The sequence below is a fragment of the Triticum urartu genome, chromosome 3A (genome assembly GCF_056163025.1).
Source record: "Triticum urartu cultivar PI428250 chromosome 3A, HENAU_Tu73, whole genome shotgun sequence".
Taxonomy (NCBI): domain Eukaryota; kingdom Viridiplantae; phylum Streptophyta; class Magnoliopsida; order Poales; family Poaceae; genus Triticum; species Triticum urartu.
Genome location: NC_141875.1, coordinates 625,290,746 through 625,361,763, shown reverse-complemented (window position 1 = coordinate 625,361,763; position 71,018 = coordinate 625,290,746). Strand labels below are relative to the sequence as shown.

Genomic DNA, 71,018 nt, shown 5'->3' with positions numbered 1-71,018 from the left:
GACCTAAGGTTTATCAATCAGTGGGAGGCGTAGGATGAAGATGGTCTCTCTCAAACAACCCTGCAACCAAATAACAAAGAGTCTCTTGTGTCCCCAACATACCCAATACAATGGTAAATTGTATAGGTGCAGTAGTTCGGCGAAGAGATGGTGATACAAGTGCAATATGGATAGTAGATAATGGTTTTTGTAATCTAAAAATATAAAAACAGCAAGGTAACTAATGATAAAAGTGAGCACAAACGGTATTGCAATGCTATGAAACAAGGCCTAGAGTTCATACTTTCACTAGTGCAAGTCCTCTCAACAATAATAACATAATTGGATCATATAACTATCCCTCAACATGCAACAAAGAGTCACTCCAAAGTCACTAATAGCGGAGAACAAACAAAGAGATTATGGTAGGGTACGGAAGCACCTCAAAGTTATCCTTTCTGATCGATCTATTAAAGAGTCCGTAGTAAAATAACACGAAGCTATTCTTTCCGTTCAATCTATCATAGAGTTCGTACTAGAATAACACCTTAAGACACAAATCAACCAAAACCCTAATGTCACCTAGGTACTCCAATATCACCTCAAGTATCCGTGGGTATGACTATACGATATGCATCACACAATCTCAGATTCATCTATTCAACCAACACAAAGAACTTCAAATAGTGCCCCAAAGTTTCTACCGGAGAGTCAAGACGAAAACGTGTGCCAACCCCTATGCATAAGTTCACGAGGTCACGGAACTCGCAAGTTGATCACCAAAACATACATCAAGTGGATCATGTGATATCCCATTGTCACCATAGATAAGCACATGCAAGACATACATCAAGTGTTCTCAAACCCTTAAAGACTCAATCCGATAAGACAACTTCAAAGGGAAAACTCAATCCATTACAAGAGAGAAGAGGGGGAGAAACATCATAAGATCCAACTATAATAGCAAAGCTCGCGATACATCAAGATCGTACCACCTCAAGAACACGGGAGAGAGAGAGAGATCAAACACATAGCTACTTGTACATACCCTCAGCCCCGAGGGTGAACTACTCCCTCCTCGTCATGGAGAGCACTGGGATGATGAAGATGGCCACTGGAGAGGGATTCCCCCTCCGGCAGGGTGCTGGAACAGGTCTAGATTGGTTTTCGGTGGCTACGGAGGCTTCTGGCGGCGTAACTCCTGATCTATTCTGCTCCCTGATGTTTTTAGGGTATATGGACATATATAGGCGAAAGAAGTCGGTCAAGGGAGCCACGAGGGGCCCATGGGGGTGGGGGCGCGCCCAGGGGGTAGGGCGCGCCTCCCTGCCTCGCGCCTCCCTCGAAGCTTCCCTGACGTCTACTCCAAGTCTCCTGGATTGCTTCCGTTCCAAAAATAAGTTCCGTGAAGTTTCAGGTCAATTGGACTCTGTTTGATTTTCCTTTTCTGTGATACTCTAAAACAAGGAAAAGACAGAAACTGGCACTAGGCTCTAGGTTAATAGGTTAGTCCCAAAAATCATATAAAATAGCATATAAATGCATATAAAACATCCAAGGTTGATAATATAATAGCATGGAACAATCAAAAATTATAGATACGTTGGAGACGTACCAAGCATCCCCAAGCTTAATTCCTGCTCGTCCTCGAGTAGGTAAATGATAAAAACAGAATTTTTGATGTGGAATGCTACCTAACATATTTATCCATGTAGTTCTCTTTATTGTGGCAAGAATATTCAGATCCATAAGATTCAAGACAAAAGTGTAATATTGACATAAAAACAATAATACTTCAAGCATACTAACAAAGCAATCACGTCTTCTCAAAATAACATGGCCAAAGAAAGCTATCCCTACAAAATCATATAGTCTGGCTATGCTCTATCTTCACCACACAAAATATTAAAATCATGCACAACCCCGATGACAAGCCAAGCAATTGTTTCATACTTTTGATGTTATCAAACTTTTTCAATCTTCACGCAATATATGAACGTGAGCCATGGATATAGCACTATATGTGGAATAGAAGGGTGGTTGTGGAGAAGACAAAAAAGGAGAAGATAGTCTCACATCAACTAGGCGTATCAACGGGCTATGGAGATGCCCATCAATAGATATCAATGTGAGTGAGTAGGGATTGCCATGCAACGGATTCACTAGAGCTATAAGTGTATGAAAGCTCAACAAAAGAACTAAGTGGGTGTGCACCCAACTTGCTTGCTCATGAAGACCTAGGGCAATTTTGAGGAAGCCCATCATTGGAATATACAAGCCAAGTTCTATAATGTAAAATTCCCACTAGTGTATGAAAGTGATAACATAGGAGACTCTCTATCATGGAGATCACGGTGCTACTTTGAAGCACAAGTGTGGAGAAAGGATAGTAACATTGTCCCTTCTCTCTTTTTCTCTCATTTTTTTTGGGCCTTCTTTCTTCTTTTTCTTTTTTTGGCCTCTTTTCTTTTCTTTTTTTTCGTCCGGAGTCTCATCCCGACTTGTGGGGAAATCATAGTCTCCATCATCCTTTCCTCACTGGGACAATGCTCTAATAATGATGATCATCACACTTTAATTTACTTACAACTCAAGAATTAAAACTCAATACTTAGAACAAATATGACTCTATATGAATGCCTCCGGCGGTGTACCGGGATGTGCAATGACTCATGAGTGACATGTATGAAAGAATTATGAACGGTGGATTTGCCACAAATACGATGTCAACTACATGATCATGCATAGCAATATGAAAATTATGAAGCGTGTCATAATAACGGAACGGTGGAAAGTTGCATGGCAATATATCTCAGAATGGCTATGGAAATGCCATAATAGGTAGGTATGGTGGCTGTTTTGAGGAAGGTATATGGTGAGTTTATGGTACCGGCGAAAGTTGTGCGGTACTAGAGAGGCTAGCAATGGTGGAAGGGTGAGAGTGCGTATAATCCATGGACTCAACATTAGTCATAAAGAACTCACATACTTATTGCAAAAATCTATTAGTTATCGAAACAAAGTACTACCCGCATGCTCCTAGGGGGATAGATTGGTAGGAAAAGACCGTCGCTCGTCTCCGACCGCCACTCATAAGGAAGACAAACAAATAGATTATGGTAGGGTACAAAACCACCTCAAAGTTATCCTTTCTGATCGATCTATTAAAGAGTCCGTAGTAAAATAACACGAAGCTATTCTTTCCGTTCAATCTATCATAGAGTTCGTACTAGAATAACACCTTAAGACACAAATCAACCAAAACCCTAATGTCACCTAGATACTCCAATGTCACCTCAAGTATCCGTGGGTATGATTATACGATATGCATCACACAATCTCAGATTCATCTATTCAACCAACACAAAGAACTTCAAAGAGTGCCCCAAAGTTTCTACCGGGGAGTCAAGACGAAAACATGTGCCAACCCCTATGCATAAGTTCACGAGGTCACGGAACTCGCAAGTTGATCACCAAAACATACATCAAGTGGATCACGTGATATCCCATTGTCACCACAGATAAGCACATGCAAGACATACATCAAGTGTTCTCAAACCCTTAAAGACTCAATCCGATAAGATAACTTTAAAGGGAAAACTCAATCCATTACAAGAGAGAAGAGGGGAGAGAAACACAATAAGATCCAACTATAATAGCAAAGCTCGCGATACATCAAGATCGTACCACCTCAAGAACACGAGAGAGAGAGAGAGATCAAACACATAGTTATTGGTACATACCCTCAGCCCCGAGGGTGAACTACTCCATCCTTGTCATGGAGAGCACCAAGATGATGAAGATGTCCACCGGAGAGGGATTCCCCCTCTGGCAGGGTGCCGGAACAGGTCTAGATTGGTTTTCGATGGCCACGGAGGATTCTGGCGGTGGAACTCCCGATCTATTCTGCTCCCTAATGTTTTTAGGGTATATGGACATATATAGGCGAAAGAAGTCGGTCAGGGGAGCCACGAGGGGCCCATGAGGGTGGGGGCACACCCAGGGGGTACGACGCGCCTCCCTGCCTCGTGCCTCCCTCGAAGGCTTCCCTGACGTCTACTCCAAGTCTCCTGGATTGCTTCCGTTCCAAAAATAAGTTCCGTGAAGTTTCAGGTCAATTGGACTCCGTTTGATTTTCCTTTTCTGCGATGCTCTAAAACAAGGAAAAAACAGAAACTGGCACTAGGCTCTAGGTTAATAGGTTAGTCCCAAAAATAATATAAAATAGCATATAAAACATCCAACGTTGATAATATAATAGCATGGAACAATCAAAAATTATAGATACGTTGGAGACATATCAATATTCGGTTTGTACCTACTGGAGATCAACTTGCTGATGGCTTCACAAAACCTCTCTGTAAGGGCATATTTTTCCCTTAGTTGTTTTGGTGATTGATGACAATGCTTTTGCGTACTAATCGTGTGCATTGACTATTTCACACACTTTATCACTAGGCACAAGACAATTTGGTGCCCCTCGAAGACTATTGAAGATGGTGTTTCTCTACGTTTCTTTTTGATGGATTTGAGTCGTGGGAAAGCCATACTATTAAGTGGGGGTCCGCTTTGGAAAGGTTTGGGTGGAATCATCACGTACACGTCTTCTCCTTTGCACCGCCTTTCCTTTGGCCCTTTTGGAGCATCCTCCGTCTTTTCTTGTCTATGCAAAAATGTCGTGTTTGCTGATCTGGGGCATGCGGTAGTACGGCTCCTAGGAGCGGTAGTACCGCAGGCCCTTGCGGTAGTACCGGCCTCTCGCGCGGTAGTATCGCGAGTGCCCACGGTAGCACCGCTTCCTTGGAGCGGTAGTACTATGCCCTCAGGTCAGGCGTTTCTGCTTTTGCGGTAGTAGGGACGGATGTAATTTTTTACATCCGCGCCCTACGCGGTAGTACCGCACCAGGTGTGCGGTAGTACCGTGCGCTTTGGCCAAGCTCAGCAGCTGCCGCGGCAGTAGGAGCAGATGTAATTTTTTACATCCGCACCCCGCGCGGTAGTACCGTTCCTGGCTTACGGTACTGTCGTGTCGGATTTTTGCATAGATCCCATCTCAATGGAAGTTGCCACGGATGTTTTTTATATGTCCGTGCCTTCCCAAAATCTGGATCATCCCTACCTTGCGCTAGTACCGCAAGGGGGAGCGGTAGTACCGTGCCAGCGGTTCTACCGCCCTCTGCCTCACAGCTTCAGGGTTGTTCTAAATTCTGCCACTCGGGCAGTAGTACCGCGGGGCACTGCGGTAGTACCATGTGCCCTTGCGGTAGTACCACGTCCCCGGCGCGGTAGTACCATGCCACGCAGGCTGAGTTGGTGGATAATGGTTGGATTTGTTCTTCCACTATATAAGGGGTGTCTTCTTCTCCGAGTTGACTATCTCTTCTATCCCCAAGATCCATTATTGCTCCAAGCTCCATTTTCGCCCGATCTCTCTCCCTAGCCAATCAAACTTGTTGATTCTCTAGGGATTGGTTGAGAAGGCCTAGATCTACACTTCCACCAAGAGAAATTTGATTCCACCACTCATCCCTTGTGGATCTTGTTACTCTTGGGTGTTTGAGCACCCTAGACGGTTGAGGTCACCGTGGAGCCGTATTCCATTGTGGTGAAGCTTTTGTGGTATCGTTGGGAGCCTCCAATTAAGTTGTGGAGATAGCCCCAACCTTGTTTGTAAAGGTCCGGTCACCGCCTCCAAGGGCACCAATAGTGGAATCACGGCATCTCGGGGAGCATTGTGCCTCCACACAGCTCCAACGGAGACGTACTTCCCCTCAAAAGGAAGGAACTTCGGTAACACATCCTCGTCTTCACCGACTCCACTCTTGGTTATCTCGTGCCTTTACTTGTGCAAGCTTATTTGTGTTATATCCCTTGCTTGCTTGTGTACTTGTTCTTGTTGCATCATATAGGTTGCTCACCTAGTTGCATATCTAGACAACCTACTTTGATGCAAAGTTTAAATTGGTAAACAAAAGCAAAAATTGTTAGTTGCCTATTCACCCCTGCCCCCACTAGTCAACTATATCGATCCTTTCAATTGGTATCAGAGCCTCATCTCTTTATTAAGGACTTTACCGTCCGAAGAGTATGGTTGACACCGTAGACGGTGTGGAGGAGCACTCTGGTGTGAATCCGGTCTCGTCTACGTCCGATGGGGGAACCGCGGTCTCTCGTGAGGAATTCAATGTGGCTTTGGACACATTGAAAACCTCCATGACGACCGAGGTTGAAAGCATGTTTAATAAATTCTTAGAAGGGCTTAAACTATCTACTGCACCGTTGAAAGTGGGTGATCCCACTAACAAGGTGAAGGATGCTAACTCCGACAAGGGGGAAAGCTACTAGTGAAAAGGCTCCTTCTTCTAGTGGTAGAATTGGCAATGACATCTTTGCCCATGTGGAACCTCCACTTACTTATGGTGGACCAATTCCTTCCACTCATTTGAATCATGTCGGTCCTCCCCCTAAGATTGTGAAAAATGAGGACTTTGATTATTGGGTTTATCGCTTTAAGCGTCATTTGAAACATGTTAATATTAACCTTTGGAGAATCATTGAAGAAGGTTTTTATCCGCATGACCGAAGCAACTTCACCCCTAGAGAAGCCGCGGATAATCAATTCAATGAGAATGCTCTCTTCATCATCCAAGATGCAATTCCACCCGAAGATCTTGCTCATCTCCGAGCCTTCACCGTGGCCAGGGATGCATGGCGCCATGTTGTGTCTCTCTATCGGGGAAGCGCAAGCATTCAACGCTCCAACTATGAAGTGGTGCAAGATGAAGCCGATGAGTTTGCAATGAAAGAAGATGAAGAACCTCGTGTGCTTTATCGGAGATTAACTACTCTCGCGGTCTCACTCCGAGTCATGGGAGCAAGGATACAGATGACAATTGGATCAAGCGCAAGTTCCTCAAGGCCATGATGCCTTACCACAAGGCCATGTCCTCTGTCAATCGTCCAAGGCCAGACTTCCACACCTTGTCCTCAAGTGAAGTGTTGGATGAGTTTGTGGCTATGAGCATCTTGGACAAGACCGCCGACAATGCGGTGTTATGCTCTCAAAGAGCAAAGAAGCCCAACCTTGCCTTGAAGGCCAAGGTTAGTGTGGAAGAAGAGGAAGAAGAGGAGAGCAATCCCGAAGATACAAAGTATGCTTGTCATGAACACATGGCTCTTCCTTCAAGGCAATTTTGGAGCAAGAAGAACACAAGGCCCAACTTCAACAAGAACAACTCAAGTGGGGCAAAGGTCAAGCAACGAGTGAGGACTTGCTATAATTGTGGGAATGTGAGCCACTTTGTTGCGGAATGTCCGTATGAGAAAAGGGAAGACAATGGTGGTAAGCTCATCCGAAATGACAAGGCCAAGTCTTTCCCCAACAAGAGCAACTTCACCAAGAAGACTCCTCCCAAGGGGTTGGTGGCACAATAAGAGTACAATGAGGATGATGATGATGATGATGATGATGGTGAGTCAGTTTCCGTGGCCTCCATTGCCATTGAGACAACTCCACGGGTGTCTCTCTTCGACTCACCCAATGAGAACTTCACCGCCAAGTGCCTCATGGCTAAAGCCACCAACAAGGTAACCCCCAACATCAAAACTACCATCATTAATAATCCTTCTTAGCTGGATTGCATTGATGAACATGAGGGGTCCAATTTGGAGGACAATGAATTTGAGTCTTTTATGAGTAAGCTCAAGGGTAAATCCAAGAAGCACTTCGTTGCTCTCTTGGAACAACTTGGTGAAGCCAATGACATGATCGAGGCTCATGAAGATACCATCTCTAAGATGGAGGGACATAGTCGTGACTATGCCGACGAGATTTCGGATCTTTCCAATGCTCTTAATGAAGAGCGAGGTCTTCATTTGGCTCTTGAGGAGTCATACAACGATGACCACGCCAAATTAAAGAAAGATCTTGATCATGCTCTTGTTGTATCTCGTGTGCTAAACTCCGAGAAGGCCAAGCTTGGGGTTGATCTTGCTAGACTCAAAGAGGAGTTTGATTTACTTGAAAAGGCTCACAAGGTCTTGAAGGGTGCTCATGCTAGCCTCAAACAGTCTCATGATCAACTCCAAGTAAAGCTAACCAAGGAGAAAGCCACCTTTCCTCATATGGTCTTAATTGATAATGCAAATGATACTAACCCATGTTGTGAGGATGTGCATCTTGTTTAGGAGAATGCAAAGTTGAGGAAGCAACTTGAGAAAGGCCTTGTATCGTGCATACAAGGTGAGAAGAACCTCAATGACCTTTTGAGCAATCAAAAGGAAGTTGTGGCCAAGGAAGGAATTGGGCTCATACCCAAGTCCAAGAACAAGAAGAAGGATGACAAGGCCAAACGACCTCCCCCTCTCAAGCAAACTTTTGTGAAGGAGGGAGAGGGTGCTTCTAAGAAGAAGATGAAGAACAATGTGAAGGGTGGTGATGCTAAGAAGGGCAATGCTACCCCTCTCAACAAAGTCGGTGACTTTAACGCTTCTTATGTCTTATGCCGTGCTAGTGATGGACATGTTTATGCCAAACTTGTTGGGTCTTCTTATGAGTACATTGAATGGTCTATTTGGGTTCCTAAGACCCTTGTTACTAACATCAAAGGACCCATTACAAAATGGGTACCTAAAACCAAGCATTGATTTCTTGTAGGTGTTTGCTTCCGGTGGGGGATCATGGTTGCTCAATAGTGGAGCCACTAATCATATGACCGGAAGCAAGGACTTGGTGGTGGACGTTCACAAGATTCCATCTATGCCCACCAATGTCGAGTGGGGTGATGCCTCGTCCTCTAAGGTATTGGGACTTGGCAAGGTTGTCATTTCTCATGATCTCACGATTGAGAAGGCATGCTTGTTGAGTCCCTTGCATACAATTTACTTTTCGTTCGTCAACTTGAACTCATGGGCTTTGCCACTTTCTTTGATGTTGATAATGTGGCCCTCTTGTGGAGCAAGACTCTTAAAGTAGCCTTTGTTGGGCATGTCGAGGATGGTCTCTGTGTGATTAACTTTTCGGAGCAACCCACTAAGACTGCGACATGCCTAATGGCTAAAGTTGACGTGTGATGGCTTTGCCATCGCCGTTTAGCCCATGTCAATATGAGATCTTTGTAAAGTCTTCTCAAGGGGGACCATGTCCGTGGACTAACAAATGTTAGTTTTGCTAAAGATCGTGCTTGCAGTGCTTGCATCGAAGGAAAGCTACATGAAAAGGCTCACCCTCCCACGACTATCATTTACTCGAAGAGGCCTTTGGAGCTCCTTCACATGGATCTCTTTGGGCATCCATCCTTTGATAGTCTTGGGGTAGAAAGTATTGCTTTGTGATTGTGGATGATTATTCAAGATACACTTGGGTATATTTCTTCAGGAGGAAGAGCGAGACCCAACAAATTGTCATTGACTTTGCAAATGAAGCTCAACGTCAACACAATGCAAAGATCTTGACAATAAGAAGTGACAATGGTACCGAGTTCAAGAACTACACCTTGGATGAGTTTCTTAGTGATGAGGGGATCAAGCATCAATATTCCGCACCTTACACCCCTCAACAAAATGGTGTAGCGGAGAGGAAGAACCGGACATTGATGGATGCGACAAGGACCATGATGGCGGAATTCAATTCTCCATACAACTTTTGGGCCGAAGCCATCAACACCGCGTGTCATCCATCCAATTGTCTCTACCTCCGCAAAGGCTTGAACAAGACTCCATATGAGATACTCACCGGTAACAAGCCCAACCACAAGTACTTCCGGGTGTTCGGGTGTAAGTGTTTCATTCTCAAGAAAGGTGTTTGTTTGTCTAAATTTGAGGCTAGAGCTCATGAGGGCATATTTGTTGGTTATGCTACAAACTCCCATGCTTACCGTGTCCTCAATAAGTCCACGGGACTTATTGAGGAGACATGTAACATGGAGTTTGATGAGAATAACGGCTCCCAAGTGGAGTGATACGTCTCCAATGTATCTATAATTTTTGATTGCTCCATGCTATTATATTATCTGTTTTGGATGTTAATGGGCTTTATTTTACACTTTTATATCATTTTTGGGACTAACCTATTAACCGGAGGCCCGGCCCAAATTGCTGTTTTTTTGCCTATTTCAGTGTTTCGCAGAAAAGGAATATCAAACGAAGTCCAAACGGAATGAAACCTTTGGGAACGTGATTTTCTCAACAAACGTGATCCAGGAGACTTGGAGTGGGCGTCAAGAAACAATCGAGGAGGCCACGAGGCAGGGGGCGCGCCTACCCCCTGGGCACACCCTCCACCCTCGTGGGCCCCTCATTGCTCCACTGACCTACTTCTTCCTCTTATATAAGTCCATGTACCCCGCAAACATCTAGGAGCACCATGAAAACCTAATTCCACCGCCGCAACCTTCTGTACCCAAGAGATCCCATCTTGGGGCCTTTTTCGGAGCTCCGCCGGAGGGGGCATTGATCACGGAGGGCCTCTACATCAACTCCATGGACTCTCCGGTGATGTGTGAGTAGTTTACCTCAGACCTTCGGGTCCATAGTTAGTAGCTAGATGGCTTCTTCCCTCTCTTTGGATCTCAATACATAGTTCTCCTCGATTCTCTTAGAGATCTATTCGATGTAATCTCCTTTTGCGGTGTGTTTGTCGAGATCCGATGAATTGTGGGTTTATGATCCAGATTATCTATGAACAATATTTGATTCTTATCTAAATTCTTTTATGTATGATTGGTTTATCTTTGCAAGTCTCTTCAAATTATCAGTTTGGTTTGGCCTACTAGATTGATCTTTCTTGCAATGGGAGAAATGCTTAGCTTTGGGTTCAATCTTACGGTGCTCGATCCCAGTGAAAGTAGGGGAAACGATACATATTGTATTGTTGCCATCGAGGATTAAAAAGATGGGGTTTATATCATATTCCATGAGTTTATCCCTCTACATCATGTCATCTTGCTTAAGGCGTTACTCTATTCTTATGAACTTAATACTCTAGATGCATGCTGGATAGCGGTCGATGTGTGGAGTAATAGTAGTAGATGCAGAATCGTTTCAGTCTACTTGTCGCGGACGTGATGCCTATATACATGATCATCCCTAGATATTATCATAATTATTCATTTTTCTATCAATTGCTCGATAGTAATTTGTTCACCCACCGTAATACTTATGCTATCTTGAGAGAAGCCACTAGTGAAACCTATGGCCCCGGGTCTATTTTCCATCATACAAGTTTCCAATCTATTTTATTTTGCAATTCTTTACTTTCAATCTATATCATAAAAATACCAAATATATTTATCTTATTATTATTATCTCTATCAGATCTCACTCTTGCAAGTGGTCGTGAAGGGATTGACAACCCCTTTATCGCATTGGTTGCGAGGTTCTTATTTGTTTGTGTAGGCACGAGGTGACTCGCGCGTGGTCTCCTACTGGATTGATACCTTGGTTCTCAAAAAATGAGGGAAATACTTACGCTACTTTACTGCATCACCCTTTCCTCTTCAAGGGAAAACCAACGTAGTGCTCAAGAGGTAGCAAGAAGAATTTCTGGCGCCGTTGCTGGGGAGATCTACGCCAAGTCAAGACATACCAAGTACCCATCACAACTCTTATCCTTCGCATTACATTATTTGCCATTTGCCTCTCGTTTTACTCTCCCCCGCTTCACCCTTGCCATTTCATTCGCCCTTTTTTCCTCTCGCCCTCTCTTTCCATTCGCCTCTTTTCCGCTTGCTTCATCATTATGGCTAGTCCTTTATCTACTCCTTTGTCTCCCGAGAATGAAGTTCTTAATTTTAAACAAAGGGAGGGAGAAAATCTAAAAGATGCTTGGTAAAGAATTTGCAATGCGCAAAATAGATCTACTAGGAAGCAATCTACTTCCGTTCTTCTTCACAATTTTTATGTAGGCATCACTCCTTGGAATAGATATGTTCTTGATGCCATTACCGGAGGAAATTTCTTGGGTAGCCATACTTTTGATTCTTATAATGCTATGATAGATTTGTTTGGCCCACCACCTCTTTTGGTTAATGGAACTATTTTAACTTTGGAACACATGATGCAACAGCTTGAAATTATTGAAAATAAAGTTGCCACCGTAGAGTTGATTGAAAATTTGGATAGAAAGATCCATAACCAAATTACCCAATATGGATCTAAGGTAGGAGTGGCTCTTAAATTTTTTAAAGAAAAGGGACCTATGGTTAATGAAAAGATAGATCAAGATTCCACTAGAATTGATAAAATTGAGGATATTATTACCAACCTTGGGTCTGCCTTTTCTTCCATGAAAAACACTCCTTCTAATGATAAGATTGCCAAATTGATGTATGTTCCTAAAAATAAGGGTGAAACTTCTAGTAAGGAAAATGCGGACCTCAAATCCATAAGTGTTCACCCCAACTTTCTCACTATCCTTAAGGAACCTTTTGCTACAAATGATTTTCTTGATTTCGTGCCTAGGAGTTTGATAATTAATAAAAATAAAGAAACTACTAAGGGTTATAGGTGTCTTATTGAAGAATTACCTACCAAAGATGGCAATACCTAGATCTATTCTTGCTTTTATGCCTAGCTAGGGGCGTTAAATGATAGCGCTTGTTGGGAGGCAACCCAATTTTATTTTTATTCCTTGATTTTTGCTCCTGTTTAGTAATAAATAATTTATATAGCCTCTGTTTTGGTTGTGCTTTTTGTGTTTAATTAGTGTTTGTGCCAAGTAGAACCGTTGGGAAGACTTGGGGAAAGTCTTTTTGATCTTGCTGTAAAAACAGAAACTTTAGCGCTCACGAGAATTGCTGCCATTTTTATTTGGAAAGTGTTATTTAGTTAATTCTTTTTGCAGATGATTAATAGATAAATTACTCACGTCCAGAAATTTATTTTATAATTTTTGGGGTTCTAGAAGTTTGCGTTAGCTACAGATTACTACAGACTGTTCTGTTTTTGACAGATTCTGTTTTTCGTGTGTTGTTTGCTTATTTTGATGAATCTATGGCTAGTAAAATAGTTTATGAACATATAGAAGTTGGAATACAGTAGGTTTAACACCAATATAAATCAAGAATGAGTTCATTACAGTACCTTGAAGTGGTGTTTTATTTTCTTTCGCTAACGGAGCTCACGAGATTTTCTATTTTGAGTTTTGTGTTGTGAAGTTTTCAAGTTTTGGGTAAAGATTTGATGGGTTATGGAACAAGGAGTGGCGAGAGCCTAAGCTTGGGGATGCCCATGGAACCCCAAGGTAAAATTCAAGGACACCAAAAAGCCTAAGCTTGGGGATGCCCCGGAAGGCATCCCCTCTTTCGTCTTCGTCTATCGGTAACTTCACTTGGAGCTATATTTTTATTCACCACATGATATGTGTTTTTCTTGGAGCGTCTTGTATGATTTTAGTCTTTGCTTTTTAGTTTACCACAATCACCCTTTATGTACACACCTTTTGAGAGAGACTCACATGATTTGAAATTTATTAGAATACTCTATGTGCTTCACTTATATCTTTTGAGCCATATAGTTTTTGCTCTAGTGCTTCACTTATATCTTTTAGAGCACGGTGGTGGTTTTATTTTATAGAAATAATTGATCTCTCATGCTTCACTTATATTATTTTGAGAGTCCTTTAGAAAAACATGGAAAATTTCTTTTAGGAATAATATAAAAACTTTCATAGAAGTGCATTGAATACTATGAGAAGTTTGATACTTGATAATTGTTTTGAGATATGGAGATGGTGATATTAGAGTCATGCTAGTTGAGTAGTTGTGAATTTGAGAAATACTTGTGTTGAAGTTTGTGATTCCCGTAGCATGCACGTATGGTGAACCATTATGTGATGAAGTCGGAGCATGATTTATTTATTGATTGTCTTCCTTATGAGTGGCGGTCGGGGACGAGCGATGGTCTTTTCCTACCAATCTATCCCCCTAGGAGCATGCGTGTAATACTTTGTTTCGATAACTAATAGATTTTTGCAATAAGTATGTGAATTCTTTATGACTAATGTTGAGTCCATGGATTATACGCACTCTCACCCTTCCACCATTGCTAGCCTCTCTAGTATCGTGCAACTTTTGCCAGTACCATCAACCCACCATATATCTTCCTCAAAACAGCCGCCATACCTACCTATTATGGCATTTCCATAGCCATTCCGAGATATATTGCCATGCAACTTTCCACCGTTCCGTTATTATGACACGCTTCATCATTGTCATATTGCTTGCATGATCATGTAGTTGACATCGTATTTGTACCAAAGCCACTGTTCATAATTCTTCATACATGTCACTCATGCATCATTGCACATCCCGGTACACCGCCGGAGGCATTCACATAGAGTCATATTTTGTTCTAAATATTGAGTTGTAAGTAAATTAAAGTGTGATGATCATCATTATTAGAGCATTGTCCCAGTGAGGAAAGGATGATGGAGACTATGATTTCCCCACAAGTCGGGATGAGACTCCGGACGAAAAAAAAGAGGCCAAAAAGAAGAAAAAAAGAAGGCCCAAATAAAAAATGAGAGAAAAAGAGAGAAGGGACAATGTTACTATCCTTTTTCCATACTTGTGCTTCAAAGTAGCACCATGATCTTCATGATAGAGAGTCTCCTACGTTATCACTTTTATATACTAGTGGGAATTTTACATTATAGAACTTGGCTTGTATATTCCAATGATGGGCTTCCTCAAAATTGCCCTAGGTCTTCATGAGCAAGCAAGTTGGATGCACACCCACTTAGTTCTTTTGTTGAGCTTTCATACACTTATAGCTCTAGTGCATCCGTTGCATGGCAATCCCTACTCATTCACATTGATATCTATTGATGGGCATCTCCATAGCCCATTGATACGCCTAGTTGATGTGAGACTATCTTCTCCCTTTTTGTCTTCTCCACAACCACCATTCTATTCCACCATAGTGCTATATCCATGGCTCACGCTCATATATTGCATGAAGATTGAAAAAGTTTGAGAACATCAAAAGTATGAAACAATTGCTTGGCTTTTCATCGGGGTTGTGCATGATTTAAATATTTTGTGTGGTGAAGATAGAGCATAGCCAGACTATATGATTTTGTAGGGATAACTTTCTTTGGCCATGTTATTTTGAGAAGACATGATTGCTTAGTTAGTATACTTGAAGTATTATTATTTTTATGTCAATATTAAACTTTTATCTTGAATCTTTCGGATCTAAAAAATTCATGCCACAATAAAGAAAAATTACATTGAGAAGTATGTTAGAAAGCATTCCACATCAAAAAATCTTTTTTACCATTTACCTACTCGAGGACGAGCAGGAATTAAGCTTGGGGATGCTTGATACGTCTCCAACGTATCTATAATTTTTGATTGCTCCATGCTATTATAGTATCTAGTTTGGTTGTTAATGGGCTTTATTTTACACTTCTATATCATTTTTGGGACTAACCTATTAACCGGAGGCCCAGCCCAAATTGTTGTTTTTTGCCTATTTCAGTGTTCCGCAGAAAAGGAATATCAAACAAAGTCCAAACGGAATGAAACCTTCGGGAACGTGATTTTATCAACAAACATGATCCAGGAGACTTGGAGTGGGCGTCAAGAAACAATCGAGGAGGCCACGAGGCAGGGGGCGCTCCCTCCACCCTCGTGGGCCCCTCGTTGCTCCACCGACCTACTTCTTCCTCCTATATAAGTCCACGTACCCCGCAAACATCCAGGAGCACCACGAAAACCTAATTCCACCACCGCAACCTTCTGTACCCAAGAGATCCCATCTTGGGGCCTTTTTCGGAGCTCCGCCAGAGGGGGCATTGATCACGGAGGGCCTCTACATCAACTCCATGGCCTCTCCGGTGATGTGTGAGTAGTTTACCTCAGACCTTCGGGTCCATAGTTAGTATCTAGATGGCTTCTTCTCTTTCTTTGGATCTCAATACAAAGTTCTCCTTGATTCTCTTGGAGATCTATTCGATGTAATCTTCTTTTGCGGTGTGTTTGTCGAGATCCGATGAATTGTGGGTTTATAATCCAGATTATCTATGAACAATATTTGATTCTTCACTGAATTCTTTTATGTATGATTGGTTTATCTTTGCAAGTCTCTTCGAATTATTAGTTTGGTTTGGCCTACTAGATTGATCTTTCTTGCAATGGGAGAAGTGCTTAGCTTTGGGTTCAATCTTACGGTGCTCGATCCCAGTGACAATAGGGGAAACGACACGTATTGTATTGTTGCCATCGCGGATAAAAAAGATGGGGTTTATATCATATTGCATGAGTTTATCCCTCTAGATCATGTCATCTTGCTTAAGGCGTTACTCTGTTCTTATGAACTTAATACTCTAGATGCATGCTGGATAGCGGTCGATGTGTGGAGTAATAGTAGTAGATGCAGAATCGTTTCGGTCTACTTGTCACGGACGTGATGCCTATATACATGATCATGCCTAGATATTCTCATAATTATTCGTTTTTCTATCAATTGCTCGACAGTAATTTGTTCACCCACCGTAATACTTATGCTATCTTGAGAGAAGCCACTAGTGAAACCTATGGCCCCCAGGTCTATTTTCCATCATACAAGTTTCCAATCTATTTTATTTTGCAATCTTTACTTTCAATCTATATCATAAAAATACCAAAAATATTTATCTTATTAGTATTATTATCTCTATCAGATCTCACTCTTGCAAGTGGCCGTGAAGGGATTGACAACCCCTTTATTGTGTTGGTTGCGAGGTTCTTATTTGTTTGTGTAAGCACGAGGTGACTCGCGCGTGGTCTCCTACTGGATTGATACCTTGGTTCTCAAAAACTGAGGGAAATATTTACGCTGCTTTACTACATCACCCTTTCCTCTTCAAGGGAAAACCAACGCAGTGCTCAAGAGGTAGCATGGAGCAAAGTGACACTTGTGATGTAGGTGATGAAATTCCTCCCAATCCATAAGAAGAATGGGTGTTGGTTTTATCCTACCCATTGAGGATCCCCTTGTGGCCGAAGGAGAAGGACAATGTTCCACTCACGTGGAGCCATCACCAACCCAGGGCCCACACGCTTCCGAAGAACAAAGTGAAGGCCCTCAACCTCATGAACAAGACCAAGGGCAAGACCAACCTCAAGATGGTGTTGAATCACCAAGTGATGCCCAAGGTCAAGTTCTCTTATCCAAGCAAGTTCAAGATCAAGAGCAAGCTCAAGATCAAGAATGGGCTCAAGACGACGCTCAAGATGATCAAGTAACCGCTCCTCAACTCTCTCCATAGGAGGAATTAGAGCGTCGTACCGCCAAGATCGCATCCAAGCTATCCACCAAATATCATCTCATGGAAAATGCGCTTGGAAGCTTAAGAAAGGGGTAAGCACTCGTAGACAATTAGCAAACTATTGTGAACATCACGCGTTTGTCTCTTGTGTTGAACCCCAAAACGTCTATGAGGCGCTCGAGGATCCGTATTGGCTTAATGCCATGCATGAAGAACTCAACAACTTCGAGCACAACAAGGTGTGGAGATTGGTGCCAAGGCCAACGGGGAACCATAATGTCATTGGAACCAAATGGATATTCAAGAACAAGCAAGATGCTCATGGAATTATCATTCGCAACAAGGCTCGTTTGGTAGCCCAAGGCTACTCCCAAGTCGAGGGTATCGACTACGGTGAAACCTTTGCTCCTGTTGCTCGCCTTGAATCCATTCGCATGTTGATTGCATATGCATCTCATCATAATTTTAAGTTACAACAAATGGATGTGAAGAGTGCTTTTCTTAATGGTCGTATTAATGAGTTGGTATATGTCAAGCAACCCCCCGGGTTCGAGGACCCCTATTTTCCCGATCATGTGTACCAACTCTATGGCCTTAAGCAAGCCCCACGTGCGTGGTATGACCACCTTACTGAGTTGTTGCAAGATCCTGGTTTTGAAATTGGGAAAATCGACCCCACTCTTTTTACTAAGAAGGTCAAAGGGGAGTTGTTTGTGTGCCAACTATATGTTGATGATATTATCTTTGGTTCCCCTAACCAAGCTTTCAATGAGGAATTTGCCGCACTCATGACCTCCAAGTTCAAGATGTCCATGATGGGAGAGTTTAAGTTCTTTCTCGGGTTCGAAGTCAAGCAATGAAGAGAAGGAACCTTCATCAACCAATCCAAATACACTCAAGACATGCTCAAGAGATTCAAGCTAAGTGATGTCAAGCCGGCTTCCACTCCAATGCCCGTCAAATGCCAACTTGACATAGATCCCAATGGTAAAGCGGTGGATCAGAAGGTATATCGCTCCATGATTGGATCCTTGCTTTACCTTTGTGAATCTAGACCGGATATCATGCTGAGTGTGGGAATTTCTGCATGGTTTCAAGATGCACCTAAGGAGAGCCACTATGTGGCGGTCAAGCGAATCTTTCGATATTTGGCTCATACCCCAAACTTTGGCTTATGGTATCCAAGAGGATCTAGCTTCAATCTTGTGGGCTATTCGGACTCCGATTGGGAGGGAGACAAAGTGGATAGGAAGTCAACTTCCGGAGGGTGCCAATTTCCTGGTTCCTCTTTGGTGAGTTGGTCTTCCAAGAAGCAAAGTTGCGTGTCTCTCTCGTCCACGGAAGCAGAGTATGTGGCTGCCGGTAGTTGTTGTGCACAACTTCTATGGATGAGGCAAACTTTAAAGGATTACGGTGTCATTTGTGACAAAGTGCCTCTTTGGTGTGACAATGAAAGTGCCATCAAGATTTCTCTCGACCCGGTGCAACACTTCAAGACGAAGCATATTGAGATTCGGTATCACTTCATCCGGGATCATATTAGGCGAGGGGAGATCGAGCTCAACTATGTCAACACTCTTGATAACCTTGCAGATATCTTCACGAAGCCCTTGGATGAAGCAATATTTCGCGAGTTAAGGCATGAGCTAAATATCATTGATTCGAGCAATGTTGCTTGAACCCTTGCACACCCCACCATACTCAACTTGTTATCTTGTTTAGGTGTAGGCATGGACATAGGGGGAGTGTTGTTCTCTCAATGAACTCTTCCTCCCCCCATTATGCATAAATTGATCAACTCTTTCACATTAGCCATTGTTGATGGTACTTGTGCTTCAAAGTCGAGTTTTGGTCATGGGCCCAAGGATACTTCTTCACGGTGCCATACCAATTGACTCAAACATAGGTGGCTCCGGCCACCGCCCTCTCGTTGGAGAGGTTGGGTTGCTTGTTTAGTCCTTGTTGTCTCTTGTCTCTTTTTCCTTGTGTCAGGCTTGTGTGTGTTGTCTCATGTTTCTACGTCTTGGTGCATCCGTTCGCTTGAAGGTTCTTTGCAAAGGCCATTTGGTCTTCTATGTTTGAAACCTACATTTTCTTGGGCACACGGTACTACCGCGGCATGCCACGGTGCTACCATAGGAGCTGCGCACTGTACTACCGCACCCAGCACGGCAGTAATTTTTTATTGCTGCCTGGCGGAGCGGTACTACCACCCTCGGTGCGGTACTTCCACCCAGGCGGTACTACCGCGATGACACGCGGTACTACCGCGCATTCGAGAGCGTGTGGGGGTTAAGAGCGGGCAGGGGGAGTTCCAACTCCCCCATACCCATTCACTCCTTCTCCCCACGTTGTTTCTCTCTCTCCTACCCAAGAACGGCGCGGAGACCCTCGCCGGATCTCCGTCTCCGTCCGCTCTCCTCGCATTCCGTCCGGTGGGATCGTTCCCCACCACTTCCTCTTGCCATGGAACAAGGTTTCTCCCCAAATCCCTCTCTCTTTGCTTCGTTCTTTCGTTTCTAGGTTTTTGGGGAGATGCATGTTGTTCTTGAGATTTTAGGCTAAATCTATGCAGGAGTAGGATGTAGGAGAGTAGTAATGCGTAGAGATGGTACTTGATATGTTGTCTCGTGGTAGATTTGATCAACCGTAGTACCGCTTTGCCGTCACGGTTATGCTTGGATCCAGTTGAGGTTTTGGATCTGACACCGTGCGGTACTACCGCATCTCCGGTGCGGTACTACCGCGCGTACGGTACTACCGCTCCTCAGGAGCGGTACTACCGCACGAGGCGCGGAACTAAAATTTTACTGTCGCTCTGAGACACGGTACTACCGTGCCACCCCGGCGCCGTACTATCGTGGCTAGGAGTAGCACTAAAATTTTAGTACCGCGTAGCCATGCGGTACTACCGTTGTAGTCAAATCTTCCATGTGGCAATTACCAAGTGCGAGTTCTACTTGTTTCTCCTGTTTTTCTGTGGTCTTTGCATTGATCCTTCTCGCTTCTCGTGTGTGTTTTTGTGTTTTGTGTCTTAGGTGGTGGCTCTGGTGCTCCTGCTCGTCGTTCCAATCCCAGTCGTGACACAGGCTCCAAGTGTCTGCGCAACCAAGATGAAGCTCCAGAGGGCTCCAATGCCCCCCAACGCAGGACCAAGACCACCGCCACCAAGCTCAAGGAGCCCGCCAAGGGCATGGATGAGATACCTCTTGCTGAGTTTGCCTCTCGAAGGAAGATCAACCCCTATGTGAATCCTCGTGCCAACTTCAGCGGGAATGATTTGTTTTGGACCAAGCAGCATTATCTCACTTATGTGGATGTGATCAAGGCAAAGCAGAACATCTATGTGGACGTGCACTGGATTGACATGCATCACATGAGGGATGATAGGCATCGTGATTACTTTGGTGAGGCTCTGGACCTCGTGGATCAGTTTGGCATTGAGCACGTGATCTCATTCCATTTGGATTATGACCCTGAGATTGTGGCCCAGTTCTTTGCCTCGGTCCACTTCCATACTGATGAGGAACGAAAGATGACCTGGATGACCAACGGACAGCGGCTGACTGCTACATGGAAGGACTTCATGGATTTGCTTCAGGTTCCTGATGAGGGGCTCAACACACCCGTTGGTGTACGCCCTCATGCCAATCCCGAGTCAGCCAACAAGAACAAGCTTCTACCCTACTATGTTGAGAAGTTGCTTCCGAGTGGCAACAAGATGTGGGTGTTGAACCCCTTTCTCGACATCATGTATCACGTCTTCCGCAACTCTCTCTTTCCCCGCATTGGTGAAAAGGACAAAGTGCATGTCTATCTTGTGGATATGATGCTCATCTGTGAGGAGGCGCGTCTCTCTCAGACTCAACCACTTGATGTCTCACATATGATGTGGTGTGAGCTTCGGTTTGCAGTGTTCACCTGTAAGGTACCCATCTATGGACCTTACCTGTTTCTGTTGATCACGAGGACTTGGGAGAAGCTCTATCCCAATGATGAGTTTCTTGCCCCTGACTGGATTCGTCATGAGCCCATCAGGCTTCGTATCAAGCCCCAGTGGGACAACACTACTACCCATGCTGAGGCAGCGGCTACTCAAATGGATGTGGATGCAGATGAGATTGAGGAGGAGGATGCTGATGAGGACAGCTTTGCTGGCTACTCGCCTTCATCTTTTGAGCCCTCTTAGGCTAAGAAGCTAAAGAACAAGATGAAGGCTCTGTTCTGCATGCAGGCCAAGGGGCAGTACCGGTCTCATGTTGCTCAGAAGGAGAGTCACCGCCGCGACAAGCGGATCTTGAGGACATTTGGTGAGCATATATCCAGCGGATCTGAGAGGGTCATCACACCAGAGGCAGCCTGGATGGCGAAGCAGGGCTACAGGTGGACTGATTCTGAAGAGGACAAGGAGGAGTCCGTCCCAGCTGCCGAGTCTGATGAGGAGCATGCGGGTGATTACTCCGCTTGAGCCACCACTTGTGTTGTAGGTGTCCTCTCTGCCTTTTTGGTGTCTCGATGCCAAAGGGGGAGAGAGAGTAGGATTTGCGAGTTGTGAGTCGTGTTTTTGTTTGCTTTGTCGTTGGACCTCGTTTGGTTTGGTTTGTGCTTGTGAGACCTTTCTATCATATGGTGTAAGACATATGCACTCTATCGTACCTTATTGAGCTTATGCTATCTTGTGTTATTTATATTATGCTCATATGTACTATCTTGCTTAGTGTTAGCCTTATTGTTGCAAGATATGCCTTGTCTATAAAATATAGGGGGAGTGTTGATCCTAGTATGTGTGTCGTGCAATCCAAAGCACTCATCTAGATAGCACACATCTAGGGGGAGCCCGTCTATATTTTAGAGGTATGGGGTTTGCCCATGTTCTATGTTATCTCCTTTATGCAAATCATGTATTGTCATCAATCCACCAAAAAGGGGGAGATTGTAAGGGCATATTTTTCCCTTAGTTGTTTTGGTGATTGATGACAATGCTTATGCGGACTAATCGTGTGCATTGACTATTTCAGACACTTTATCACTAGGCACAAGACGATTTGGTGCCCCTCGAAGACTATTGAAGACGGCGTTTCTCTATGTTTCTTTTCAGTGGATTTGAGTCATAGGAAAGCCATACTATTAAGAGGGGATCCGCTTTGGAAAGGTTTGGGTGGAATCATCACGTACATGTCTTCTCCTTTGCACCGCCTTTCCTTTGGCCCTTTTGGAGCATCCTCCGTCTTTTCTTGTCTATGCAAAAATGTCGTGTTTGCTGATCTCGGGCATGTGGTAGTACTGCTCCTAGGAGTGGTAGTACCGCAGGCCCTTGCGGTAGTACCGGCCTCTGGTGCGGTAGTACCGTGAGTGCCCACGGTAGTGCCGCTTCCTTGGAGCGGTAGTACTGTGCCCTCAGGCCAGGAGCTGATGCTTTTGTGGTAGTAGGGACGGATGTAATTTTTTACATCCACGCCCTACGCGGTAGTACCGCACCAGGTGCGCGGTAGTACCGTGCGCTCTGGCCAGGCTCAGCAGCTGGCGCGGCAGTAGGAGCAGATGTAATTTTTTACATCCGCACCCCGTGTGGTAGTACCGTTCCTGGCTTGCGGTACTGTCATGTCGGATTTTTGCATAGATCCCATCTCAATGGAAGTTGCCACGGATGTTTTTTTATATGTCCGTGCCTTCCCAAAATATGGATCATCCCTGTCTTGCGGTAGTACCGCAAGGGGGAGCGGTAGTACCGCGCCAGCGGTTCTACCACCCTCTGCCTCACAGCTTCAGGGTTGTTATGGATTCTGCTGCTCGGGCGGTAGTACCACGGGGCACTGCGGTAGTACCACGTCCCCGGCGCGGTAGTACCGTGCCACGCAGGCTGAGTTGGTGGATAACGATTGGATTTGTTCTTCCACTATATAAGGGGTGTCTTCTTCTACAAGTTCTATCCCCAAGCTCCATTATTGCTCCAAGCTCCATTTTCGCCTGATCTCTCTCCCTAGCCAATCAAACTTGTTAATTCTCTAGGGATTGGTTGAGAAGGCCTAGATCTACACTTCCACCAAGAGAAATTTGATTCCCCCACTCATCCCTTGCGGATCTTGTTACTCTTGGGTGTTTGAGCACCCTAGACGGTTGAGGTCACTGCGGAGCCATATTCCATTGTGGTGAAGCTTTGTGGTATCGTTGGGAGCCTCCAATTAAGTTGTGGAGATAGCCCCAAGCTTGTTTCTAAAGGTCCGGTCGCTGCCTCCAAGGGCACCAATAGTGGAATCACGGCATCTCGCATTGTGTGAGGGCATGAGGAGAATACGGTGGCCCTAGTGACTTCTTGGGGAGCATTTTGCCTCCACACCGCTCCAACGGAGACGTACTTCCCCTCAAAAGGAAGGAACTTCGATAACACATCCTCGTCTTCACCGGCTCCACTCTTGGTTATCTCGTGCCTTTACTTGTGCAAGCTTATTTGTGTTATATCCCTTGCTTGCTTGTGTACTTGTTCTTGTTGCATCATATAGGTTGCTCATCTAGTTGCATATCTACACAACCTACTTTGATGCAAAGTTTAAATTGGTAAAGAAAAGCAAAAATTGTTAGTTGCCTATTCACCCTGCCCCCCCCCCTAGTCAACTATATCGATCATTTCACTCTCACCATGAGGAGGTTGGATGAGTTCAAGTACAATCTTAACCTTGCGAAAGTTTCTTGAGGTTTAGATTGAGCGGGGGTGTTAGAAAATATTGTATAGAGATAGGAAAGGTGTTTAACTTCTATCTCTTCTTCTGTTCTATCTCCTCAAACCTCCTATAACAATCACGATCGATGTCCTCTTGATCTATTCTTGTAAGCCACGGCACACATCATATATATACAACCGCGGCCCGAGCAAAGGGTTCAACGCTTCCATCTAGTTTTACAGTTCCTTCATGTTGCCAAGTGTGTAAACAATATGATCGGTTCTTCGAGCAAAAATTTGTGTTGGAGATATTGCACATAGCACTATCTAGAAGGTGACTGCCGCATTGCACATGATCACATATGGTGTTTCAATAGATTTCATTGATGATCGCTTGGCGATGGGAGAGAACCCTTCAGTCTTGTTTGTCAAGTAATTTGCAAAGGCGATGGTTGAAGTGTTCGAACCATAGTACTCCCTCTGTAAGCTAATATAAAAGCGTTTAGATCACTACTTTAGTGATTTAAACACTCTTATATTATTATTTTTGCGGGTGCACTTTTATATTAGTTTACAAAGGGAGTATTTGAGAGCACCCAATGCTTAGGACACTCAGAGACTTTTGGAGATGAACAAAGCCTGTAGATTTTCAGGTATGCTTGGCTCCATTGACTGCACAGGCCAGCGAACTCGACGGCATTTCTCAAGAGGCGCGACAATGTTTAACAAGACACCGTAAAGCAATATCTATACTACTCTATAGTGTACGATGTTTAAATGTTTGGATCTCAAAACCAAAAAGCAATGTGAGCCGTTGGTAGAGTCAATCGGATGGCTGAAAATTGTGGGATTTGCAGCTAGAGTACCAATGCACGTACCACTGATTTCTAGAACCATCACTATATACCAATGTAGGAAAAGTTTCACTTGCCTAAGGTTATCCATTCATGCATATAACTGGTCAGGGTGCACACTGGCAGAGCGTCCGCAACGCGCGCACTAATCGCGTCAGGGAGAAGTTGGAAGTTTTCAAGAAGTTTCAAAGTAAGCTTAGTACGAGATACTAATACTAAGCATGTAAAGCTTTATATACATAATTGAACCCCTTTTTTCGGGCAACATATATACAAAACAGAATTGCTACAATGATGAACTCAATGAAGCTTTACATGCGAAGGTACCATGTTTGAAGGGGGCAGGCCGTGTGTCCATGAATTGAACTTTGCACACATATTTACATGACGTGCAAAGCACATACAATTTACTAGTCTTATATAATTGCACAACAAGTTTTGGCATTTAATAATTGATCTCAATTACCTCTAACTTGGTTCCTCTTGACAATTGTTTCCGCAAGCACTATTGGATCTATTAAAATAAATATGATGTGGTTAGGTTTCAGTCGACTGAGACTTAATCAAGTCTCAGTCAAGTGGCATAGCATATAAATAAGAAAAAAGAAAAGGTTAAAAATAAAATTTTCACGAATCTCCATGCAAGATCTTATGAAATAGCATTGACTGAGACTTGGTTAAGTCTCAGTCGACTGAGATTTAGCAATCCCGATTAAATATTATGTTTCGAGTATCTCTAATACCAGCTTCTTTAAACAAGCTTTTTCTCGACACCAAAGTCTTTCAAAACGACTAAAAACAGCGGAAAATCAAGGTTTTGAAAAACAACAGAAATATGATCAACACTCACCTAATTGCTTAAACTCTGCTTCAACGATCCGGAACAAGAAACAATTAAGTCGTGTCATCTTGGTCCGGAAAAAGAAAAGGGAAACTGCATAATGTTAACTGAAGAACCGCATTATGATCAATACTCACCTAATTGCTTTGCTTAAAAGGGATTTTGCTTCAAGTAAAACACACACACATTTTTTGCATCTTGGCACGTTTGGTTATGCTTAAAAGTAGGCTTGACACCTAAGGATGGTCACACTTGGGGCATATATCTTACACTGGATTACACAACTGGCTCTTCTTCCCACTAGCACTATAATAATTTCAGAAGCAAGCATAAAGGTGGCAAGTTTAATCAAATACGAAAGCAAGGGGCAATGCATGCACAAGCAACAGTATTCGAGGTGATGGGCCCAATACAACTAGGAGGCAGATGGTTTGAGGATGAAGACAGAATTGACCAAGAGGGCCATGGATGTGGCCTACATGGGTTGTTAGGAGCAACTTCCAGCACTAAGCCCTGCTCCTGATTTTGATGATGGAACCAACTAGCCTACTACACATCTTTCTAGGAGATGTTTATCTCCCATTTGGTCTCTGGATTGAAGTACCTTGCAAGCAAGATTCCAATGCCTACTTAAGCCACTCAGACCTACACATCCCCCACTTTTACACCACCTTCGGCACAGGCATGTGGGCCACACCAGTGTTGTAACTCTGTAATTTAGTTGGTTTTGAGAGCTACTGAAAAAGGCTGGTAAACAACATCCGTTTCGGGCCCTTGGCTGCATTTTCAGGAGGGCTTCTTTCCTGCCAACAAGTGTCCCACCCACCAAGATGCTACATTCTGACGGTAAACTTGTTGCCGGAAGAAATGCCAACCATGATCATCGTTGGAAGTGAACCATCATCACGCTTGTCTATAGAGAGGATTCAGCCTTAAGCAAGTGTGCATGAGCATTTGAGCGATGACATGCACATGAAGCTAGTTACCAACTGGCTGACAGCTGTGTTGCTCGAGCATATGATGGTCGCAAATGATCAGGCTTCGGATTTAACCACCCACCAGCACGAGCATGACGGAATCATTGCCCACTGCGAAACCCCTCAGATGCTACTGCCAAAACTGAATCATCAGCTTCCCGGATCGTTACCGGTCCGATCCGGCGGTCGACAGCGCATGGTAACAGATGAACAAGGACCATCAGGTGAGGGTGAGCTACCATATCTGCCCGATCGACGGGCTAATCATGCCTGAACCCTCACTCTCACGCCAGCTAAAACCCCTTATGTCTGCACAACTTCCTGTGGACTCCTCGTGTAGTTTTCAAATTTATTTCCTGTACCGACCAACCGGGCCGCAGCCTTACAGTTGAGTTTGTGCGCGGCAAGGCAAGCCATGTTGTGCCTGTGCACATCACACATGGATTCGGATCGGGGAGGTCCAATTCCAAGGATGAATGTATGTTTGAAGTACAGCAAAGGCAAGGCGTACGAGAGCAGTGCTCCTCCTCCTCCTGAAAACCGTGCTGACAATTGGCTGCCTCCTCGTGAGGCTTGCTGGTGAAGCAAGGTTGGTTGGGTGTCATCGAGTGGGGAAGTGGGCAGCTCCCCTTGGCCACCCAATCCGGTAAAGGATCTAGTATAAGACGGCCACCTCCACCGGAGGAAGAGAGAGTTGGAAGGACCGGAGAGCGGGTGCATCTTTTGCTGCCATGAGATGCTACTCCACTGAAGCATCAGCAAGGCTTTGTAGACGCAGGGGAAGCTCAAACAAGGTATGGCTGGACTTTGCTCCATGTATCTACCATCCTTCTGCCTAGTTTGTATTAGGAAACAAGCTAGTCCTGAGGTAAAAACTTGGCCACCCTTGTATAGAGTAGGCATCAGATATATGATTTCCCTTTATATTTGTGTATCAATAGTTCGATTCAGTACCACTACTTAGCATGCATGTTATCCAATCTTGTTCATGTTCGTTGATCGTAGTTGAGTTCTTGTTGTTCATGGAATTGCTGCAGGGGTGTGTGTGGGAGAAATGTTAAGGAGATGGGCAAGAAGGGAAGCGGCTGGATCACTGCGCTCAAGAAGGCCTTCACCACGAACCCCAAGGACAAGCCAACAAATGTGAGCGCTACTACTTTAAACTCCCAAAAATGTGTTTTTCCCACTTGAAATGTGTAAAGGTCATCAGAGAAAACTAAAAGGCACGTGTGTTGGAGAAAAAAAGTTGGTTGCTCACCCAAACTCAAGCTTTGCCCAGAAGCAATCGCTGCATGCAAGCTGTATGCGCATGTAGACAGGTGCAGCAGTATCGTGGCGACAAATACACAGCCCTGTACAAAGTCACTTTATCCTGTTCGTTGATTTGCACGTGTAGTCTGTATTTTTACTGTATTATTTGCATCACATTTTCCGTTCTTTCGTGCAGTTTTCTACTCCCTCCATCCCATAATATAAGAAATGTTCTTTACACTTAATACAAGTTTTAGCAGTGGAAGAATTTTACATGTAGAATTTTCGGGAAGATAACTGAGCGGTGAGATGTATTCATGGCAGGTGCAGCTGGTAGCGCAGTACCCGCCGCAGCAGCAGCCCCCGCAGCCGCAGCAGTACCGGGGGAACGCGAGGGACAAGAAGCGATGGGGGTTCGGGCGGTCGCGGCCGCACGCCGACCCGGCGCCGCTGATGAGCATCCCGCTGTACCGGCAGCCCAGCAGCATCGAGAAGATCCTGGGCGACGCCGAGATGGAGCGGCAGTACTACGCCAGGCCGCCGGCGCAGTACCAGATCGCCCCCGCCAAGCCCACCACCGCCACCGTCGCCGCCACGGCGCCGACCACGCCCGCGGCGCGCGAGCGCGAGCGGGAGTGGGGGCGTGATCGGGAGCGGGAGCGCGACGCCGGCGGTGACAAGCAGCAGCGGCAGCAGCAGGCGGCGGTGCTCCAGCTGCCTGCGCCGCCGTCCTCGCCGCCGCCGCTCATCCGGCGGTTCGACCACGACAGGGAGCAGCAGCAGAGGCTGCAGCGGCTGCAGCAGGGCAGGGCGGAGATGGCCGAGTGGCGGCGGCCGCAGCAGCAGCATACCAGAACACGGGCGAGGCAGCGGGCCGTGGCGCCGGAGCAGGCCCGCGCGGCCGCGGTGGCGATCCAGGCCGCGTTCCGGGGCTACTCGGCGCGCCGGAGCTACCGGTCGCTGCGCGGCCTGATCCGGCTGCAGGCGGTGGTGCGCGGCCCCAGCGTGCGGCGGCAGACGGCGCACGCGATGCGGTGCATGCAGACGCTGGTGCGCGTGCAGGCCCAGGTCCGCGCCAGCCGCGTGGAGGCCATGGAGCGGCGCAACGACCGCCACGGCGCCATGCTCCGGGACGGCCGCCGCTGGCGCTCCGGCTCGCAGGTGCGCACGGCACGCCAGGCACTTGGCTCGTCTTTCCGTTGACACTCGCTCGTGCATGCATGTGACGAAGTTTTGGAGGTGCAGGACGGCGGCGTGTGGGACGACAGCCTGCTGAGCCGGGACGAGGCGGACGCGAGGACGAAGCGCAAGGCGGAGGCCGTGATGAAGCGCGAGCGAGCCCTCGCCTACTCCTACTCCCACCAGGTACGTACGTACTCTACGTATTATCTTCCAGAAAAAATAGTATACACACAGCACGATCGATCACGTCTGAATCTGAATTCTGAAACAAGCAAAAGGGACAGCTTAATTCCTTCCGTCAGTCAAGCAGCGGGAGTAGTTACAGCAGATTAATATTAGCGAGAGGGTGACCGAACATCTCTTCCATCCATCCATCCTCCCGACAGAGACCAGTAGGTGCGAAAAAATACTTTCGAGCGGCCAGCGAAAAGCTAGTGAGCGAGCTACCGTATTTTTTCCCACCCAGAGGTGTGGTGTCATTGTTGGAGAGTTGGAATGTGTCTTCTCTGCACCTGTCTGGTCGGTCTCGCACGAGCTGTTTATACATTCTGTCAGTCCAACTGTAGTAGTTAGTGCATGTTCTGCATCAGGGATGCTTGGACGAATCATCTGAGAGGGACGTGTAGGTGATGAAAATTTTCTTGTGCTTCGATTCGATGGCGTCGATGGGCCAACTAGAACCACACTGTCAACGTTTTTCTTTGTCAGAGGTGTGGTGTCACTGTGTTGCTTATCTGAAACTAGGCGTGATGTCGTTGTCAGTAGGTACTTGGATGGTTTACTATGTTCTCCCTGCACTTGTCATAATCTAGTTCTTCTATTAGAAGATAATATGTTCCTGGTTTTTTTGGCTTTTTTAGCACCCTAATTTGTTCATGTTGGTGTCCTCTTGGCACGTGGATGGATGTAGGTGATGAAGTCGACGCCGATGGCGGCCCACGCGATCCTGGCTGACCTCCAGTCGGGCCGGAACCCATGGTGGTGGTCGCCCATCGACCGCAGCAGCCACGAGCGCGACTACCCCCGCCACGTCGAGCCCGCGGTCAGCCGACCCAGGCCCACGCCCGCCGTCGCGCGCCGCGAGATGACCATGAGCGTGATGACGCCGATGTCCACGGCCGGGCACCGCGAGATGAACATGAACATGATGACGCCGATGTCGGCAATGACCGGGCACCGCCAGATGAGCATGCCGACGCCGATCTCGACGACGGCCGCGCACCGCCAGATGAGCACGGCGACGCCGATGACGACGGCCGCGAACACGCCGGCGCGGTCGGTGGCGTCGGCCTACTACAAGCAGCCGAGCAAGCCCGCGCGGGGCGCGCGAGGGGCGGCGGCGCCGCCGTCGAGCCACGGCGGGGGCGGCAGCGTCCGCGACGACGAGAGCCTGACGAGCTGCCCGGCGTTCGGCGTGCCCAACTACATGACGCCGACCATGTCGGCGTCCGCCAAGGCCCGGGCGCGCGCGCACCTGCTGCAGCAGCAGCTGGACAAGGAGCGGCGCGCGGCGGAGCAGAAGCCCAGGTTCTCGTTCGGGCTCGGGCACAGCATCGGGAGCTGGGCCAAGAGCCCGTTCTGGCGGGGCGGCGGGGACCAGTCCGCCGCGCCGTCGCGGGTGGGCACGCCGGCGGCGTCCACGGCGGGCGGTGGCGGCCGGCACAAGCACCGGCGGTCCGTCAGCGGGCTCAGCGTCGACTCCACCGTGTCCATGCCGGCCGGCGTCGGCCGGCGGTCGTTCAAGTAGCTCGCGCGATCTCCTTTCGATCTTCTCCATGATACTTTGGTCTCTGCCCGGTGTAACAATCTGTATCGTGTGCTTGGTTTGGTCTTTGGTGCGTGTCTCTGTCGATCTTGCATGTCGCATTTGTTTGACGATAGTGGTATGTGATTCGTTGTGCTTGGTTTACCCGCGGCTGCTGGTTTCCCTTTCGCGCGTGGCCTTCCGTTTTTGAGGGGCCGGTGGCTGCGATGTAAATGCAGTACTGCGGAGAGTTCATGGAACATACTGTAGTTTGTGTGCATTGGTATGTGTTCCGGTTTGCGTGTCCTTGTCATAAGATCGCCCATGGTGGAAAATTTGTGCCATGTGATCGCCTGTCTCGACAAAATCTCATCAGACGTCTCACCCTTTGCCGACCCTCTTTCAAGTTGCTCTTCCGAGAACAATGTCAGCAATCAAGGCGCGACATCGGCTGATGGTGAACAAGGCGCAACGATAAGAGCATCTTCAACAGCGGCGTCAAAAAAAGCGGGCCGCGGTAAACTGTCACTTTAGTGTGCGCGGGACGTTTCACGCGCTCCAGCGGTGGCGGGAAACGATTGCGCGCGCGCTAGATTTGGCGCACCGCTTTCGGCGCGCCTATAAATTGCGGCGCTCGCCACGCGGCCTCCACACTGTCACACGCTCTCTCTGCCGCTTGCTCGCCGCTTCCTCGCCCTGTCACCACCGCGCCATCATGCCGCCGCGCCGCCGAGGATCGTCTGGCTACCGCGGCGTCCGCAAGCGCCCCGGCGGCACGTAATACGCCGAGATCCGGTCCGATGACGTCCGGCTCGGCCTCGGCACGTTCGGGACCGCGCACGAGGCCGCCTGCACGTACGACACGGCGGCGTGGCGCCTAGAGAGGCCTCCGTCACAGATGAACTTCCGCGACGTCTACACGCGTGAGCAGGTGCAGGCCGTCACCTCTTCGCCTCGTCTTATCACGGACCAGGACCGTGCGGAGCACCGTCGGCGGCAGCGCCGCCTCCTCATCACCGAGGAGGACGAGCAAGCCATGGCGGAGTGGCGCCGGCGCCACCGGAGGACGTCGCCAACGAGCGCGTCTACTGGGCGGAAAGGACGGCAAGGCGCCGCACAGAGCGGGTGGACAGGCGTCGGCGGAAGTCACTGACCATATCACAGTGCGATATCATTGAAGCAGGTGGGGAGTCGATCTTTGGGGATAATGATTTTCGTTGGGAGGACATTTGGCTCGATACCTCGGACAACACCAGCGAGGATGATGATGATTAGGACGACTCAGAGTAGGTTGTAGTTGCACAATAGTTTATCTAGTAGCACCGTAGTTTTTATTAGTTGCACTATAACTTTTATGTAGTTGCATCGTAGTTTTATCTATCTATGCTATGAACTATGTAAAATATTTATGTATCGTTTTATCTATGCTATAATGAACTATGTATCGTTTATTATCTAAAAAATATCTAGGCAACCTAGTCCGGAGTGTTCGTGCGAGAGCGCGCGCTGCATTTTAACGTGCCTACTGGAGCTACGCCCGCGAGCTAAATTTTAGCGCGGCTGTTGGAACCAGCGCTGCCTGCCGCGGCAAACCAGACAATGGACGCGCTGCAAAGTAGTTTTTAGCGTGCCGTGCGTTGAGCGGCCGTTGGATATGCTCTTGTTGGGGAACGCGGTAATTTCAAAAAGTAAACATCTTGTAATTCATAACATAATTATATGGGTATTTTTTAATTAGTAAGTGAACATTTTCTTAAATTACATGAACATTTTTAATGTAATTTATTTTATATTAAATGACATGAAGATTTTTTTTAATAAAAATACATGAACGTTTTTAGTGTAATTTATTTTGTTACAGACATAGCCTGAAGAGTCATGAAACGTCGCTCATTGGAGCGCGATAACCTGCGTTCATCGGATCGAACACATGAATTGCCTGCAGGTCGGCAATTCCAATCCCCCCACCCGATCACTACTCCACCCGATGCTAGGCCGGTTGAGTAGACGGCTTCAAACGAAAATAGGGTGCCACAGTTAAGGTCCACAGACGGCAAATGCAACTATATTGCAAAAGCCAAGTTCATGCATCACTTTTTTGTATGCCACAAGTCCAGACATCAAAGTGATCAGCCGTGGCAAATTCAGGCACCGTGGTGCATTTACCTCGATCCCCCGCTGCTTGCTGCCAAGTACCCTGCACGGCGGCACCGACCGCCACACGCCACTGTTGCATCGAAGATATTTCTGAGTAACTGGCCTAAGCAGGTTCAGTACACCCTAGCACACAGCAACTACAGTTGCGTTTAATCCCCACTTCTACCAATAGGTGCCCAGCACCGCCGCACCGGCTCACTCAAGACAGCCCAGACAAAGCGAGCCAGGGGACACCGTCTGATTTCAGCAAGAACTCTGACGCACAAGTTTTCCCAAGTTGTACTGTAGTAGTACTGAATTGACTGCATAAATCTAGTTTAATTGGCTGCATAAATCATGCACTTACAAGTTGAGTCATCTATTTTGAAATCGAAGGGAGTACAACCAAGTACCCAAATCCAAAGCAATATAAATATATTTCTTCGATTAAATAGGTCAAAAGCAATATACATTTGCCTTGACATCATATCATAGTACAAAAGAATCTGAGACCACGGTACACACAGTACTACTAGCACAAAAGAATAGCGACAGCAGTAACACCAAGGAGGCGCCGCTCCCCACAGCGGGTGAAGATGCAGGGAGCGCGGAGGCTCGCCGCTCAGACATGGTAGGCGTCGGCCCAGTTCTTGGCGCGGCGGAGGTCATCGTCACCGTCGTCGTCCTCGTCGAGGCGCAGGGAGAAGGCGAGCGCGAGGGCGGCCCACTCGAGGACGAAGATGGCGGTGCCGAGCCCGCCGACCATCTTGAGGATGACGGCGCCGTCGTCGTCGCGGACGTAGGACTGGAGCTCGGCGAGGAAGTCGGCGGTGCGGGTGAATGCCAGGAGCGCGACGGCGCCCTGGAAGATGGCGGTGAGCGCCGCGCCGGCCGTGTGCGCGGTGTGCCAGGGCGCCGGGTTGGCCGGGCCGGCCGTGAAGGAGCCCGAGCACCCCGCGGCGGAGAAGACGGCGGTGAGCGCGTGGAGGAAGACGAGGAGCAGGCCGCAGGGCGACGGGACGAGGCGGAGGGAGAGCGTGAGGAAGATGCAGCTGGAGGCCGCGCCCAGCAGCGCGTAGTTGCAGAGGAGGAACGCCTTGTGCGTGTGCACCTTGCCGGACGCCATCGCAGCCGGCGGGAGTTGCCTCGTGCTCGTGGTCGGATCGAGAGAGGTTTTCTTTGCTTGGTGGGTTGGATCGGGAGTGGGGATGAGGAGTGAGGAGTGGAGGAGAGGGGTGGGCGGGTTTTATGCCGCGCGGCGCGGGGGAGATGGCCGTTGGGGGCGCGGCGCCAAGGGCAACGGCTAGTCGGGAGAGAGCCGTTGCTTTGCTTTGGCTTCCAGTGGGCAGCCAGCCCGGTCGGAGAGCCTGGCCAGTGGGCAGTCGCCCTCTTTCGATTTTTCTACGTAAACCAAATTAATTAATTAAAACATTCTTCCTCAAAAAAATATTCATTAATACGCCCCTTTTTAAGGTAAAACCATTATGGTGAATTTATTCAATTTGGCAGAAAATAAATTGAAGACGTCATTAATTCATTTCTAAAGCACACTCCACAATTCAAGTATGATAACTATGAGCCCATTTCGGTTATAAAAAAATGAGTCAATTACATCGGTAGTGTTAGAACTTGACGCAAACGGTCACTTTAGTGCTAGAACTTGTGTCATACATTGAACTGGTGCAACAACTTAGCTCGGGCGTGCAAATACGGTGCAAATCAGGTTTGATATGAAAACAACAGTGACTTAAGGCGCCAGCGTGTCGTGGGGCCCGCCTCAGCGACCGGAAGGCAGAGAGGAACACGTGTGGCTTGCTTTTTTCCGAAAATCCCCTTAAATTTTTTTATTTCTCATAAAAAGCGCCCCTGTCTACGCGTCAGAAGGCATTTTATTTTTTCACCTCTATGACACATGGGTCCCAGCTGTCGGTAATGGAAAATTAATCGGAAAAAGATGGAATCCATGGGTCAAACTCAGCACCTACAGCTAGAATGCTATACAATTAACCACTCCACCACTCGCACTCTTCTCCACAATATCGATAACAGGGCTGCCTGAGTTCGTGTAGTATAAACTGGACACATGTCAGGCTTAAATGTGATGCAAATAGTGCAGCCCATTTTGCACGCACTAGATTATTTTAGGGTATTTGTAAAACGTACTTTCTTCGTCCCAAAATTCTTGTCTTAGATTTGTCTAAATACGGATGTATCAAGATAAAATAATATTCAAATGTTCATGTGTTGAATATTGTAATTTTTGTGTGAAGATATAAATAGTATACATAAGGATTATGATTAGTAAATAAAAACATTTAAATAAACACCCATGTATTGTATAAAATGTTTAGTAAATACAAACATTTCAATTACTTATTAAATAAAAAATTTTAATGAATACAAATAATATACACTTGCAGCTTATATTTAAATTATACAAAATGATGAATACAAATATTTACTAAATATTCACTTGTGTATAATTTTAACTCGTGACTTATATTCAAAAGGTTATACATTTTATATATTAGCCATGATTGAATATTCATATGAATATTTTAAAATTTAAATTACGGTTTTTTATTATACAAATGCGTGTCTAATTATTGAAATGTTTGTAATTATAGAAAAAAAATTATTTTTATGCATATAATTGTATTGCGCAAACATTTTTATTTAAAATTTAAATTACAAATGTTAATATTGCAATTTTTTGAATTATACAAACATTTTCATAATTCATGAATATTATTTCAAATATATGAATATTTTCTAAATAATACATTTTTTAATTAAGTTATTTCTTTATATATATATAATATGTATACGTCATGAATTTTTTATGTTATTTTATTATTGAGATTAATTTACTTACTTTTTACAAGTTTCGAAAAGATACGAGCAGGTGCTAGTGGGCCGCACTGACCGCAGGCCATTTCAGCACCAAGAACGCATCGTTATTTACTAGTAAAAAATAAATTTTCTCAAAAAAAAGGTAATAAAAAAAAGAGAGCGGCTATGGTCTACTACATTATGTAGTTGTTCATGTAAGACATGAATGAGGTAGTGGGTAGCGGCTAGGACTGACTACCTGCTAGTCACAGTTAGCTGGTTCGAGGCGCTAGCACTTCTTTTGTTATTTTTAGGTAAAAAAATAGGCACCACCTCACCAATAACGACAGGTTTTTTTATGTTAAATAAAAAAATTGAGGTGGTTTTCACAAAAAAATGGCCACACGCCTCAAGTCACTTACAGCGGGCCACACACCATGATGGCATGCCTAGTCAGCGGTTCGGGTGTACACAATCAAGATATGCATCGTATTTGCACGCTTGAGCCAAGTTATTGCACCAGTTTGATGTATGTCGCAAGTTCTAGCACTAAAGTGACCGTTTACGCCAAATTCTAGCATTACCAGGGTGATTGACTAAAAAAAACCATGAGCACATTTTGCATTTACACCCCCTTAAGTCATCCCACGTTAGAATCTGCGTCCTAGCATATATGTTTATAGGAGAAAATAATTATCAACCACGTTCAACGGCGATTGAAAGATCGTGGATGTCGTCTAGAGGGAGGGGGTGAATAGGCGTTTTAAAATAATTACGGTTTAGACTTGAACAAATGCGGAAAAAACCTAGCGGTTAATTTGTCAAGCACAAAACCTACAACAATTAGGCTCACCTATGTGCACCAACAACTTATGCTAAGCAAGATAGACTACTAGGTGATAGCAAGATATATGATAAGAAATAATATGGCTATCACAAAGTAAAGTGCATAAGTAAAGAGTTCGGGTAAGAGATAACCGAGGCACGCGGAGACGACGATGTATCCCGAAGTTCACACCCTTGCGGATGCTAATCTCCGTTTGGAGCGGTGTGGAGGCACAATGCTCCCCAAGAAGCCACTAGGGCCACTGTAATCTCCTCACGCCCTCGCACAATGCAAGATGCCGTGATTCCACTAAGGGACCCTTGAGGGCGGTCACCAAACCCGTACAAATGGCAACCCTTGGGGACGGTCACCGAACCCGTACACTTTGGCAACCCTTGGGGGTGGTCACCGGAACCCGTCAAATTGCTCGGGGCGATCTTCACAACCTAATTGGAGACCCCGACGCTTGCCCGGAGCTTTACACCACAATGATTGAGCTCCGAACACCAACAACCATCTAGGGCGCCCAAGCACCCAAGAGGAACAAGCTCAAGGGTACCAAGCACCCAAGAGTAATAAGCTTCTCAACTTGTAACTTCCACGTATCACCGTGGAGAACTCAAACCGATGCACCAAATGCAATGGCAAGGGCACACGGAGTGCCCAAGTCCTTCTCTCTCAAATCCCACTGAAGCAACTAATGCTAGGGAGGAAAATGAAAGGAACAACAAGAAAAAGAACACAAAGAACTTCAAGATCTAGATCCAAGGGGTTCCCCTCACATAGAGGAGAAAGTGATTGGTGGAAATGTGGATCTAGATCTCCTCTCTCTTTTCCCTCAAAAACTAGCAAGAAACCATGGAGGGATTGAGAGTTAGCAAGCTCGAAGAAGGTCAACAATGGGGGAAGAACACGAGCTCCGAGGATGAGGTTCATTGGGGAAGAAGACCCCCTTTTATAGGTGGGGAAAAATCCAACCGTTATCCACCAACCAGCCCGCGGCCAGCGGTACTACCGCGCCTGGCCAGCGGTACTACCGCAAGGCCGCGCGGTACTACTGCTTGCATCCAAGCGGTACTACCGCACGGCTGTGCGGTACTACCGCACCGACCCACGGTACTGCCGCAACCCCAGCACAGAACCGATAAACAGACGCACAGGAGCTGGGGGCGGAACTTCCGCACGCGCGGTACTACCGCGCCCCCCATGCGGTACTACCGCGAGGCAGAAGTCCCAGCCAGGGGAAAAGGGAAACTTCCGTGCCTACTTCCGCAAAGAAACGGAAGTAGCAAAAACCCGACACGGTAGTACTGCCGAGGGGCGGTACTACTGCCTGACCGCATAGCGCGGTACTACCGCACGGCGAAAGCGGTACTACCGCGGTAGGTGCGGATGTAAAAAATTACATCCGCTCCTACTACCGCAAAGGGGCGGCACTAGCCTGGTGGGCAGCGGTAGTGTGGCTCCAGGGGAGCGGTACTACCGTGGGCACCTGCGGTACTACCGTGCCACTGCACGGTACTACCGCTGATGCCTACGGTACTACCGCTTTCCTGGGAGCAGTACTACCGCAACCAACAACGGCAGCCACACAAGGGAGGCAAGAAAACGAAGGAAGCTCCAAGGAAGAAGGAGGGGAAAAGAAGAAGACGTGTACGTGATGAATCCACCCAAACCTTTCCAACGCGGACCCTGACAAAACCACACTCAAGAGAACAAGAACTGCCATAACTTCTGCATATGAGCTCCGAATTGAGCAAACTCAAGCTTGTTGGAAACAAGACGACGAGTAGCATCAAAACAACGACTGGTTATAGTAAGAGGAGGCAGGGGAGGTATGCCAACAAATAGAGGAGTGAAACCTCCAACCGAGAAGAACCGGCAAAACCTCCAACAACGAAAACATCATAGAGTATGCAAGCGAACTCCGTTTTCGATGAACTCAAGCTTGTCATCAAGATGACCAAAAGCTCTAAGACTCTCAAAGAGAACCAAACAAGAACCAAGAAAGATGATGCAAGGATGCAATGGTTTGAGCTCTCAGCGAACGATACGATCAAGCTACTCATCGAGAGCCCCCCTTGATAGTACGGCAATCGATCCTATAACCCAGTCTCCCAACTACCATCATGAGACCGGTAAAATAGAAAACCTATCAAGGGCAAACATTTGCCTTGCACATGGTCCACTTGAGCTAGATGAAGACGATCTTGACTCCCTCAAGTTGGACCACCTTTCTTGATTGGGTTGACTTGATGAAGACAAGTTGATTGCTCCCCCATACTCCACTATGGGTGAGCCACTCTTCCGCATATCTTCACAAGTCCATTGTCACCACAAAGGACGGCAAGCTTCAAGCATTTGATCTCTTCATGATGCTCCACTTGAACTTGCACACCGGAACCTAACCCCACAAAGAACCCTCACGAAGACCATGGGTTAGTACACGAAGCGTAATTGACAATGCTTACCATACCATGGGATCACTTGATCCCTCTCGGTACATCTTCTACGCTTTGTGGGTTGCTCAACTTGATTCACTCTTTGACTTAGTCTTGATCAACCTCTCACAAGACCAATCTTTAGGTAATTCCTTGAATAGCACCTTTGTCGACACAAACTCTCCTTGAAACCAACACATGTACTCCAAGAAAAGCCTATGGACAAAAACCTTCAAATATAACTCAAGGCAACCATTAGTCCATAGAGATTGTCATCAATTACCAAAACCAAACATGGGGGCACCGCATGTTCTTTCAGCGATGACTGCGGCTCCAGAGCGCTGGTCCTTAGGGGCAGGTTCACGAAGACTTCTCAACTGTCATTAACAAGGCCAGGTCGGCTCCGGTATGGGAGCGGCGATAGCGGCGCGTCGGTGACTCGTTCTGGCGGTGGCAATGGTTGTTCGACGATACGTGTACCTCGATGTAATTTTTATTATGTTTGAGGTAATTTTTACTTCCAGTGAATCTTCATATCTTATCCTTTCTGCAAAAAGAAAAGAAACATTTTGGCAATCTATTGTAAGAAGAAAAAAGTCCATTTTACTCCCTTGAAGAAAGTGGGTTGTTCGCATAACCCCTGACATTTTTTTTGTTGGGGAATGTTGCATGGAAAACAAAAAGAATCTACGCACATGTAAGATCTATCCATAATGATGCATAGCTACGAGAGGCGAGAGTGTGTCTACGTACCCTCGTAGACCATTAAGCGAAAGCGTTTATCACGCGGTTGATGTAGTCGTACTCTTCACGATTCGATCACGATCCAACCGATCTAGTGCCAAACAGACGGCACCTCTGAGTTTAGCACACGTGCGGCTCGATAACGTCTGCGTCTTTTTAATCCAACAAACAGGGGAGGAGAAGTAGATGGGATCACAATCAACACGATGGCATGATGTGAAGGAAATATGCCCTGGAGGCAATAATAAAGTTATTATTTATTTCCTTATATCATGATAAAAGTTTATTATTCATGCTAGAATTGTATTAACCGGAAACATAATACATGTGTGAATACATAGACAAACAGAGTGTCACTAGTATGCCTCTACTTGACTAGCTCGTTAATCAAAGATGGTTATGTTTCCTAACCATGGACAAAGAGTTGTTATTTGATTAACGGGATCACATCATTAGTTAAATGATCTGATTGACATGACACATTCCATTAGCTTAGCACCCGATCGTTTAGTATGTTGCTATTGCTTTCTTCATGACTTATACATGTTCCTATGACTATGAGATTATGCAACTCCCGTTTGCCAGAGGAACACTTTGTGTGCTACCAAACTTCACAACGTAACTGGGTGATTATAAAGGAGCTCTACAGGTGTCTCCAAAAGGTACATGTTGGGTTGGCGTATTTCGAGATTAGGATTTGTCACTCCGATTGTCGAAGAGGTATCTCTGGGCCCTCTCGCTAATGCACATCACTTAAGCCTTGCAAGCATTGCAACTAATGAGTTAGTTGCGGGATGATGTATTACAGAACGAGTAAAGAGACTTGTCGGTAACGAGATTGAACTAGGTATAGGATACCGACGATCGAATCTCGGGCAAGTAACATACCGATGACAAAGGGAACAACATATGTTGTTATGCGGTCTGACCGATAAAAGATCTTCGTAGAATATGTAGGAACCAATATGGGCATCTAGGTCCCGCTATTGGTTATTGACCGGAGACGTGTCTCGGTCATGTCTACATTGTTCTCGAACCCGTAGGGTCCGCACGCTTAAGGTTTCGATGACAGTTATATTATGAGTTTATGCGTTTTGATGTACCGAAGATTGTTCGGAGTCCCGCATGTGATCACGGACATGACGAGGAGTCTCGAAATGGTCGAGACATAAAGATTGATATATTGGAAGCCTATGTTTGGGAAGTGTTCCGGGTGAAATCGGGATTTTACTGGATTACCGGGAGGTTACCGGACCCCCCCCCCCCCGGGGAGGTATATGGGCCTTAGTGGAAGAGATGAGAGGTGGCCAGAGATGGGCCGCGCGCCCCTCCCCCCTTGGTCCGAATAGGACAGGGAGAGGGGGCCGGGCCCCCTTCCTCCTCTCTCTCCTCTTTTCCCCCCTCCGCGAATCCTATTCCAACTAGGAAAGGGGGGAGTCCTACTCCCGGAGGGAGTAGGACTCCTCCTGGCGCGCCTCTCCTGGCCGGCCGCACTCCCCCCCTTGAGCCTTTATATACGAAGGCAGGGGCACCCCCTAGAGACACAAGTTGATCCACGTGATCATATTCTTAGCCGTGTGCGGTGCCCCCTTCCACCATAGTCCTCGATAATATTGTAGCGGTGCTTAGGCGAAGCCCTGCGACAGTAGTACATCAAGATCGTCACCACGCCGTCGTGCTGATGGAACTCTTCCCCGACACTTTGCTGGATCGGAGTCCGGGGATCGTCATCGAGCTGAACGTGTGTTAGAACTCGGAGGTGCCATAGTTTCGGTGCTTGATCGGTCGGGCCGTGAAGACGTACGACTACATCAACCAAGTTAACGCTTCCGTTGTCGATCTACAAGGGTACGTAGATCACACTCTCCCCTCTCGTTGCTATGCATCACCATGATCTTGCGTGTGCATAGGAATTTTTTTGAAATTACTACGTTCCCCAACATGATGGTGATGGTGATGGTGGTGGTGGAATACCGACAGCGCTTCGCTAAGCGTCGCCGGGACGAGGCGGTGAAACTACGCAGTAATGGGAGAGAGAGGGGCGCCAAGGGCTTGGTGTGTCCTCTTGGGACACCCCCTCCCCTCTATATATAGGTGGAGGGGCATGGTAAACAGCCCCTCCAAGCCCTAGGGTGCAGCTAAAGGGGAGAGGACTTGGACCCCAAGTCCAATCCTGTTCCTACTAGGACTCCTTCCTTTTTGCCTTCCCTAGTCACATGGGCTTTTGAGAACTTGGTGCACCTGGCCCAATAAGGTTAGGGCGCCTCCCCGCAGCCCATGCTAACCCTTGGGTCGTGGTGGAACCACTTGTGGACTTCCGGAATTCTCCGGAATCTTGTAGAACCTTTCCGGTGCAATACCGAAAAAACTTCATATTTTTTCGGAACCCAAAATATGACTTCCCATATATAAAGCTTTACCTCTCGACCATTCCGAGACTCCTCATGACGTCTGGGATCTCATCCGGGACTCCGAACAATATTTGATTACCACTCATCAAATATCTCAATACTACTCTAGCGTCATCGAACGTTAAGCGTGCGACCCTGCGGGTTCGGGAATTATGTAGTCATGATCGAGACACCTCTCCGGTCAATAACAAATAGCGGAACCTGGATGCCCATATTGATTCCTACATATTCCACGAAGATCTTTTATTGGTTGAACCTTTATGACAACATACGTAATTCCCTTTATCTGTCGGTCTGTTACTTGCCCGAGATTTGATCGTCGGTATCTCTATACTAGTTCAATCTCGTTACCGGCAAGTCTCTTTACTCGTTTCACACCAACTCAACAAACACCTTCGGAGATATCTGTAAAGAATCTTTATGATCACCTAGTTACGTTGTGACGTTTGATAGCACATAAGGTATTCCTACGGTATTCGGGACTTGCATCATCTCATGGTCGAAGGAACATGTATTTGACATTAAGAAAGCAGTAACAGTAAAATGAACGATTATATGCTATGCTAACGGTTGGGTCTTGTTCATCACATCATTCTTCTAATAATGTGATCCCCTTATCAAATGACAACAAATGTCCATGGTTAGGAAACCTTAACCATCTTTGATTAACGAGCTAGTCTAGTAGAGGCTCACTAGGGACACGGTGTTTTTTTATGTATTCACACATGTATTTAAGTTTCCGATCAATACAATTCTAGCATGAATAATAAACCTTTATCATGATTTAGGAAATATAATAATAACCATTTTATTATTGCCTCTAGGGCATATTTCCATCATTTTTTGGTTCACTTAACTCCCTAATCTAACCAATACAGTTCAAAAATCGTTTTGGTGGGTTTCTAAGGTTGTTTGTGGACGTGGACTGGGTCAAAGCGGGTTGTTGACCAGTGTGGCCACGTCGTCGGGTGAGGATATTACATTGCGTGAAGATGGGGACAATGAGGATTTCTCTCGCGTCGCTGCAGAGAAGAAGGGGGAGATGGGGGTCTTGGTCTGCCGCCGCTGTCTTCTCGACCGACCGCCGCCGCTGCTCTCGTGACCCACCATCGGCACTGCTGCCTCCATGACCCACCGCCGCCGCTGCTGCCTCTGAAACTTTATCTCCTCCCCCCTCTCTCTCCGACGGCGCCGCTCGTCGTGCACGCAACAAACATGAACGCAGCGACCACGCTTCATCCCAAGCCCGCACTACTGCGGAATGAACTTCATCGTTCGTCGAGCCCCAAAAAGCTCAAATGTTTGCTGAATCGATGAATGGCGCTCAGAATCAACTGAATCGAGCTCATCTTCCCCGATTCCGACCATCTGTCACCGTCGTCGATCTGTTGCATCTCGAGTGCTCCCGACCTTGTGGCCTTGCTGTGAGCTCCATCCTATGTTGTCGATCTTGCAGACACGTCGCTGATGAGCGCCTCTTCGTCAAACCCGCTTCGCACGATGCCTCACTCCGGCGGCCGCACGGGAGGTCCATGCCCTCTCTATGGACCCTCCCAGCCAATTCCATCACTCTAGCATGCTCGCGGTGAGCCCCTGATGCGGATGCACCTCTCTCCCTTCTTCCCTATACCTTGTAGCGCCCTGCCACCTAGCTTCAAACGGCACTGCCGCTGGCCTTGACCATGCCCGACTCCGGTCATCCCCGCTTGTGTTAGCCACCGAGCCTATGACGTGTAGGCCTTGGCCGGTTTGACCAGTTAGTTGCTGACTGGGCTGACTTTTTTAATAGGTGGGGTCCCTTTCTCACTAGTCAATACCGCTTTGACCATATCCACATTAGCATCTTATCTGCTAAAACCAGGCAGGGACCCTTTTTGACAAGTATGGGTTTGTTGGGGTGGCGGGGGGGTAAAGGAGCCAAAAAAAACATCAGGGAGTTATGTGAACGACCAAGTTTCTTCAGTGTAGTAAAATGGACATTTTTTCTTATAAGAATTAGATAATACCCTGCACGTTGTTGCGGAAATATTTTGCAATACATCTCAAGGATATTTGATTGTATGAAACATGAATATTTGACGTAGAACGTAGACGAATTACGACCAAATCCAAGCAAAACGACCAAGGACAGATTCGTCGGAGACACACCTCCACACACCCACCGACAATGCTAGACGCACCATCGGAATGGGGGCTAGGCGGGTAGACGAATTACGACCAAATCCAAGCAAAACGACCAAGGACAGATCCGTCGGAGACACACCTCCACACACCCACCGACAATGCTAGACGCACCATCGAAATGGGGGCTAGGCGGGAAAAACCTTATTCCATCTTCAGGGAGCCGCCACCGTCTCATGTTCTTGAGCAAAACACAAACCCTAGCAAAACACGAAGAAACATCTAAAAAGGAAGTCCTTCCGCTGGGAAAGGCCGGGGTCATGCCTAAAAAAGACAAAGGCCACCGGAGACAAGGCTGCCCCGGTGGGAGGAGGAGGAATTTTTGTGGGAATCCCATCGCTATTTATGTTATTCAAATTCACTTCTTCAATAAACTGAATGTAGTACTGCAGCACTAAATTTGGTCAAGAAAAACACAACTGCTTTAAATCCTGCAAGATAGGATATATATATACTCTGCCCCTGCACGTCCTGTGTGCAAATTGAGGTCAATGATCGGGACATGCATGGTCCGATCGTGCACGCGTAAAGCGTTCGCGGGATTATAAGATTCTCGAAACACGGTGGCGGGCAGTGCAGACTGCAGACTGGCGGTGAATCGGCGCGGCCACGATGACCGGCCCCGGTCGGAGTTCCGGATCCTTCCTCGCAGGTCGTCCTCGGCGGCGGTACCCGTTGTCCCAACTCCCAACCGGAGGAGGTTCAGGCTCGGACCACGGCGGCGGTGCCCGCCGACCTCAGTGGAGGCAGGTCCCGTCTGTGAGGCTCCCCGCCGTCCTCAGCGGATGCGGTTCTGGCTTGACCCTCGTCGGCTCGCCGGCGGCGGCAGAGGATCCCACCTGTGTGGCGTCCGCGCCTACGTCGAGCGGCGGACGGAGGCGGCGTTGGGCGCTGGCGGAATGGGATGCCACTCCCACTGGCAAGGCGTCTCGCGGCGCACTTGGGAGTGAGGAAAGGCCGCGATGTATGGAGCGTAGCAGGGGAAAGCGTGTGCGGCACAGCGGCAGTTCGCAACCGTGACTTCAGAGGGGAACAGGGGAGGCTGCGGCGTGCGGCTCTCGGCACTGTTCGCCTGAATCTCCGATTCTCGGCCTCTTTTTTTTGAGAATCGATTCTCCGCCATTAGACGAAGAGAATTGAGTGGACAAAAATCCGATCGGTGCCATAGCTTATAGCTCCTTTATAAACAAGAACCAGGAGCACATTTTTTTTATATCTATAAAAAGTAAGTACTTCACTGAAAGACATTGGTACATCAAGGACTGACTTCCACTCCTGGGCCTCTGCATAAACTTCTTTTTCCCCTTTGAGCTTGCCTCTGCATAACTTTGAATGTAAGTAAGACAATTTGTATAGGAGATTACACTCTCGGGGCTTATTGGCATAACAAACTCGTAAAGGTTACCAGGCAATTCACGGGCCACGCACGCGCATGGCACGCGGCCGTACAGCAAGCCACGGCCGTCGTCGACTCAGTTGAAAACGACGGTGAAGCCGCCGAGCCCGCCGGAGATCACGAGCGGGACGACGGACGCGTAGAGGATCACCTTCCCCTTGCGGCGGCGAGCGGGGACGTCGCCGGAGATCCAGAGCGCGGCCCACATCTCCGCCACGCCGGCGACGAAGGCGCCGCCCAGGCCGAGGAAATAGTACGCGAGCTCCTGGCCGCCCGGGCGCCTGAGCACGGCCGCGTAGGTGGCCATGGTTGCGGTGGCGAGGCCGACCCCGAGCAGCGCCTGCGGGAGCCTGGACGCGCGAGCGCTGTCGTCGCAGGCCTCGACGATCGCCTCAGGGTCCATGCCGAGCAGGGAGACGTTGCCCTGGATGCTGAACGCGGCCATTACCCTTGATTGGCGTAAGCTGGCCTGCTTGGAATCTTGGATGAATGGGAAGGAGGTGGCAGGAGGGAGAGAAAGAAGAAGGTCGAGAGGAGCTGGGGAGTGGCGGCTGTGGGCTTGCCGGCTCCGGCCTTTTAAGGTACAACCAGATCGGGCTCCCGGGCTTTCGGGCTCCCGCGCTTTCTCGGCCTTCTGATTTAATTCGGGCTTTTGGGCTCCTGGACTGTTTTGCCTAGTTGATTTAGCTCTATCGGGCTCCTCCTCCCAGAGTAAACAAAGTTCGGTCGGCGGCTGTGTATTTTATTCGGGCTTTCGGGCTCCGCACGTGCAACCACTAAAGGCTGGTAGTATTCCTCAAAAAGAAAAAGAAAAACCACTAAAGACTGTCGCTTTTTGTCTCATAAAAAAAACTCGGCTGTCGCTTTAATGGGTCCACATGCACGATCCTCATTCGCTCTCGGAGATCATGCGGCCTTGACATGGACCAAGATGTAGGCACTGATAATTCGTCTGTTGCCAGATTTTGGCTCTCAAACAAAAAAGAATCCTTCCTTAATATAGCATGTGTAGTAACCATATGAAGCATATGGAAACTTAGAAATTCCATTACCTTTATCAATGCCATATGGTTGTTGTCAAACATGTTTCAGGGAAGATGTTGAGTTTGACCAAGATCTAGGCGATACTGGTTCCGGAACAGGAGAAAGAAATCTTGGGGGACTTTTTGAGGTTCTTAACGGAAAAAGTGAAGGCGCCTCTAACCATCAAGAGTGGCTGAGCTGGGACAAGCTGCGCATTGCGAGGAAGGATTCAGAACTGGGCTCGCCCGCTTCCACTTCAAACAAGCTTGCTCTGAGTGCTGTGATGTTCAGCCCTTCATGAGTTCTTCGGCTGACGTGGTCCCCCTAGCCAGTTGCAGCCCCTCCTCTGAAGGCCAGGAGGGCTCTCAGCCTCTTCGAGTTGTTCTCCACCTGATGTGGAACTCCCCCCCCCCCTCCCCTATGACTTAAGGAGTAATGTTGCAGTAAACTTTGTCTCATGTTCTTTTTCTAATCATGGCTTATTGTAAAACGTTGATCTAGTAGTATCTCTCTGGCCGCTTTGTGCCATGAAAGGATTAACCTTTCTAGGGGTAGTTTTTCTTGGTTTTCAGCGCATCTTGCTACTATTTAAACATGTGGTTCTCGTTATATTCAATATAATGGAGCCGTGGACTTGGTCCCTTTTCCTCTAAAAAAACATGGACCAATTAATATTGCATTCTTTCTACGCAAAAGTGTGTATTAAAAAACTGTGTATTCACGGCCAACTCTAACAGGGTTGTCATATGTGTAACCAGTCGTCGTGACAGGCAGTTTTTGATGAAAAAATTGGGATGTCGGAGTCATCATCCAATCGTTATATTTTTGGAAGCCACTCCAAATCGAGCATGTATCTTCTATATTGGGAGACCATGGCAGGATCTTTGGAGGGAACTCCATTCAAAAAGGGTTTGGCGCAAGCGACACTTCTCCACTTCCCACCAGCACTACTCCCCCTCTCCTTGTTGTCGTGCTCCCTTCGGCCACCCGTAGTCCTCGGCGGCGACGCCATAAAATTCGCCTCGACCCCCGCGTCCCATTTCCCTTGGTTTGAGGCTAATGTTATGACTTCCCCGTCTGTCACACCACCTACCCCTCCGTCGGCCCCAACAAGGACCTGACACCGCCTAGACCAGCACCTCCTCCACATTATTGTCGACGTCTCGGGACATATCATATGCCGCCACCAATGTCGTGGACTCCAGGCGCCAACCTCTCCCATAGGCGCGGCAGTGTGTCAACGAAGAAACAGAGGAAAACAACGGCGTCCCACGTCCTTCCCCCTCCCCCCTTTGTCCAGGCAACGAGCGAAACTCAGGCTCCTACCCAATCCCACACAATCAAAGATTTACTGACGAGATAAAATAAACCTCCCCCCTTGTCTTGCATTTCGATTAGTGCGATTTAATGCAATGTGACGGTGGAAGAATGATGGCATTTGTGCAATGTTTGTGTTTAGCTATGATTCTGTGCATTTGGGAGGATCGAGAGTCAATAACAAATCATTTCTAGATATTGTGATGTGTGATTTCGCGTGACCAATGAATTCGATCTTGATGGCGCAGCGGTAGGGCACTTTGAACAATCAGACACAGAGGGCAAAGATGTTGAATTGGATCAATTCCAACCTTCCAGTTCGTCTAGAAACAAAGCAACTCGGGCCGCAAACTACCCCGCGGAAGAGGATGTGCTCTTCCGAGGGCATGGCAAGACATCACCTTGACGCAAACTACACCATGGAAGAGGATGTGCTCCTACCCTCGCAAACTACCCGTTGTCCATCTTCTCGCACATGCCCTCTTCATGATATTTTTTTGGAAGGAAAATACCATTTTCTGAATTACCTGGTGTGGCTAGTCATCCTTAATTTTTTTTAGATAGCGAAAATATGAAATAGATAAGAAATATATATTTGAATGCATTGCTTTTCACCCATCACAATGCGATAACGAAAATGTGAAATAGATAAGAAATATAAATTTGAATGCATTGCTTTCACCCGTCAGAATGCAAACAAATGGAAATGTATACTCCTTCCGTTCCTAAATATAAGTCTTTTTAGAGATTCCACTACAAACTACATACGGATGTATATAGACATATTTTAGAGTGTAGATTCATTTATTTTGCTCCGTACGCAATCTATAGTGTAATCTCTAAAAAGACTTATACTTAGGAATGGAGGGTGTACAATCCATACAACTATTTGCACATATGTATCAATCGGCGTGACCGTAGCTTTTATTTAGGGCATGCATGTATTTCTAGATCACCGATTTGACTACAACTAAAAATATATTATATGTCATCAAAAGCATATCACTAGATTCATATGCGAATGAAGTTTCTAAATATATTTTTTATTACATATAATACATATTTAGTTAGTTAATTTAATGACCTAGAACGACGTGCATGCCTTATGCACGAGACGGAGGAAAGTTTTAAAAGGTTCTTCGAAAGATGCAGTCCCGGTTAGAAGTTCGGTCCACCGTTCAAGGACTGTTGGAGAGTATACAATATTTGGATTATCAGCACTAACAGCTTGGAAGAGATGAACACAGAAAGACCAAGATTAGCAGGAAATGTTATGTCAAGAGCTTGATTAGTGACCTTTTAAGGACAAGATACATCCACACATGTAGGAGTCGTAATTCGGAGACCACTGTTGGTACCACAAATGCAGAGAAAATCTTTGCCGTCCGTGAACTCAACATTCCACGGCGCGACGAGCGGACAGTCGAGCCAGGCCCGAGCGCCGCCGGGAACCACGACGTGGAACACAGAGCTGAAGTCCGGTGTGGCCGCAATCACGTCAGGAACTGCACCATGGGCCCAAGGGATCACAGGGAAGCACCAGACATCGTGGCCTTCTTTCTTCCTCCTTCCGTGTATCATCTGATGTTGCAGACTTGCAGTTGCCAACTCCGATGAAACAATTTTCCAAGAACGAGATATTCCTGACTCCATGTGGCTTCAAGGGTCCGTCAGCTACAGCACTTCGCCGCCGCCATCCAACATACCATATATATGCACCTCCAGGGTATTCTCATCGTCTATTTGGAATAGCCACGAACCTTGTTCCCAATCAGGGACATTTGTTCAGGAGATAGCTTGCGGCACGCGGGAATGGCCAGCGCTGCCCTTGCCATCCTAGCCAGTGTCGGGTAATTCGATACGCTGGCCTTCCACCAGCTCAGAACGTCGAAACCGCTTGCGCCTTGGACCGGGGGATCTTCCAGGTAACGATCAAGCTCTGTTTTAGTTACTACCTCTGAACGGCAGTACGCATCCCATGCCTGTTCCAACTCATGAGCACTGCCGGCAGTCTCCTCCGTGGCACGATTTGGATTTCCACCGTCTTTACTAAAAGAGGCAAACAGACGACCCATTTCTTCTCTCACCCTGCAGACGTACTCTTCGCCCGAGGAGCCGAAGGCCCTGTTGAAAATGAAGGCGACGAACTTGAGCTTGGATCGGGGGTCTAGCGCAAACGGGATCGACCATTTGAGGTACGAGTTCCGTATTCCCAGGTCTAAATTTCCCTTTGCTCTTCCAAGAACTGCCGCAACATCGCTGACAAAGCAATTGCTGCCCCCGTAGAGATGTTCTCTGCTGGCTCGATCGATTTCAGCCTGCAGGGTCTCCCTCACCTTGAACAACTCAAGAAGGACGATGTTTGAGGTCGGGCGACTGGGGTCCGAGATTGTTTTGGTGGCGCGATCTATTCCCCTCCAAAGCCTGCACAGCAGTTTGTCGAACTCCGAGGAAGAATACTTTTGGAAAACCTGCAGCGAAGAGTAGCACGAGTACCACTTCTTGTGGTACGGCAGACGGCAGTCGAAATCAAGCTGCGAGCGGAGCTCTTCGAACTCGAGCCCGGGCTCCCCCTCGACCGTCTCCTCTGCGTCGCTGGCGAAGGGATGTGATCGTAGGTTGTCGCAGAGGTCTTCGGCGACGGAGCAAAGCAGAGTGTCCGCGTAGGTGTCGCCGTAGCAGCAGCTCACGCCGCCGCAGACGGCCTGGAAGCTCGCCTTCTGTAGGTAGGGCCTGAGGCCGCCGATCCGTCCGACGGTGATGCTGAACAGCCTGTGCAGAACAGAGTGGCTGGATATCCTCTCGACGAGCACGTTGTAACGGTCTGTGCCCTGTAGGACAATCCCGCCGGTGCCCAGCAGCGGCATGCGGCTCATGTACTCCGGCGCGACCAAATAAGCGTCGATGATCATCTGGCGGTGATGCCAGCCTTCGTCGATGAAGTGGCAGGCGACGTACAGGACCGTCCCCTGAGCGGTCTCGGCTGCGTCTAGTGCTAGGTTGACTTGTCCGGAGGTGCGCTCGAGCTCAGACTCCAGGACCCTCATCGTTTCCTCGAAAATACCGTCGCAGCTCAGCTGGATGGCGTCCCGCGAGGGCACCTCGAAGCCCGGGTTAAGCCGGCACACGAAGCTCCTGAAGCTGCTGTCCTCGACAAAGGATGGGTCGTACGAGTGCGACGCTATCATTCTGGCCAGATCGGCAGTGGCCTCCTTCCAATTGCTGTCAGCAGGCTTACTACTGCAGTCGAGTGACTGTGATTGTGCGGCGGCAGCTAGAGGCTTTGGTGGTGGTGGTGGTGGTGGTGATCCTGGGCAGCTGCCTTGGGCGTGCCGGCGGAGACGACTGGTGCCGTTCCTGCTGGTGTCGGCGGCGAGGTCGAGACCGCACCTTCTGCACCTCGCTCTCTCCTCCCCGTCGGAATTCGTGAAAGGTTCGAAGTGCTCCCACACGTCGGACCGCGGCTTGCGCTTGCGACCTTGCTTCTTCTTCTTCACCGCCACTGCTTGTCCCCCGGTGCTCTCCGCCGGCACGTGTGGATCTGTCTTCCTGCAAAATATCCAACAGGGTATCAGGAGGAAGCAGCTGTGGCTTTCGTACATGGTGGTATTACACCGCAAAATTGGCGACGACGATGGCCGCAAATCAAGGGGGAAACCGCATGGATGGATGGTGTATTGTTCGAGAACCAAAAGCTGCCGATCCAAGGAAGGAAGAAAGGACGAAGGATTGGTCTGATCTGACAAACTTACATGTAGAAACTGTTGCCGCAGATCTTGATTGCCCTTTGCCCTTGCCGGTGAAGTCTGCGCGAGGAGCAGAGCGGAGAAGCTCTGCGCTTTCTCAGTCCCAGGCTCTCTCAGCACTCCTCTAAAGGATGGTGATGGTGAGCTACTGAGCCTCCATCATAATCTGGTTACATTCCACTTGGATGTCCCGCATAAATGGTTGGTGGGATACCCGCCCACACAGTGTATGCAGGCTACAGCGTATAGACGAGGGACTGCCGTGACCTGTCGGGAGAGCACTAGAGCAGGACGGGGAACACACGCCCTATTTTTTTTTACTTTATTTTTTGGCCTTCGATTTTGAATCTCTTTTATTATATCTTTTGATTTGATACAAAATTTCAAATTAAGATTCGTTTACGTATACGTTTTTCTTGTGGCGGGGGCTTTAAAATAAGACCATTTATGAATGTGTTTTCACCGGTTTTTAAAATTCCATTAAGTTTCAAATGCTGAAACTTGGTGCACGCGGACCACAAAATCACAAGTTCCATAACTAAAACTTAAGCTTGGTGTGCCCTCATCCGAAATTCAATGACTTTGCAGATCACGAGTCAATCGGACGGCTGGGCAGGTGCGTGCCCGTGCGAATTTCCGATAACTTGTCCCACATGCACCTTTTGGAGGGGATTGGAAGGACTGAGAGGATTAAGTCTCTTAGACCAATGCAGTAAGGTGCTTGTGAAAATAAAACATTTTTTCTCAAGCACTAATGCTTGTTTTTATGGCAGATTGTGTAAGTATGCATACGTACTATACAAACAAGCATTGGTGCTTAAGAAAAAAAATCAGTTTATTTTCACAAGCGTTTTGCATTGTATATGGCCTTATACAAGCCAAAATCTCTAAGTATCCTTAGAGAGATGCTTAATAGAACATGGCCAGAGGTGTCTCCAACTTCTTTTGCCGGGAACAAAAGGATTCAATCGGGATCACCCTAATGGTTTAGACAAGGGTAAAGAATGTACCAACGATGGCAATGTTGCAAGGATGTCCTCGGACACAAAGGACTCTGATGTGACTTTTCCCGTTTCACTCCCCCTCCCTCTCTTTCGTTGCCCCCTCTTTTGAAAGTTGTCCAGGGCTGCCTGGTCCGATCCAATACCTCATGTGACGTCGATGCCGGCCGGCAATTGGTTGCAGAGAGGTGCTCGGGTCTTCGTTGCGCATATGTTGGTAGTAGTAGTCCTAGTTAGTCTTGACGTTCTGCCATGGATTGAAGATATGGCGCCTTTGTGCTTTGATCATTTCTCTGGGCCTTCGAGCACCCAGCCATGTTAAAAGGAATGACTAGATGTGCATGACAGCCCAGCTAAAGCTCACTGCACCAGATTGGTGCGATAAGCGAAAGCGAAGGTCAAAATGTCGTATCCAGGATCACTGACGCTTCCCTGAGCTGTCAAACATGATAATAAAGATAGGCACGTGCTAAGCGTTGGACGGCTGATGCGTAGATCTGTTGGATCCCGCTTCGTCCGATCTAGGGTGCGTCAGCAATTCCGCTATGACCCCCATTTATAATGTGGCCCATGTTGCGCTTGGGGGTTTGCAACATGATCAATGTTACAGGTTCGAAGAAGCATTTTTCTTCAAAACTGCAAGTGTGGAAGCTCAATTTTAAGGTTTTTTTTTGCATTATGGGCTATGGAATTGAGTCCTCTCAACTCGTTTTCAGTAGAAACTTACGTTCATGAAGACTGTCTATATGTTCCTGACATCGCAAATATAGTTAATGACAAGCATTTAATAAAATATCTATCTTCGAATGTCTATATGTTCCCGATAGTGCAATCTCGCATTTAAAGAAACCCTTACTTTGTTGGGGCTCATGTTGCAACCAGTTGGCACATGTGCAAGTGCAGCCCCCTTTTAAAACAGGCAGCAATCAGTGCCGGGCCCCTGCTTGAAAGGGAAGTGGGGGAGAAGGGGCGGGGAAGGATTCAAGGCTTCAGAAAGGAGCCTGGAAATTTCCAGAGAACATATGAGGTGGAGATGCAGCGTCTGCATCATTCGGCCGCGATTTTCACATAAAGATAATAAGATAAGATAATATGAATAATAGCATGAACGGCAAACATCAAAAGACAGAGATGACATGAATGACAACATAGAACTTCGCTTCCACATTCCAGACCAGAGTTCAGATCGCCACAGTTCAATTTTCGCATCGCAACCAACCAATTGACGTTCACCAGCCAAATTCACCTTACACCACCAAACGACCAGCGCTAAACTCGTAACCAGTTCCAAAAAAATGATCTCCTATTCTTAGGCTCCCCTAAAACCGGGTTCCCCTGGGAGCACCTCCTCTATGCAGCAGCAACCGGTGTCTGCTTCGTGCCGTTGTTGACGCGGGTGTACCTCCCGGTCCCGTTCTCGTTCTGGAAGGGCCGCGGCTGGTGGAAGCCGTTCCCGTTGTGGTGGTGATAGCCGTTCCCCTGGTGCGGCGGCCCTCGCCCGCGGCCTGAAAACTCGTTGCGGTTTCGGAAGTCGTTCCTCCTGTTGAAGTTTTCACTGCCGTCGTTCCTCCTGTTGAAGTTGTCGCCGTCGTCCCTCCTGCTGAAGTCCTCACCGTCGTCCCTCCTGTTGAAGTTATCGCCGCCACGGTAGCTCGCACTGTTCATGTAGCCACCTCCCCGCCCCCTGAAGTTGTCACCACGGTGACCCCTCCCGTATTGGAAACGGCCACCTCCGCCAGCATTCATGACAATACCATTCACAACTGCGGAAATAGTTCAAGTTAATCCATATCTCATAACGGATGCTGCATTCAAGCTAACAAAATAACCACACATCATCTTGAAAATAAACAAAAGAACCTCTAAGAAACTCATGGGAAGCATTCCAACAACAGGCTTTCTTTTTCTTCTATATAATCAGCATAGATTGATTAAGACTAATACTAGCAAAAAGAAAGGACATTAGTAGAGCAGCACAACATTGCTACTTGATGCCACAAAGAACAGCTACTCCCTCCGATCCATATTACTTGTGGCTCAAACAGCACTGATATTAATATGGATCAGAGGGAGTACACAGATTTATGCAACACACATTTTTACATGCTCAGAAAACAAAGATGCATAGAAACCAAATTAAGAGTAGCATTGGTAAAGTAACAAACTAGAAAACCAGGAAGGTTGCTTACCTCTCGTACTGGTTCGTTTCTGCTCAATGCCCACTTCAGTGTCGCCAATATAAAGTGGAGATGCCTGCATCACAGTAAGATACAATTATTACATGGTCTCACAGATACTGTAAAAAAGATAATTTGTCCGGTATAGGCATACCTGAATTGCTGCTTGCATAGATTGCTGGGATTCAAATTCAACAAAGCCAAAGCAGTACTGATCAATCTGAAGCAATTAAAGTAAGAGAATGTCAGACAAATAGCACCAGCTGGAGCCAAAACAAACTGTTACAACTAACCTTGTTGTTCCTAACTTGGATGCCGTCTGGCTTGATCGTACCAAATTTCTTGAACTCTTCTTCAACCATTGGGACAGTCGAATTGTAAGGCAAACCCTTGATGAAAATCGAAAAGCCTTGTTCTGCAGGGTATAATAATGATCACAGCTATGAACGCCAAAATGACTAAATATTTATACGAAGTCAAAGTCATAACCAACCATCATGAGAAGTTTTATTCTTGGCAACACTTGTGCCCGATGGAGTGCCTTCAGCAGCCTGCGAAGGCTTTACAGAAGATTTTTCTGAACCTTCAACAGCCTTGGTCGGAGGCTTGGTCGCAGGTTTAGGAGATGGCTTAGGTTTGACAACTGGAGTTGGTGGGCCCTCCTTCATGACTTTCACCTGCAGATCAGTAATTAGAAAGAACCTCAAGGAAGTCCACAAAGGCTAAAGGAACCTCAATTCAATTCATAAAAGCAATAATTCCATCACTTCAGAATTACATTATGAACATAGCAGTAAAAGCCTACTTGACAAATAAAAGATAAAATGATAACTCACAATTGATGCATAAGTCTTCTTAGTGACATCCTTCTGAGCTGGAGAAGGAGGAGGGGGAGAAGCAGCAACAGGGGTCTTTTTTGGAATATCCTTCTGAGCTGGAGGAGGGTTATCCTTCTGGGCAGGAGGAGAGGGGGGAACAGCAACAGAGGTCTTTTTGGGAACCTCTTTGGTCACCTTCACAGGTGGCTCAACCTTATTTTCAACACCTACATTAGCAGTCGGGTTACTTTGAACAGTTGTGCCATTAACAGTGGGATTCCGAACATCCACGTCGGCAACAAGGTCAGTAGTCGAACGCTCCACCACCGGAGCAGGATCTGCTACTGTTGAAAATGTGAGTACACATGGGATTACAGTTGTTTTTAAAGAAATGCAATAAAAATATCAACCTGATTGAGCAACAGGCTCATCCTTCTGAGTTCTTCCGTTTTCTAGATTCCTTTGTGTTATCAACCTAAAAATATCATTGAGAACAAAATAGCCGCCACCATCTTGTGGCGCCAGGAAGAACGACTGTGTAAATCGTTGGCAGAAGTCATCAACCATGGTTAATGATCCAGTAACAACAATGAGAACACCACCATTGTGGGATAACACTGCATCTGCAGTCTCTATCTCTGTCAAGTATTTGCTGAAGTCCATGGCCATAATTTTCTTGCTGATCTCCTGTTGGAATACAGGAGGTGCGAATAAGCATATAGTCAAGAGTAAGGTCGTACAAGTTGTAGCAACAAATTTCCATGGAACTTACAGGCAATGTTGTTACGTATTCCATGACACCATCAGAACCTGTCCGGCCAATCCTACTTGTGTCTTGATAAAATTTATGCGCCTGGTCTGGTGTCTCGTGCAGGATATGGTAATATTGCTCAACAAATACAGAGCAAATCTATACAGCAAAAAGATGTTGATCAAAACGGGCACTGGTCGCTTTGAATAGTCTATTCACAGGAGGCACGGAGAAACCTACCACTTGGGGACTTAAACGAGGAGCGGCAGCGGTTCCTGCTTGCGTTGCCATTGCTGAAAGAAAAGTATACATTAATGATTAAACAAGATAAGCAGTACATGGACACAAAAAAGCTAGCAGGATTAGAAGAATGATTTAGAGAAGGGACGATTGGCCCACATAAAAGTCAGAATACCGATCCAATCATCAACAATTCTCTTAACTACAAATCCAAATGCAGATTCTATAAAGTATGCACCCCGAGCATCTGTCCACACTAAGAACAGAGACCAAAAGGAGGGGCAACAAATTCAATCTACTCTAAACACCAACAACAAGAGGTCTGGCGGCATGAACCACGGAAATAGCATGTCAACCATAATAGACAAACTCTATGATAATCTCAGACAAGTACTTCTTCGACAATAATGCCCAGCCCCTAGGTAGATTACGACTATATACACGCGTGGACAGGAATCAGGGGCGGATCTAGATGGCGCGCCGGCACAGGTTATGAAGGTCAACGGGATTCAACTAATCGCTGGATGAGAAAACAACACCATACCTCACGGGGCGGAGACAGCGGCAACGCGATGTCCCCGACGAGGAAGAGCGGGTTCGGCGGCGGCGGCGACGCGGGGCAGAGGCAGGGCGCTGGGAGGGAGGGGGCGGGGTATCGAAGCGTCGGCGGCGGGATTGGGCCGCCGGCGCTGAAGCTAGGGTTTAGCACGGCGGAGAGATTTAGAGCCGCCGCTTTTTTTTCGAGGGAGATTTGGAGACACGGCCGCCTTGGTAGGGCTCGGGAGGAAGAGCCGGGGCGACTTGTATAGGATCGGTCCCTCGGGTGCGTGCTGGTGATCCTGCGATGCGAGCCGTCGGATCGGGATTGCGTGGCTTGGATCGAGCTGGATTCGGAGGCGGACTCGGGTTTTGTACAAACACCCCCTCTCCTACCAAAAATTGGGAGCAGGACTCCGGTTTAACCCCAACTTTTTTGGACTGAGATGTTTTGAGTTTGTACTCCGGACGGGTTTATACAAGACACGATTAAGAGAGTCTGAAGTTGCCAAGACTCCCGTAATTTATGCCTTTTTACGTAATTTATGCTATGATTATAGTTTTGATGAAATAGGAATTTCTGCAGTGAGTGGATTGAAATGGCTCCTAATGAGCTTCTTCCTCTTTTACTTAAAGATGTAAGTGTTATCACCAATGAATAAAGAGGGAACTTTAGTTGTCAAAAAAAAAACAGATTTCATGCCATAGTCTCTTAAGCACCATGTTGGTCTCTTCACGCTGCATACTCCGCCGCTCGTCATCCCATAAATAAATGAGCGTCGGTCATCAAATATGCGCGTGACAACGAGGAAGTTTACTGGCTCCTACTGGCGCCATTAATTTCAGTCGCTCACTTCTTCAAAAACATCATGCAAGTCTTGTACTTCCGTCGAGGGGAAATTTAAAAATTTAAAAATGTGTCTGCTAACCATGTGTGGAGGAGTAACTGGTTTTCCCTGCCTTTGGTTGCTATTTGATCGGTTTACCTATGACACCTCAAGACCACATGCAGTGACCCAGTGGTCTCTTTGCTTCATTATCTTCATTCATCCGGGAGCCCTCATGAGCTCAAGTTATCATTTTTCTCCTCTTCTTACTCAGCGCCCGGCCACAACCCCCTCCAAGATGTTGGCCATTTCCCTTTGAAGAGTGCATTTTGTACTCATCATTTGAAATTTGGAGAATCACAAACTGCCTAATCACTAATTAATTGTTAAAATGAATAGTTCATCTCTTTAATTTATCGATAGAATTCTACTTTTATAATGATGAACTCTTCGATTTGTCTACGACTCAATCCCAGAACTCTAAAAATGGAAAAACATGCATCTTTATAAATTACACATCAAGAGAAGCATTTCCATGGGTTGCACGTTGTTGGGACGTTCCCCAGCACCGAGACCCGGCAAGTATCTTCACCCGACCAAGAGCTAGGGGGCTCTATGGGCCAAAACCTTTCCGGGTCATGAAGGAAACAAGAAGGCCCGAGGTCTGACAAGATATTCGCCAGGAGACTGTCTTGTGGAGAAGCCTAATGGGCCGGCTTACGAAGAAGACTTAGATGGAAAACTCCCTAACTTGGGAGGAAAGATGAATAAGAGTTAGAATAAGATACGAGTTGAGAGTACGACCCGAAATCTCCTGTAAACCTAGGGACTCAACCTATTTTATATAAAGGGGAGTTCCTAGGACCAAAAGACTAAGTTACAATCTCTCGAGATCTAGGTTAGCGAATCCGCATCATTGTAATCGAGATCTCCAGCAATAACAATCGAGCAGGAAGTAGGTCTTTACCTCCATCGTGAGGGGCCGAACCTGGGTAAACTTGTGTCCTTCGTTCCCGATCAACCCCGTTCAAGCGAACACCTAGTTGCGATGGCCTCCAGACTTAGTCCTTTCATGAGGACATCTGCCGTGACAAAACCACGACAGTTGGCGCCATTGGCACCAATAGGACTGCACCCGCCAATACTGGCACCTATAACCTTCGGTTCCGACTCCCTCATAGCAAACAAAGCAATTGTTTGTGAAGATGATTGACACCTACTAAATTCTCTTTATAGGATGTCTTGGACCCCGGTGTCGGTGTCAAAACCGGCGGATCTCGGGTAGGGGGTCCCGAACTGTGCGTCTAGGCCGGATGGTAACAGGAGGCAAGGAACACAATGTTTTACCCAGGTTCGGGCCCTCTTGGTGGAGGTAAAACCCTACGTCCTGCTTGATTAATATTGATGATATGGGTAGTACAAGAGTAGATCTACCACGAGATCAAGGAGGCTAGACCCTAAAAGCTAGTCTATGGTATGATTGTTGTATGATGAAGTTGTCCTACGGACTAAAACCCTCCGGTTTATATAGACACCGGAGAGGGTTAGGGTTACACAAAGTCGGTTACAATGGTAGGAGATCTTGAATATCCGCATCGGCAAGCTTGCCTTCCACGCCAAGGAAAGTCCCATCCAGACACGGGACGAAGTCTTCAATCTTGTATCTTCATAGTCCTGGAGTCCGGCTGAAGGTATAGTCTGGCTACCCGAACACCCCCTAATCCAGGACTCCCTCAGTAGCCCCTCAACCAGGCGTCAATGACGACGAGTCCGGCGCGTAGATTGTCTTCGGCATTGCAAGGCGGGTTCCTCCTCCAAATTCTTCATAAAAGTTTGTAAACACCAAGAGTAGTGTCCGGCTCTGCAAAATAAGTTTCCACGTATTGCCACAGAGAGAATAATATTAACACAAATCTAATCTGCTGACGTATTCCGCGGCGCGACATCACACTATGGCCAAGCCTTTATTCGAATCGTTTTCACTTTTCCACCCCAGCGTGTTTTGCGAGGCGGTTTCCTTGGCACGTCTTGTCAAAGCAGAGATCGTGTCTCCCATTTACGGGACTCTCATCAATACGGACATGGGTAACCCAACCGTGCCATTTTATCACGGCGCTTGGGAGGCAAGCGAGTTTTACTAGGCTGGTGGGGACGCATAGTCGCATCCGCTCATATAAGGGGGTAAGGATCCACCTTTTTACCTACGCCTTCTTCCTCCTTTGCCTACCCATCTTCTGCGCACCCGAGCTCCAGGGCCCAAGCCCGCACTTCCTACCTCAACCTTCTCCAACAATGTCCGGAGCGGGAGGCAAGTGGATGGTCTCCTCCGTCATGGAGGGCCATGTCAAAAGGCTAAGGAAGGCAGGATACCTGTCCAAAGACATCGCGCACCGGCTTCCTGAGGAGGGGCAGCTTCTCCCCACCCCGAGGCCCCATGAGAGGGTAGTATTTCTTCCCCACTTCCTCCGCGGACTGGGTTTTCCTCTCCATCCATTTGTCCGCGGGCTCATGTTCTACTATGGCCTAGATTTCCACGATTTGGCCCCGAACTTCATCCTCAATATCTCGGCATTTATCGTCGTGTGCGAGGCTTTCCTCTGCATCCGCCCCCATTTTGGCCTCTGGCTCAAGACTTCCAATGTCAAGCCAAAGGTGGTGCGCGGCAACCAGGCGGAGTGCGGAGGTGCCATGGCGGGCAAAATAGCCAACGTCTTATGGCTCGAGGGCTCCTTTGTGGAGACCTTGAAGGGGTGGCAGTCAGGGTGGTTTTACATCACCGAGCCACGTGATCCGAAGTGGATCGCAGCCCCTGAATTCCGATCCGGACCCCCTACGCGGCTCACGTCCTGGAAGGAGACGGACTTGTCGTGGGGCGACGAAGAAGAGGTGACCGGACTGCAAAAATGCATCCAGTCCTTGGTGAACAAGCAGCTCAAGCTTGTCAACGTAGTCCAGGTCATGCTCGTCTGCCGGATCCTTCCATGTCAAGAACGGGACTTCAATTTGTGGGAGTTCAACCCGGCGCAACATCGAACTCTGAGCAGGCTCTTCGACACGACGTGCGAAGATGTCTGGAAGGGGCTAACCAAAGGCGCCGAGGCTCCCACATCCGCCTCTGAAGACCGCGGATTCAGCTCGCAGCATCCTGCTGGCGAGGTAAAATATTTTCATCCTTTACAGGATGTTAAGTTTACTTCATAGTTTGACGCTATGCGGGATCTAAACTCCCTCACCTTTGACAGGATTGGCAGGCGAAGTCCGGACTGATTAACTGTCCGGCTCCCTTGCCCGAAGACCCAGCCCCTGCTCTCCTAGTGAAGCTGCTGGTTTCGGCACCTTATGTGGTGCCGGAGAAGAAGGCCAAGAAGAAGAAGTCCACGGGGACTCGAAAGAGTTCCCAGCATATGGTGGTGTCGGACTCGTCATCCGATGAGTCCGAGACGCACTCCTCCCGTGAAGACGAGGAGGAGGAAGAAGAGACCTCTCCCCCTCCAGCGGGGGGAGGAAAGAAGAGGAAGGCCGCCCTAGTAGGGGAGGCCGAAGGGTCCAAGAAGAGGAAAACCCCTCCGCCGAACTACGTCCCCGACACCGACGAGGACGAAGAGGAGTGGCCGGACAGGGCCAAGCGTCCGGCGAAATCGTAAGTGTTCGGATACCAGAGTAACTCATGATATTCCTTTTGTTGCGCAGCTTTCCCTAATGTCGAATATAATCATGCAGCCCGCCCAAGGACGGGCTCGACGAGTCATCGAGCGGCTCCCTGGATTCATCGGACGTGAATTCAGTTCCGCCCGCTGCCTCCCCCTGTGCTGCGGATGACGCCGAAGTGGCGTCGCGACAAGCTCCGGGGCAAGAGGAGGTGGTCCAGGAGGAGTCGCGAGGCGACCTCCCGGACTCCAGGAGTAAAGGGGACAAGACCCCCCAGGGCTCCCAGTCCGGCTTTAAGCCAGACACCGCGCCGGAATCATCAACGGTTCCGGACCGCGGCAGGCAAACTCCTGCCAAGAGGAGCAAGCCTATTGAGCTGGCGTCCTCCGTCCAACCGGAGGCGCCGGACAATCTGCTGGAGGTGCTTAAGGGCGCCTCCATCGACGAGGAGCACCGTGCCATCATGAGTACGATGGTCCAGAAGGTTCGGTCCGCCCAAAGCGGACTTACTGAAGCTTGTACTAGCCTTCTAACAGGCTTCGAGGTAAGTAGAAATATGTAAAAATATTACCGCATAGACAGTAGCCCCTGATGCTCTGTTTGGCGTTCGGAAAGAAAAGCCGAATAGAGGATCTATTAAATATCGCAGGAGTCTAACCAAAAAGGAGTCAATATACGTATGCAGGCTTCGCTGCTGGCCACCGCCGCACTGACTGCGGAGGTGGGTGCCCTGAAGCAGGGCCTCGAGCGGACCGAGCAAGAGCTCGGCCTTGCCAAACGACAGCTCGAGGAGAAAGAAGGTAAGAGATACCTTATAGAAAAAAATGCCTATAAGAAGACGCAATTGCAAAAAATGACAGGAGTATACTGCTTATTGTAGGGGCCACAACTAAGTTGGTGACCCTCAAGCAGGCGCTGTCCGAGGCCAAGAAGAGAGCGGCCACGGAGCGCACCGAGCGGGAGAAATTTGAGGCGCAGGTCGGCGAGGTGCAGCAAGAGCTTCAGGCTCTCATGAAAAAACATGAGAGTTTGGAGCTCGACTCGAAGACGCGAGCGTCCGAGCTTGCTGCGGCCCTTAAAACTGCCAAATCTGCCAAGGCCGAAGCCCAGAAGGCCCTCCAGGAATTGGATGCGGTGAAAAAGATAGCGGCGGGTAAGGCATTCTCTATGCAAAGCAGACATATAAAAGTAAACTACTTGTTACTTACCCGAATCCGGAGCTCTCCAGGGGCATTCGCAGATCTTCCCCGCAGCGTATCCGATGCCGCCGCATTCTACCGAGCCGAGGAAGGCAGCTCGACGGAGAAGGTGTTCTGGTCTCAGTACGCTGAGGCCGGACACCCTGTGCCCTTGAGCAACCAGCTGAAGCAGCTGGTCGAGCTCCATAAGGTGGCCGAACAGGTCCTAAAGGGCTTCATAGTTCGGCTGTGGCCTAGAGAGGCCCTGCCTGGGAGCTACTTCGGACTGGTGCGGCGGCTGGTGGAGGCTTGTCCAAGGCTCGAGGTCATCAAGCGCTCCATCTGCATCGAAGGTGCCCGTAGGGCCCTTGCCCGTGCAAAGGTGCACTGGGGTAAGCTGGACGGTGAGAAGCTTGTGAGGGACGGGCCGCCGCCGGGGAAGGAGCATCGCAAGCCCGAGAACTATTACAAGGATGTTCTGGCCGGTGCCCGCCTTATGGCGGATGAATGCACCAAGGATGTAATTTTTGAATGAACTCGCTCGTGTTATCCTGTGCGCTGAAAACTTGTTCATATGCGCTAAGCAATGCTTGAATTTAAAATATTACTTTCTGTGCGGCCGTTTATCAAAAAATTGAGAGATGGCCAGTCGTCGGTTTCTGCCCCCATGCCACTAGTGCTGGGGTGTTCGGGATAAACCTGAGCGCTTTTTTTTCCATGATTGGGTCCGTCGAGGGAGGCGCTCAGCACAACGAACAAGGCAATCGGACTATAATGCTTGAACACTCTCACTTAGCCATAGAACTCTATAATTTTAAATTTCGGCGAAGCCCCTAGTATTCGGAAGACCGAGTTCGGGGCGCTATCCACGCCTTTGCCGGACAAATCCGGTTCCTCGCTCGAAGCGGCATAAGTCTTTAAGGACTCTAAAAACCTCTCGAACAGCGACCGGTCTTTTGCCTCATCATGACAGTCAGTTTTAGCTTTCTCTACTGAGGTGCTCAGCCCAGCTCAACTGGGGCACAATCGCAGTAGTTCTCCTAGTGCTACCTTAGCCGATATAGCGGAACGTAAGGCACCAAAACATAGGAGCCGGGCAAACCCAACTATTGACCCAAATCATGATTCGGAGCCGATGCATATAGTGCTATAAGTTCGGGGCGCCGCACTTGTGAAAGTGTACGGACTTCTCACGCAATATTGATGGGTACTGAAGCCCCTAGCGTATTTTTGCCGTACCACAGTGTACGGGTGCAACATGTTATTGATAAACATATATATAAAAAGAGGATAATGCAAAAAATAGACAAAAAGCTATGCATTGTTTATAGAAAGGCTGCTATGAAAGCGGAACGATACAAATAGTGCGATAAGCCAAAGAAATTGGACTATTTAACATGTCCTGGCCAGGGGCAGGCCGCGGAATTGTATTAAAAAAACAGGTATACTGCTCGCAATAGAGACCACCTGGGTGAAGGAAATATGCCCTAGAGGCAATAATAAAGTTATTATTTATTTCCTTATAATCATGATAAATGTTTATTATTCATGCTAGAATTGTATTAACCGGAAACATAATACATGTGTGAATACATAGACAAACAAAGTGTCACTAGTATGCCTCTACTTGACTAGCTCATTAATCAAAGATGGTTATGTTTCCTAACCATGAACAAATGAGTTTTTATTTGATTAACGAGGTCACATCATTAGTTGAATGATCTGATTGACATGACCCATTCTATTAGCTTAGCACCCGATCGTTTAGTATGTTGCTATTGCTTTCTTCATGACTTATACATGTTCCTATAACTATGAGATTATGCAACTCCCGTTTACCGGAGGAACACTTTGGGTACTACCAAACGTCACAACGTAACTGGGTGATTATAAAGGAGTACTACAGGTGTCTCCAATGGTACATGTTGGGTTGGCGTATTTCGAGATTAGGTTTTGTCACTCCGATTGTCGGAGAGGTATCTCTGGGCCCTCTCGGTAATGCACATCACATAAAGCCTTGCAAGCATTACAACTAATATGGTAGTTGTGAGATGATGTATTACGGAACGAGTAAAGAGACTTGCCAGTAACGAGATTGAACTAGGTATTGGATACCGACGATCGAATCTCGGGCAAGTAACATACCGATGACAAAGGGAACAACGTATGTTGTTATGCGGTCTGACCAATAAAGATCTTCGTAGAATATGTAGGAGCCAATATGGGCATCCAGGTCCCGCTATTGGTTATTGACCGGAGACGTGTCTCGGTCATGTCTACATTGTTCTCGAACCGTAGGGTCCGCACGCTTAACGTTACGATGACAGTTGTTATGAGTTTATGCATTTTGATGTACCGAAGGTTGTTCGGAGTCCCGGATGTGATCATGGACATGACGAGGAGTCTCGAAATGGTCGAGACATAAAGATTGATATATTGGAAGCCTATGTTTGGACATCGGAAGTGTTCCGGGTGAAATCGGGATTTTACCGGAGTACCGGGAGGTTACCGGAACCCCCCGGGAGTCATGTGGGCCTTAGTGGGCCTTAGTGGAAAGGTGAAAGGGCTGCCCATAAGGGCTGCACACCTCCCCCCTCCCCTAGTCCTATTAGGACTAGGAGAGGTGGCCGGCCACCCCTCTCCCTCTTTCCCCATTGGGAGTCCTAGTTGGAATAGGATTGGGGGGGGGGAGTCCTACTCCCGGTAGGAGTAGGACTCCTCCTGCGCCTCCATAGGGCTGGCCGCACCCCTCCCCCTTGGCTCCTTTATATACGGAGGCAGGGGGCACCTCTAGACACACAAGTTGATCATTGAGATCGTTCCTTAGCCGTGTGCGGTGCCCCCTGCCACCATATTCCACCTCGATCATATCGTTGTAGTGCTTAGGCGAAGCCTGCGTCGGTAATACATCAAGATCGTCACCACGCCGTCGTGCTGACGGAACTCCTCCCCGAAGCTTTGCTGGATCGGAGCCCGGGGATCGTCATCGAGCTGTACGTGTGCTAAGAACTCGGAGGTGCCGGAGTAACGGCGCTTGGATCGGTCGGATCGGGAAGAAGACGTACGACTACTTCCTCTACGTTGTGTCAACGCTTCCGTTGCGATCTACAAAGGGTACGTAGATCATACTCTCCCCTCGTTGCTATGCATCACCATGATCTTGCGTGTGCGTAGGAATTTTTTTGAAATTACTACGTTCCCCAACACTGGGAGTTCCATAATGCGGCGTGGCTTGTCTGCTTTCCTGGATCTTGCATCGTTTGTGCGGTAGTTGAATTGCCGAACGGGTCATCCGAAGTATGGGACAACAAAGTAGGGCATGTAAAACATGCAACAACAAAGTAGAGGACGTCTAACTTGTTTTTGCAGGGCATGTTGTGATGTGATATGGTCAAGGCATGATGCTGAATTTTATTGTATGAGATGATCATGTTTTGTAACCGAGTTATCGGCAACTGGCAGGAGCCATATGGTTGTCGCTTTATTGTATGCAATGCAATCGCGATGTAATGCTTTACTTTATTACTAAAGGGTAGTGATAGTCGTGGAAGCATAAGATTGGCGAGATGACAACGATGCTACGATGGAGATCAAGGTGTCGCGCCGGTGACGATGGTGATCATAAAGGTGCTTCGGAGATGGAGATCACAAGCACAAGATGATGATGGCCATATCATATAACTTATATTGATTGCATGTGATGTTTATCTTTTTTATGCATCTTATCTTGCTTTGATTGACGGTAGCATTATAATATGATCTCTCACTAAATTATCAAGAAGTGTTCTCCCTGAGTATGCACCATTGCCAAAGTTCGTCGTGCCCAGACACCACGTGATGATCGGGTGTGATAAGCTCTACGTCCATCTACAACGGGTGCAAGCCAGTTTTGCACACGCAGAATACTCAGGTTAAACTTGACGAGCCTAGCATATGCAGATATGGCCTCGGAACACGGAGACCGAAAGGTCGAACGTGAATCATATAGTAGATATGATCAACATAACGATGTTCACCATTGAAAACTACTCCATCTCACGTGATGATCGGTTATGGTTTAGTTGATTTGGATCACGTAATCACTTAGAAGATTAGAGGGATGTCTATCTAAGTGGGAGTTCTTAAGTAATTTGATTAATTGAACTTAAACTTATCATGAACTTAGTACCTGATAGTATCTTGCTTGCTTATGTTGATTGTAGATAGATGGCTCGTGCTGTTGTTCCGTTGAATTTTAATGCGTTCCTTGAGAAAGCAAAGTTGAAAGATGATGGTAGCAATTATACAGACTAGGTCCGTAACTTGAGGATTATCCTCATTGCTGCTCAGAAGAATTACGTCCTGGAAGCACCGCTGGGTGCCAGGCCTGCTGCTGGAGCAACACCAGATGTTATGAACGTCTGGCAGAGCAAAGCTGATGACTACTCGATAGTTTAGTGTGCCATGCTTTACTGCTTAGAATCGGGACTTCAACGACGTTTTGAACGTCATGGAGCATATGAGATGTTCCAGGAGTTGAAGTTAATATTTCAAGCAAATGCCCGGATTGAGAGATATGAAGTCTCCAATAAGTTCTATAGCTGCAAGATGGAAGAGAACAGTTCTGTCAGTGAGCATATACTCAAAATGTCTGGGTATAATAATCACTTGATTCAATTGGGAGTTAATCTTCCAGATGATTGCGTCATTGACAGAATTCTCCAATCACTGCCACCAAGCTACAAGAGCTTCATGATGAACTATAATATGCAAGGGATGAACAAGACTATTCCCGAGCTCTTCGCAATGCTGAAAGCTGCGGAGGTAGAAATCAAGAAGGAGCATCAAGTGTTGATGGTTAACAAGACCACTAGTTTCAAGAAAAAGGGCAAAGGGAAGAAAAAGGGGAACTTCAAGAAGAACAGCAAGCAAGTTGCTGCTCAGGAGAAGAAACCCAAGTCTGGACCTAAGCCTGAAACTGAGTGCTTCTATTGCAAGCAGACTGGTCACTGGAAGCGGAACTGCCCCAAGTATTTGGCGGATAAGAAGGATGGCAAGGTGAACAAAGGTATATGTGATATACATGTTATTGATGTGTACCTTACTAGAGCTCGCAGTAGCACCTGGGTATTTGATACTGGTTCTGTTGCTAATATTTGCAACTCGAAATAGGGACTACGAGATAAGCGGGCACTGGCAAAGGACGAGGTGACGATGCGCGTGGGAAACGGTTCCAAAGTCGATGTGATCGCGGTCGGCACGCTACCTCTACATCTACCTTCGGGATTAATATTAGACCTAAATAATTGTTATTTGGTGCCAGCGTTGAGCATGAACATTATATCTGGATCTTGTTTAATGCGAGACGGTTATTCATTTAAATCAGAGAATAATGGTTGTTCTATTTATATGAGTAATATCTTTTATGGTCATGCACCCTCGAAGAGTGGTCTATTCTTATTGAATCTCGATAGTAGTAATACACATATTCATAATGTTGAAGCCAAAAGATGCAGAGTTGATAATGAAAGTGCAACTTATTTGTGGCATTGTCGTTTAGGTCATATCGGTGTAGAGCGCATGAAGAAACTCCATACTGATGGACTTTTGGAACCACTTGATTATGAATCACTTGGTACTTGTGAACCGTGCCTCATGGGCAAGATGACTAAAACACCGTTCTCCGGTACTATGGAGAGAGCAACAGATTTGTTGGAAATCATACATACCGATGTATGTGGTCCGATAAATATTGAGGCTCGTGGCGGATATCGTTATTTTCTCACCTTCACAGATGATTTAAGCAGATATGGGTATATCTACTTAATGAAACATAACTCTGAAACATTTGAAAAGTTCAAAGAATTTCAGAGTGAAGTTGAAAATCATCGTAACAAGAAAATAAAGTTTCTACGATCTGATCGTGGAGGAGAATATTTGAGTTACGAGTTTGGTGTACATTTGAAAAACTGTGGAATAGTTTCGCAACTCACGCCACCCGGAACACCACAGCGTAATGGTGTGTCCGAATGTTGTAATCATACTTTACTAGATATGGTGCGATCTATGATGTCTCTTACAGATTTACCGCTATCGTTTTGGGGTTATGCTTTAGATACGGCCGCATTCACGTTAAATAGGGCACCGTCAAAATCCGTTGAGACGACGCCGTATGAACTATGGTTTGGCAAGAAACCAAAGTTGTCGTTTCTTAAAGTTTGGGGCTGCGATGCTTATGTGAAAAAGCTTCAACCTGATAAGCTCGAACCCAAATCGGAGAAATGTGTCTTCATAGGATACCCAAAGGAGACTGTTGGGTACACCTTCTATCACAGATCCGAAGGCAAGACATTCGTTGCTAAGAATGGATCCTTTCTAGAGAAGGAGTTTCGCTCGAAAGAAGTGAGTGGGAGGAAAGTAGAACTTGACGAGGTAACTGTACCTACTCCCTTACTGGAAAGTAGTACATCACAGAAAACTGTTTCAGTGACACCTACACCAGTTAGTGAGGAAGCTAATGATAATAATCATGAAACTTCAGATCAAGATACTACTGAACCTCGTAGATCAACGAGAGTAAGATCCGCACCAGAGTGGTATGGTAATCCTGTTCTGGAGGTCATGCTACTAGATCATGATGAACCTACAAACTATGAAGAAGCGATGGTGAGCCCAGATTCCGCAAAGTGGCTTGAAGCCATGAAATCTGAGATGGGATCCATGTATGAGAACAAAGTATGGACTTTGGTTGACTTGCCCGATGATCGGCAAGCAATTGAGAATAAATGGATCTTCAAGAAGAAGACTGACACTGACGGTAATGTTACTGTCTACAAAGCTCGACTTGTCGCGAAAGGTTTTCGACAAGTTCAAGGGGTTGACTACGATGAGACCTTCTCACCCGTAGCGATGCTTAAGTCTGTCCGAATCATGTTAGCAATTGCCGCATTTTATGATTATGAAATTTGGCAGATGGATGTCAAAACTGCATTCCTGAATGGATTTCTAGAAGAAGAGTTGTATATGATGCAACCGGAAGGTTTTGTCGATCCAAAGGGAGCTAACAAAGTGTGCAAGCTCCAGCGATCCATTTATGGACTGGTGCAAGCCTCTCGGAGTTGGAATAAACGCTTTGATAGTGTGATCAAAGCATTTGGTTTTATACAGACTTTCGGAGAAGCCTGTATTTACAAGAAAGTGAGTGGGAGCTCTGTAGCATTTCTGATATTATATGTGGATGACATATTACTGATTGGAAATGATATAGAATTTCTGGATAGCATAAAGGGATACTTGAATAAAAGTTTTTCAATGAAAGACCTCGGTGAAGCTGCTTACATATTAGGCATAAAGATCTATAGAGATAGATCAAAACGCTTAATTGGACTTTCACAAAGCACATACCTTGACAAGATTTTGAAGAAGTTCAAAATGGATTAAGCAAAGAAAGGGTTCTTGCCTGTGTTACAAGGTGTGAAGTTGAGTAAGACTTAATGCCCGACCACTGCAGAAGATAGAGAGAAAATGAAAGATGTTCCCTATGCTTCAGCCATAGGATCTATCATGTATGCAATGCTGTGTACCAGACCTGATGTGTGCCTTGCTATAAGTTTAGCAGGGAGGTACCAAAGTAATCCAGGAGTGGATCACTGGACAGCGGTCAAGAACATCCTGAAATACCTGAAAAGGACTAAGGATATGTTTCTCGTATATGGAGGTGACAAAGAGCTCACCGTAAAAGGTTACGTTGATGCAAGCTTTGACACTGATCCGGACGATTCTAAATCGCAAACCGGATACGTGTTTACATTGAACGGTGGAGCTGTCAGTTGGTGCAGTTCTAAACAAAGCGTCGTAGCGGGATCTACATGTGAAGCGGAGTACATAGCTGCTTCGGAAGCAGCGAACGAAGGGGTCTGGATGAAGGAGTTCATATCCGATCTAGGTGTCATACCTAGTGCATCGGGACCAATGAAAATCTTTTGTGACAATACTGGTGCAATTGCCTTGGCAAAGGAATCCAGATTTCACAAAAGGACCAAGCACATCAAGAGATGCTTCAACTCCATCCG

At 47.1% G+C, this 71,018-nt stretch overlaps 5 protein-coding genes and 1 pseudogene across 6 annotated transcripts; 2 read left to right on the top strand and 4 right to left on the bottom strand.

Moving 5' to 3' along the window:
• Positions 1-27,152: 27,152 nt before the first annotated feature.
• On the top strand, positions 27,153-31,043 carry IQD13 (IQ-domain 13). The gene is made up of 5 exons (XM_087513650.1): positions 27,153-27,354; positions 27,598-27,703; positions 28,136-28,972; positions 29,057-29,176; positions 29,904-31,043. Exons 2-5 carry the CDS (start codon positions 27,626-27,628, stop codon positions 30,738-30,740), a joined length of 1,872 nt encoding a protein of 623 aa, XP_087369776.1. The 5' UTR covers positions 27,153-27,354; positions 27,598-27,625; the 3' UTR covers positions 30,741-31,043.
• A 409-nt stretch (positions 31,044-31,452) lies between these two features.
• On the top strand, positions 31,453-32,027 carry LOC147980869 (uncharacterized; annotated as a pseudogene).
• A 1,267-nt stretch (positions 32,028-33,294) lies between these two features.
• On the bottom strand, positions 33,295-34,108 carry LOC147980868 (uncharacterized). The gene has a single exon (XM_087513649.1). The coding sequence runs from the start codon at positions 33,997-33,999 to the stop codon at positions 33,496-33,498; it is 504 nt and encodes a 167-aa protein (XP_087369775.1). The 5' UTR covers positions 34,000-34,108; the 3' UTR covers positions 33,295-33,495.
• An 11,358-nt stretch (positions 34,109-45,466) lies between these two features.
• Positions 45,467-46,239, bottom strand: LOC147980867 (uncharacterized). The gene is made up of 2 exons (XM_087516981.1): positions 45,714-46,239; positions 45,467-45,626 (listed from the first exon to the last, which is right to left on the bottom strand). The coding sequence occupies exon 1, from the start codon at positions 46,147-46,149 to the stop codon at positions 45,781-45,783; it is 369 nt and encodes a 122-aa protein (XP_087373107.1). The 5' UTR covers positions 46,150-46,239; the 3' UTR covers positions 45,467-45,626; positions 45,714-45,780.
• A 2,963-nt stretch (positions 46,240-49,202) lies between these two features.
• Positions 49,203-52,017, bottom strand: LOC147980866 (zinc finger BED domain-containing protein RICESLEEPER 1-like). Its single transcript, XM_087513648.1, has 2 exons — positions 51,797-52,017; positions 49,203-51,593 (listed from the first exon to the last, which is right to left on the bottom strand). Coding segments are annotated over exons 1-2 (1,812 nt in total). The 5' UTR covers positions 51,799-52,017; the 3' UTR covers positions 49,203-49,783.
• Positions 52,018-53,928: 1,911 nt separating this feature from the next.
• LOC147980865 (nuclear transport factor 2-like) lies at positions 53,929-57,568 on the bottom strand. 2 transcript variants are annotated; one of them, XM_087513646.1, is made up of 10 exons: positions 57,322-57,568; positions 56,778-56,830; positions 56,559-56,696; positions 56,197-56,473; positions 55,805-56,130; positions 55,462-55,645; positions 55,262-55,383; positions 55,123-55,188; positions 54,981-55,044; positions 53,929-54,554 (listed from the first exon to the last, which is right to left on the bottom strand). In XM_087513646.1, exons 2-10 carry the CDS (start codon positions 56,826-56,828, stop codon positions 54,142-54,144), a joined length of 1,641 nt encoding a protein of 546 aa, XP_087369772.1. In that variant the 5' UTR covers positions 56,829-56,830; positions 57,322-57,568; the 3' UTR covers positions 53,929-54,141. The 2 variants fall into 2 exon arrangements, with proteins under 2 accessions (XP_087369772.1, XP_087369773.1); XM_087513647.1 differs by having other exon boundaries at positions 55,805-56,124.
• Positions 57,569-71,018: the final 13,450 nt, after the last annotated feature.

Bases quoted from the DNA above. Each gene is read 5' to 3' on its own strand.
- IQD13 (XM_087513650.1), top strand. From the start codon at position 27,626: ATGGGCAAGAAGGGAAGCGGCTGGATCACTGCGCTCAAGAAGGCCTTC. The intron at 27,704-28,135 runs GTGAGCGCTACT...TATTCATGGCAG, and splicing joins CCAAGGACAAGCCAACAAAT to GTGCAGCTGGTAGCGCAGTA. The intron at 29,177-29,903 runs GTACGTACGTAC...GGATGGATGTAG, and splicing joins CCTACTCCTACTCCCACCAG to GTGATGAAGTCGACGCCGAT.
- LOC147980868 (XM_087513649.1), bottom strand. From the start codon at position 33,999: ATGGCGTCCGGCAAGGTGCACACGCACAAGGCGTTCCTCCTCTGCAAC.
- LOC147980867 (XM_087516981.1), bottom strand. From the start codon at position 46,149: ATGGCCGCGTTCAGCATCCAGGGCAACGTCTCCCTGCTCGGCATGGAC.
- LOC147980865 (XM_087513646.1), bottom strand. From the start codon at position 56,828: ATGGCAACGCAAGCAGGAACCGCTGCCGCTCCTCGTTTAAGTCCCCAA. The intron at 55,646-55,804 runs GTGAGTTATCAT...ACTGATCTGCAG, and splicing joins AGAAGACTTATGCATCAATT to GTGAAAGTCATGAAGGAGGG. The intron at 55,045-55,122 runs GTATGCCTATAC...ACTGTGATGCAG, and splicing joins CTATGCAAGCAGCAATTCAG to GCATCTCCACTTTATATTGG.